Consider the following 72089-nt stretch of genomic DNA (forward strand, 5'->3'; position numbering starts at 1 on the left):
CAAAAGGAAGGGAGGACAAGATCATTCATTTAATTTAGATGAAAAGCGGAAACCACCTTGGGAAGGAAGGAAGGGATTCATTGCAAGACCACCTTGATCTGGTGAACCAGGAAAGATGGCGACAGGAAAGAGCTGCCAATTCTGAGGCATGCCAAATGGAAGTGATTGCCACAAGAAACACAACCTTCCAAGAAAGATCAGACAGAGAGACTTCTCGAAGTGGGTTCAAAGGGAGAAATCCTGAGGACCTCCAGGACTAAATTGAGGTCCCAGGGATCAACAGGTGTCTGGTACAGAGGGGATGTGTGGGCCACTCTCTGGAGAAAAGGTCAGCTCAGGTCAGAACCTATTTAAAGCTGCCGCCACGCTCATTTGCTCAAAGGATTTACTAAATACAGATGTTGCAGTTCATGCAAGGCTGTGGCTGCCAGGCCAAGGAAGAGATCTGTAAAAGAATGGAAAGTGCTGACACCTGGCCTTTTAGAGAACTGAGGTCAAGGCCTGCATCAAGTCCCACCCAAAGAAAAGCCAAAACAGAAGGGAGAGAAATAGATATAGGCGTGATGTGATTAGCCTCACACCAACAGAAATAAGCTTTCCAAGTCCGATAATAGACCCAAGACCAGGACGGCTTCCTTGCCCGGATCATTGTCTGAATCACCCATCCTGATAACTTGGACACTCAAGAATGATAGACAGGCTTTCCTGTGCCTGGTAAAAAGATGGAGCCTTGATGAGTATATCGTTGAGGTACGGGATGAGCACTAGGCCTCTGATTCGTAGAAAGGCCATCACCGCTGCCATGATCTTCGTGTAGACCCTGGGAATGGTTGTGAGACCAAGTGGCAGGGCGACAAACTGAAAATGGTCCTGCCGCACTGCAAAAAGCAGAAATCTCTGATGCCCCTGGAAAATAGGGACATGGAGATAGGCGTCTTGGATGTCTATGGAGCACAGAAACTCCTGCGACTTCATGGAAGCTATTACTGAACGAAGAGATTCCATCCTGAAATGTTGCAGACGGACTCTATGTTCAGTAATTTCAGATCCAAGATGGGTTGGACCAAGCCGTTCATCTTCGGCACTACAAAGAGGTTTGAATAAAAACCTGTGAAACGTTCCTGGGATGGGACAGGAACGATGACTCCTGATCTGAGAAGGGAGTCAATGGAAGTGAAAAACTCTGGAACCAGAGAGGCATCTCTTGGAGGACAGGATTCAATCTCAGAGCCGTGAAACCAATTTTCTTTTATATCCTGAAGATACAACTTCCCTGACCTATGTGTCCTCGACCATGGCAAGCCAGACATCTGTGAAGAACAGGAGATAGCCACCGAGCCTAGGAGAATCTCTAGGTGTCGGAGAGACGTTATAGAGCTGAAAATCTGCCAGGTCTGCTCCTGGCTGATCTGCCCTGCGCATTGTGGGGATGCCATAAGGGGGTAGGTAGGAAGGAAACCCTTTTCCTATCCTGGCGAACCTGCAGCCTCTGTTGGCGGGCGAAATCTTCCATCAATGAGAATTGGCGAAAGGGCTGAAAGGACAAAGCTTACGCTTCGAAGGGGGACGTTTAGGTTTGGCCTGAGGCAGAAGATAACTTGTCCCTTCGGTGGCCTATATAATTTGGTCCAGCTTTGAGCCAAATAGCCGAGATCCCTGGAAAGGCAAACTGGTAAGGGACTTCTTTGAGGATAAGTCCGCCTGCGATGCCTTTAGCCAAATGGTTCAGCGAATAGCTACTATATTGCTGGCCGCTTGAGCAGCACATGAAGCAGCGGCCGGGGAGGCAGATACCACATACTTTCCAGCATGAGAGATCTGGTTCGCTAAGTCAGCCAACTCCGCTGGCTGGGCTCCAGCAAGAATGCCCTGATGGAGCTGCTTAGCCCATGCGGCAATGGACTTTGACACCCAGGTGGTGGCAAAGGCAGGGTACAATGTAGAAGCGGCCGCTTCAAAAGGCTGATTTGGCAAATGACTCAATGAATCTATTATTGGTGTCCTCCTTAAGGGATGCTCCTTCCCTAAGGGAAAGAACCGCATTAGTATTCTGGAAACTGGAGGGTGTACAGTTGGAGAGGCGGTCCAGTTTGCAGTGAGCTCAGAGGCCCTCTCTGGAAGCGTCTGGTCAGGTTTTCCGGTCCCCTTGACAGAACCTCCTCAAATTCCCTATGAAGGGCAAAGACCCTAGGAGTTGGTCTCGACCATCTGAAGAAAACCGCCTGTTCTCTGGGTTCCGTAGCGGTGTCCTTGATGTTAAAGGTATGGTTGACTGCCACAAAATGGGCCCGCAAAAATATGTTAAGAGTGAAAACCAGCCTAAGCTAAATTGATTAACCTAGTGCCAGTTGGTGGAGTGTACAATGCTGAGGAGCTAATTTGTTTTTGTGCATAGTGTCAACCCCCTACTGGCAGCAGCATACACCCATGGTTATCTGTGTCCCCCAATGAAGTGATAAGAGAAATGTAATAAGATACCCAATTTTGCTTTAGTAATGGCTTCAGCATATCTTCTCCCCAGGTCGTCTCCAATCAACCACACAGATGATTTTTGAATAGTTGCATTGACTTGTACACAAGTGGACAAAATACTTGGTTCCCTTCAGTTAAAGTAACGAAACTGAAATGCACTGAATATCATCTAATAAAAGTTACATATTGCTTTTGAATTGCACTTCAACTGAAAATAAAAACTAATGAAAATGACAGACAAAAATGATGGAAAAAACAGGATTTTTTGGGTTGCTTACCGTAAAATCTGTTTCTCGGAGCCTTCATTGGGGGACACAGAGACCATGGGTGTATGCTGCTGCCACTAGGAGGCTGACACTATGCACAAAAAAAGGTTAGCTCCTCCTCCGCAGTGTACACCCCACCGACCGGCAGGAAGTTCCTCAGTTAGTGAGAAAGCAGTAGGAGAAGTAACAGAATAGATTGAAAGCAGAACAAACAACTCAACTGTAACAAACCGACAAACATAAGAACAGGAGTTGTAGAACATGGGAGGGTGCTGTGTCCCCCAATGAAGGCTCCGAGAAACAGATTTTACGGTAAGCAACCCAAAAAATCCTGTTTTCTCGTTCGCCTTATTGGGGGACACAGAGACCATGGGACGTCCCAAAGCAGTCCCTGGGGTGGGAAACAAACTTCCATCAGGCCACTGGACTCGCCACCGCAGCCTGCAGAATCCTTCTACATAGGCTGGCGTCCGCCGAAGCGTAGGTGTGGACCCTGTAGAATTTCACAAAGGTGTGAACCGATGACCACGTTGCAGCATTGCAAAGCTGCAGCGCGGAAGCTCTGTGGCGCACCGCCCAGGAGGCACCCACCGCCCGGGTAGAGTGCGCTCTGATCCCTGGAGGGGCCACTCGATGCTTGACCCGGTATGCCTCCAAAATTGCCGATCTGATCCAGCGCGCAATAGTGGCCTTTGAGGCTGGGTGATGAACAGAGAGTCTGACTTCCGCAAGGAAGTCGTCCGGGCTAGATAGACTCTCAATGCCCTGACTAGGTCCAGCTTGTCCAAAGACCGCTCCCGAGGGTGAGCTGGGCTCGGGCAGAAGGATGGCAGAACAATGTCCTCATTGAGGTGAAACGAAGATACCACCTTCGGAAGAAAAGAGGGCGGAGGCCGCAGAACTACCTTGTCCTGATGAAGGACCAAAAAAGGAGAGCGGCAAGAAAGTACCGCTAATTCCGACACGCGCCGGATGGAGGTAATGGCCACTAGAAAGGCCACCTTCCAAGAAAGGAGGGAAAGGGAAACGTCCCTGAGAGGTTCAAAAGGAGGACCCTGCAGAACCTGAAGAACCAAATTAAGATCCCAAGGATCCACGGGAGCTCGGTACGGAGGAACCGTGTGAGCCACACCCTGGAGGAAGGTTTTGACCTGGGGCCGGGAGGCCAGCGTTTTCTGAAATAAAATGGACAGTGCCGAAACTTGACCCTTCAAGGAATTGAGAGCAAGCCCCGCATCCAGCCCTGCCTGAAGAAACGCCAGAATAGAAGGGAGCGAAAAAACCAAGGGCGCGATGTCATTGGCCTCACACCAGGAGAAATAGGCTTTCCAAGTACGGTAATAGATCTTCGAAGAAGGCTTTCTGGCGCGGATCATGGTATGAATTACTCGATCAGAGAATCCTGCCCGTCTCAAAACCTCGGTCTCAACAGCCACGCCGTTAAATTGAGCGACCGAGAATTGGGGTGGCAAATCGGGCCTTGAGACAGCAGATCTGCCCGTCGGGAAGCTTCCAGGGGGCGTCCGCGAGAAGGTTGACAATGTCTGCGAATCAAGACCTTCTGGGCCAATTCGGGGCGATGAGGATGACTGGAATCCCCTCTGCTTTGATTTTCTTCAACAACTTGGAAAGAAGAGGCAGAGGAGGGAACAGGTAGGGGAGCACGAACTGTGACCAAGGGACGGCCAGAGCGTCGGCGCCCACTGCCAGAGGGTCCCGAGACCTGGACACGAATTGTGGTACTTTCCTGTTGAGGCGAGATGCCATGAGGTCTACATCCGGGGTTCCCCACCGACGGCAGAGCAGATGAAACACCTCCGGATGTAGGGACCATTACCCTGCCGCGAGACCCTCGCGGCTGAGGAAATCGGCGGCCCAGTTGTCCACGCCGGGAATGTGAACCGCGGAAATCGTTGGAACAAAGGTCTCTGCCCATTGAAGAATTCTGGACACTTCCGCCAGGGCTGAGACACTCCGTGTCCCCCCTTGGCGGTTGATATACGCCACCGCTGTAGCATTGTCTGTCTGAATCCTGACAGGCAGGCCCTTGAGGCGCCTTTCCCAGTGGACAAGAGCTAGATGGATCGCCCGTATCTCTAGGACATTGATCTGCAGAGCTGATTCCTGAGTCGACCATCGACCCTGAACAGTGTGATTGTGGAACACTGCACCCCAGCCGATGAGGCTGGCGTCCGTAGTGACAATCTGCCAGTGAACGGGAAAAGACCGCCCCAAGAGAATGAGGGGAGACGTCAACCACCAGTTGAGAGACCGCCTGATCCGGCAGGAAAGGCGAACCGGACGATCCAGAGACAGAGCCGACCTGTTCCACCTGGACAAAATGGCCTGCTGGAGTGGCCTGGTGTGAAATTGGGCAAAGGGAACTGCCTCTATCGCCGCCACCATCTTCCCCAGGACCCTCATGGCTGACCTGAGGGATGGAAATCGTGTGATCTGTAATGATCGCACGCCCTGCTGCAGGGAAAGAATCTTGTCTTGTGGGAGAAATACCCTTGACCGACGAGTGTCGAACAGAAGGCCCAGAAACACAAGGCGTTGAGTAGGGACCAGACAGGACTTTTCCCGGTTGACGATCAACCCAAAACTGGACAGGGTGTTTAGAACGATCGCCACACTTAGGCGGGCCTGTTGAAAGGAGGGGGCCTTGATCAGGATATCGTCGAGGTAAGGAAAAAGAACGAGACCTCTGATCCTCAAGAAGGCCATCAACGCCGCCATAATCTTCGTGAAGACTCTGGGAGTGGTGGCGAGGCCGAAAGGAAGCGCGACGAACTGGTAATGTTTGTGAAGAATCGCAAACCACAGGAACTTCTGATGTCCGGGAAATATGGGCACATGTAGATAGGCATCTTGGATGTCTATGGAACCCATGAATTCCTGCTCCTCCATGGAAGCAATTACCGAGCGAACTGACTCCATCCGGAAGTGGCGAAGGCGAACTCTCTTGTTGAGTAACTTGAGATCCAAGATGGGTCGAACTGTCCCGTCCTTTTTCGGCACCACAAACAGGTTTGAATAAAACCCTGTGAAGCGTTCCGATTCGGGAACGGGCACAATCACCCCGGAACTGAGAAGAGAGGCGATGGCCGAACCGAACCCCGGGACCAAGGCCGGATCCCTCGGCGGACGGGATTGTAAGAAACGATCCCGTGGAAGAGAAATGAACTCTATTTTGTATCCTGTTGATACAACCTCTCTGACCCAAGCGTCCTCTACTGAGGCGAGCCAGACGTCGCTGAAGAAGAGAAGTCGACCTCCCAATTGGAAGGGACCCACGGGAGACCGATGGTAGTCATGCGGACGTAGACCGTCCAGATCTAGATCTGGACGGTCTTCCCTGGGAAGAGTGGGACCGCCAGGACGGAGTGGGCCTGAAGGAAACCTTCTTTCTTTCCTGACGTGCCTGTGGCCTTTGCTGGTTGGAAGGGTTTTCCGCCGTATTGAAACGGCGGAAAGTCCGACAGGGACGAAACTGACGCCTTGGAGGAGGTCTGCGAGGCTTGGAGGGGAGAAGAGAACTCGTACCTCCAGTAGCGTCCTTAATAATCTGATCCAATTGTGATCCGAAGAGACGCACTCCCTGAAAAGGCAGATTGGTCAGAGACTTTTTAGAGGACAAGTCCGCCTGCCAGGCCTTGAGCCAAATTGTACGTCGGATTGCCACGATGTTACTTGACGCCTGAACTGCGCAAGATGCGGCATCCAAGGAGGCAGAAAGCAGATAATCCCCCGCATGGGAAATCTGATTGGCGAGATCGGCCAAATGCTCTGGTCGTGCCTTATCCAGAATGCCCTGCCGAAGGTCATCTGCCCAAGTGGATATGGCCTTTGCTGCCCAAGAAGAAACAAAGACTGGACATACCGCTGCTGATGCCGCTTCGAAGGCAGATTTTGCTAGAGATTCTATGATCCTATCATTAGAATCTTTTAGCGACGCCACACCTGACAGCGGAAGGACCGTATTATTAGAAAGTCTGGACACAGGAGGGTCCACCGAGGGAGAAGCGGCCCAGTTGTCCGTGAGCTCTTTAGCAAACGGGTACAGCACGCCGAGACGCTTTCCTCTTTGAAAGCGTCTGGTCGGATCTTCTCTCTCCTTTGTAAAAATCTTTCCAAACTCAGAATGGAAGGGAAACACCCTGGATGGTGTTTCCGCCCGTCTGGACGAAACCTCCTGATCTGAGGATTTCGCAGGGGCTTCAGCGATGTCAAAGGTATGGTGAATCGCGGCAATGAGGTTTTGCACCGTAACCTTCATGTTCGCATCCTGGTCCGAATCCAGCTCTAAGACCCCTTCCGATTCCGAAAGCGCTTCGCCTGACTCGGGGGAGGAGGCCCGAGAGGGAGACTGCTGGGGACTATGGGGTGAGGTAGGACGAGGGGAGGACTCCGCCTGGAGGTCCTGCCTGGGCCTCTTGCGACTACCGCTGGCTGGGTCAGATGGGACGTCCTGAGACGTGCTGGGTCCCGCCGAAGCTCCCAAGGGCAACTTGTCCAGAACGGCTACTAGGGACTGAGACACCTTGGTGAGGTCTGCCACTGACTGTGATTAAGAGGAGGCCCAACCCGGCATGGGGGGCTCACTCGCCCCTGGGGCTATGGATGGCTCCTGAGAGGCGTCGGGCTGGACGCAGAGCGGGTACGATCAGACTTAGCGTTGGACATAGTGAAAAGAGAGGCAGTGCCGGCCGGTTGGGGGACAGAAGGCAGAGAAGGGTGTCAGTCTGCAGGTGCAGAGCTACTCACGGTCCGGTGTCCCCAAGGGCGACGCTCTCTGATCTGGCTGCAGGATGAGGCCAGGCCAATCCGGCTGAAAAAAGGCCCAGCGACCGAAATCCGGCAGGGAATGAGGTCCGGCTGGCAGGCTGAGAAGATGGCGACCACCAGGGAAAGGGCGCGCTGCCAGAGGGAGAAGGGCGGAGCTCGCCGCAGAGATCCCCTTAGCACCGCCCGCTGTCCAATAGCAGGCTGGTGTGAGGCAAGGGGGCTGGGAAGGCCTAGGACGGGCGGGAGAGAAGCCCGCTTAGAAGAAAGGGGCAGGGGCGTGGCCGCGACGCAGCGGTAGGCCCGAGATGAAGCCGGGGCCTAAATTAATAGCGCCGGCCGCCTGTCAGCAGGAAGATGCGCCGCAACCCCGGGCCGCAGGGCCGCGTCCCTGCTTCCCACAGCCCGACCCCTGTATACAACTGCCGGGATGAAGAAGAAACGGGGGGGGGCGCAAAACAAGGCCCGAAAGAAAAGGGGCCTTCATGGATGCGGCGACCGTGGGGAGAAGCGGGCGCGCAGGCCCTACCGTGGTCCCCTGGCGACCGCCTTAGGATGAAAACGCCGGGGGACCGCTAGACCGCATACTCACCCAGGCCGGGGGCCACAATAAAGGTACCTGAGAATCCCACGCTGTCTGTCTTTATGGAATCCACGCCTCGTCCAACCGTCAGGCTCTGGTAGGCGAGATGGTGGGAGGCGGGGGGCAAGGACCGTCCGTATAGCTGGCACGCACCTGTGCGAGGCTCCTGGTCCTGCCGCGGAGACCTATGAGGATACGGGGTGGCAGTACACGCCGTACTCATAGTCTCTTTGTGGGAGTACGGATGTGACTGTTCACTCCGTATCCCTCCGAAACCTGTAAAGGAACGACGCACAACGAGGTAGATAGGGGTCTAATAAAAGACCCGTGTCCACCTCCTACTGACACTAAGCTAAAACTGAGGAACTTCCTGCCGGTCGGGTGTACACTGCGGAGGAGGAGCTAACCTTTTTTTGTGCATAGTGTCAGCCTCCTAGTGGCAGCAGCATACACCCATGGTCTCGGTGTCCCCCAATAAGGCGAACGAGAAAGTCATTTACATAAACTGATAAAAGATAATTTATCAGCAACAAGGCTTCGGATATAAGCCATATCACTCTGTATGCCCATATTACTAGTTTAGATAGTATAGATCAGGGGTGGGCAATTAATTTTCCTGAAGGGCCACATGAGAGACAGTGACTCTTGTGGAGGGCCAAACGAATAGGCTGAAATCAATGCTACTCAATATTAATATACTATAATTATTACTGATAATTACCATATTAATATTAACTGTATCACTTAATATTGAGCAGAATTAAGTATGCGGACAACCACCTATATATCGTTTGAACCCGAGTACAGCCCCTTCTGAATATTATATGAGCCCACCAACAGCGCCTTATATACTGTAAGAGCCCCACACAGCCTCCCCCAAATGCACCATGATCTCCATACAGCCTCCTTATATACACTGCATAAGCCCCATACTGCCTCCCTATATATACTGCATTAGCGCCACACTGCCTCCCTATATACACTGCATTAGCCCCACACTACCTCCCTATATACACTGCATTAGCCCCACACTGCCTCCCTATATACTTCATGAGGCCCCCCATATGCAGCATGTCACCCTCATAGCCTTCCCAAGGGGGGCATGTCAACCCTATAGCCTCCCCACGTGCACCATATCACCCCCATAGCCTACCCATGTGCAGCATGACACCCCTACAGCCTCCCAATGTGCAGCATGTTGTCCCCATTGCTTCCCCATGTGCTGCATGTCACCCCCATAGCCTCGCCATGCGCAGCATGACACCCCATCGCCTCCTCATGCCCACCCAAACATCCCATACACATGGAAAAAAAAAAAACAAAACACCACCACAGACTCACCTCAGTCCCGTTCCCCAGCGCTCGGCTTCCCTTCCATGTCTCCGATGCGCTGACGCAATGAAATGACGTCATCACGTCAGCTGTTTCACACGATGATTGGTGGAGGAAGTAGCCGGAGGCTGCTCCTCCACCAAAGAAGTCAGCGTAGATGGAGACTGTGAGCGGGCGGGCGGGCACTTTGCCCAGGTCTGGGATAGATCATATGTTGTGATAGGTTCTCTTTAAAGGCTGAAAAGTAGTTACTGTGCGGTTCGGTATCATGGTCTGTACAGCACTGAACATGGACCAAAAAAAAGCTGAGAGAGTTGTCACAGAGATTAGACAATTATAGATAAATGTTAAAGGTAAAGGCAATGAGAGCATCTCCAGATAACTTGATGTTCCGGTTACTAAAGTTGTGTAACGTCGGTGTCTCTGCATGGACGCCGTCATGCGCACGCCTGATGTGTTCCCAACCAATAGCTGGAATGCGATAAGAATTTAAAGTACCTTCCCCTGTAGGGAGGTGCCTGAGTAAAATCAGTGTATAGTTTGTCTGCAAGTTGCTAAGTCTAGGGTTCCAGAACCATCACTCTGTGAACCAGCACCAGTGTCCGCCTTGACTGGTGATCCAAAATCGTACTCTCTGAAACAGTGTCAGTATCCGGTCCTGCCTTGCATTCAAGAGTCCATCACGCTTGTAGTTAGCTTCTGCAATACCAAAGAGCGCTAGTGAACACCAGGTAGAGGCTTAGGTACGCCCATAGTGCAGTGGGTCCACAACCACCAGCATGACAAGTTAAACATACTATACTGAAATTTATGGGACTGTAGGTCAATCTCCCTGGATGTGGCCACCAGAGGAAAGTTGATGACGAATTGAAGAGTTGGGGAATATGAATGGTAACCAAAAAGTCCAGAACAACTTCCAAAGAAATTAGAGGTGAACTCCAAAGTCAAGGTACATCAGTGTCATACTGCACCATCTGCTGTCTTGGCCAAAGTGGACTTCATGAGAGACAACTGAGGATAAAACCGCTGTTGAAAGAGAATTATTAAAAAAAAAAGCGAGACTGGAATTTGCCAAAATGCATAATGACAAGCCACAAAGCTTCTGGGAGAAAATCCTTTGGACAGATGGAGCTTTTTGATAAGTCCTATCAGCTCTATGTTCACAGGCACAAAAATGAAGCATACAAAAAAAAAAAACCAACATTGTACCTACTGCAAAATATAGGTGAGGCTCGGTTATATTTTGGGGTTAATTTCCTGTATATGGTACAATGAAATCTCAAGACTATCAAGGAATCTTGGAACGAAATGTGCTGCCCAGTGACAGAAAACTTGGTCTGATTCGCAAGTTATGTGCCCCCCTACAGGATAATGACCCAAACCCAGCCAAAAAGGTGCAAGATCGGCAAAAGGGAATAAAAGCTTTGGACTATTCTGAAGGGCTATGAAAATATAAGAGCATTTCCATTGTCTGGGAACTGCATGCATTTATTGCAAATAGCTATAGTAAAGGGCATGTCACACTAAGAGATATCGCTAGCAATATTGATATAACTAGTGACGTTATAGCGATATCGCTGTGTCTGATACTTACCTACAACCCGCTCCCCCGCTGGTTATCGCTGATCGCGCGAGAATGTTCAGGACTGTTTCTCGTCCTCAGCTTCCTGCGGAGCTTCCTGCTGTGACGACGAGCGACGCGTGGAGCCGGGCAGGAGGACGCAGGATCGCCTGGTGTGACAGGTAAGTAGCGACCCCCGTCCCCAGCGATGTCGCTGGTGAGATCTGCCTGTGTGGCAGCTCACTAGCGACCACTTAATGATGTACCAGCGATCCTGACCACGTCATATCGCTGGTCGGGATCGCTGGTGCATCGCTAAGTGTGACAGTACCTTAAGAGTGCCTAAGGTAAGGACTTGATAGAGCTGTTGACAGTGCTCAAAGGAAACAAGAACCCCCTTGATATACCTTTGCCAGTGTCTTAACCCCCAAGTTCGATCAAAACTGAGCATCTAAGAAATGTAGCAATTCAAGAACACTATTAAGCCATAAGGGGGATTCAAGTACTGTGTCCCTGAATTGTAAAATCTTTTTAGCTTTCCACACTTGAACTGCAAGTCTGTGACTGGGCAAGAAGGAGCAAGAATATTGCCCTGGCGCCTCCAAGACCCCTAAAGAAGATTCAAACAGGGAGAATAGAAGTGTTCAGAAAAGAGCAATGATTTTTACGCTTACTGAAAAATCATCGTTCTCAACAGCACCTTCTTTCCATGTAAACATGTCCTAACATCGTGCAGAAACACAGCTTATTGAAAATCAGAAGAGTAACACACAGCACAAAGCAGATTTCACATTGTTAATGGGCATTGTCCTTGTTTGATTTATTTGTAGTGTGTTTTGTTTGCTTTTTATTATTAAAAGGATATTTTTTTTCCAAATATATATCTTAAAGAATAATCTACAAAAATAAACAGCAGCACCATTTCCATACACAAAAATTATTCAAGGCTCATACATCCTCAGGGGTAAACATCCACTGGTAGTTGCAAGTCTTTGAAGGTGTAAAAGGCTATTTCTCCATAGTCCACCAGAGCAAACACAACTGGTATGTCTCCACTCTTGTATGCCAGGCTCTTTATAGTTCGCAGGGAAGGGATCTGCTCGTCAAAGCTTCAGGAAAGAAAATAGAAATTCATTGGTTTGACGTCAATGAGCAAACTTGATATACAAAAGCTAATGCTACAATGACTAAAACAATTGTAGAAGTCCTTTATGTTTGCTCAACCTTTAGGCAACTGGAAGAGACCTCTTTATTAGCCTCAGCAAAGAGATAATGCAGTGGGCAGCCTTCCTGCTGGGAACTGTGCAATGCTACTTCGCTCTGAAACAGGTGATACAGGTGGAGGAGACTGTGCACAAAGCATGCAACAATTAGTTATCATTTCCAACAAAAGCTTCAAGGGAATCTGTCACTAGGCTCAACCCTCCTAGACTGTCTATATGGGCACGTAGGTCATAGGAAATGGAATAAAGTGAAGCCTTCATATCTGAAATCTGATATTTTATTCCAGAGAAATCGACATTTTTTTCTTACATTTAAATGAGCTGTTCTGGACTATGGGCCGGCCACTGATCTGCATGAGAATCTGCCTCCAGAGATTATTGTAAATGAAAGTGGGCATTACATATGGGAGACATGTAATGGAAACTCTCTGATGTCAAGGCAAAGCTGTGTATGATTATAACTCATCTGTACAGCACTAAACACATCTGTAAGTGTAATCTCGGTGCTCAGCTTTCATCTCACAGGCAGCCAGTGTTGCAATACCACAGAGCTGTTAGAGCTGCAGCTAAAAAAGTGTTTGTTATGAGGCACGGTTCAGTTCTACTGTTCTATGTTAGTTACACGTCTCATACTGGTAATACTGGTAATGCCCCCTTTCATAGACTGCGCACTCAGACCGCCGGACAGCGATCGCATCGCAATCCTCGGACTGACAGTCGGCTCTCCTGACCAGTGTGTGACAGCCTGTATTTCTATGCAGCTGTCACGCTTCGGTCAGGCGATTCGACGGTCAGTCCAAGGAATGCGATGCTTCAAGTTATAAAGCAGTCTAACAGCACCCTTACAATAAGCTCTGGAGGCAGATTCTCAGGGAGATCTACAGGTGCTTCTCACAAAAATAGAATAACATCAAAAAGTTTATTTATTTCAGTTCTTCAATACAAAAAGTGAAACTCATATTATATAGTCATTACAGAGTGATCTATTTCACGTGTTTATTTCTGTTAATGTTGATGATTATGGCTTACAGCCAATGAAAACCCAAAAGTCATTATCTCAGTAAGTTAGAATACTTTATAACACCAGCTTGAAAAAATGATTTTAAAATCCAAAATGTTGGTCTCTTTAAATGTATGTTTGGCAAATGCACTCAATACCTGCTCGGGGCTCCTTTTGCATCAATTACTGCATCACTGCGGCGTGGCAGCTTGTATTGTGTGCCTCTCCTCTTCTTCCAGACTCTGGGACCTTGATTTCCAAATTAAATGCAAAATTTACTTTCCTTGTTGAGTGTGTCAATGACTGCCTTCTGGACATCTGTCAAGTCAGCAGTCTTCCCCATGATTTTTGAGCTACTGAAACAGACTAAACACACAATCTCCAGCGATCTCAGACAGGAAGGTAGTTATAAAAAATATTCCTTTATTTCTTTTCATTAAAAGAACAGGTTACAGGTAGTGGATACCCCAGTGGATGGTAAATATTCCAATGCGCTTCAACTCAAAAGAGTCTTAATCACGGCTTACAAATTCTGACAAAATGTGACATTTTAAAAAAAGTCTCCAGACAGGAGTGAGGAGGTGGTAGGCAATGCCCTCATTAGCATGTTTAATTGATGTATCCAATTATCCACACCAACCTCCAGGTTGAAGACAAGTTAAAAATAGAGAGAAAGAGGAGAAAAAAAAAAAAACCCTCAAAATTTTTTACTTTACATGCAATACCAAAAAGGGAATACATTAAAAGAATAAATAAGAGGACTATACACATCTGTTTCTAAACAGTTAAATACATGCTTGAAACAGCAAAAACAATTATTTTGGCGGTATTATTTTACTTGTACTGCATGATCAAATCTTGTCTGGTGTTCAGACCTGTTGGGACTCTTGTACATAATTTGAATATCCAGTAAGATTCCCGATTGAGGGTTTTTCTCTGAAAATTTCCGCCTCTTACTGATTTTTATTTTTGCTATGCCAATAAATCTGAAATGGGTGAGGTCTCGGTTATGGCAATTAATGAAATGCTTGGACACTGGAGATTACTGTGTGTTTGGATTTGTATCCGCCAGGCCAGGCCGGCTCCGTGCGACGGTGTGGTTCCTGCTATCCGCAGGATGCTAAGGGGTGAGCTGAAACATTTTTTTCACATTGATTGACTGGCTTCTCGGGCTCCCCCTTTCCCTTTGAATCGAGGTGTAGGCTGCGATTGGGCCCACCTAAACTCTACATGATTTAAGGACTAGAATGGATCCTTCACTTAACAGGAGGTCAAGATTTGACAAAATCTTTAACAATAACACCGGTAGGAACCGAGTAAGGAATGTGGGGTACTTTGAAATAAATGATGTTATGTTTGAAAATTTCAATAAAAAATATCGGATTAAAAAAAACAAAAAAACAATAACACCGGTACTAATGTGGAAAATACCCCAGTGCAGGAGCTGAACTCCTTGGATAATCTTAAGAAAATTAGAGAGGAACAAAGCCAAAGAAATAAAACTGTGGTGGGACTCGACATCATTACAATCATACCTGGAAAAAAAAGAAGATACCAAGAGGGCTTCATATGACTAAAAATCCCACCTTCTCTACTTATTCAGAGACATATAAACAAGAATGGGATGAGGTCTTGACTACATGCTCTAATGGTCTAATGCAGTTAATTGTTACACATAAACAATCAGAATTAGAAAAAGTGAAAGAGGACATTGTCAATACAGAGAAATTGCTGGAACAATACAAAGATAAAAAGGATTTTAAAATCGCCACTGCAGGCATCAATAAACGTCTTGATATATTAGAATGTAAAATTTCAGAGAGGAAAAAAACAAAATATGAAAGGGATCTCAAAGATTATCAATCTGGCAATATTTACGATTGGAAAATAAAAACTCGTGTATCAAGACCCCCCAGAGATCCACAAAAACATAGAAAAAATAAAAATAAAAATGTGACATTTGCGGATACTGATCCTGAAACTTCTTTTGGCTCATCAGTGATAACTATGGGGGAAACTTCCGACTCAGCAGAAGAGGACTCATTAAGTTTGGACATTGGGGGCTTCTCAAAAAACGCTATAGGCGGGCGGGAAGGAAACATAAAAGAGAGCCAAGATACCCGCTCCGCCTAAACAAAAGGAAGAAGACTTGTTAAATTGTCCAGTTTAGAATCTGTCGAGTCACATTCGTTCTTCAGAACAAATAGAAATCCTTTCTAAGGGACTAAGATTTTGTCCCACCAATAAATTTGATATTTTCAAGACATTGTTAGATGTCAATAAAATGGCACATAATTTCACCCTTAAATGCCACTACGCAGAATCGGATGATTCTAATATTAACCAGACTACTTTGTCCCTTTATGATTCTGACATTAATAAAATCACTCCTTTTGTTGAACCATTGCAAGTAGCAGAATTGACAATTAGAATCAGAATCCAGAACATACGATAAACCCCCTGATGGAGTTTTTAAAACCCAAAACCCATTTTTTTATCCTCTGCAGTCACGCCCAAAAATACTAGATACTTTTCAGTAGCTGATTGAGAAGGACCTGATTGCAGCAGGATCAAAATTGTAATACTGGGAAAAACAATCTTAGTAAAAATCAAATTACAGCATTAAACCATCTCAAAAATAACAGGGATTTAATTTTTCGAAAGGCTGATAAAGGGGGGGGTATAGTGGTTTTGGATGCAGCATTATATTTTAAAGAAAATACAATACTTCTGGAGGAGTCAAACACCTACATTTCTTTGCCTGATGATCCAACACTATTCTTTAAAGAGAAGCTTAAAAAAACTTCTAGAAGAGGGATTAAAAGAGGGAATATACAATAAAAAAAAAACTATGGAATATTTGTTGGTAGATTTTCCCATTATTCCAATTTATCATGCGCTTCCCAAAATCCACAAAAATATATCTCTCCTCCCCAGTTCAGACCTATAATTTCGGGGATTGGGTCATTAAATGAGAGACTGGGAGAATGAGTGGATTTTCATTTGCAACCACTTGTTAGGCAGCTACCAGGGTATATTAGAGACACTAAAGCCCTTATCACAGATATAACTGAACTTTCCTGGAATTCCAACTATTCATGGTTGACATGTGACACAGTGGCACTATATCCATCTAATCCCAACCACATTGCTATGGAAACATTACAAAGCTACATGTCAAAACACAGCTCATACCCTGTACATTTGAGACATTTTTTACTGTCAGCCATATATTATCTATTGACGCACAACTATTTCAAATTTGATGGCAAATATTACTTACAGAAACGGGGAGTTAGTATGGGGGGAAATTTTCCCCCTCGCTAGCCAATTTGGTGGTGTCAGTTTTTGAGGAAAAAAATTTATCTTTAATGAAAACAATATTTTCAAAGATAAACTTTATTTTTATGTTCGGTATGTAGATGACCAGATTTTCTCTGGAAAGGTAGTGGCACGGAACTTACAAACTTTGTTAATTATCTGAATAATAATCCTTTCAATTTGTCTTTCACTTTCTGCCACAAAAAAAATAAAATTAACTATCCTGATGTGACTTTAGTGAGCAACGATGAGACCATTGAAATTTATCCATATAGGAAAGAAATCGACTCAAATTCCATCTTCGAGGCCTCATCATGTCACCCAGTACATGTAACTAAGAATATACCCATAGGAGAACTGATTAGGGTTAAGAGAAATTGTTGTAGACCTGAATTGTTTGAAACAGAAGCCAAAAGAACTCTATCTAGGTTGCAATCCAGGGGATATCCCAATTAGAGCTTTCAAAGGGCAAAAAAAATTGTTGAAAAAATGGACAGGAAAGTACTTTTAAAATCTAAAAAGGTGCACAATTTTCAGGAAGACAATGTGGTAATATAGTTTTCGCTACAGAATTCTCTCCACAGTATCACACGATTACAAATATTATTAAGAAATATGTGCCACTATTATACAAGGATAAAAAAAACTCTGCAATGTCCTATAGAATAACAGAATTCAATATATAGCCAAGCGGGCTCCTACTTTGGCGGATAAATTATCCCCTAGTATGGTAACCAGTAATACTGTCTCACAAAATTCGACATGGCTCTCATATAGGGGATTTTTTAAATGCGGCCACAGTTGCTGCATCTCTTGTTCTTTTGCACTTAAAAGTAAGTCTTTCACATCGGTACAAACTGGAAACTCTTATCCCATTCATAGTTTTATAAACTGTAATACTTCCGGTGTCATATATTTAATTCAGTGCATGGAATGTGAGGTGCAGTATGTAGGTTGCACTATTACTCCCTTAAAGAAACACATTAGAAGACATCTGTCCGACACTACTAATCCTGATGCATTGAATGTCTCTGCGGTGTCCAAGCATTTCATTAATTGCCATAACCGAGACCTCACCCATTTCAGATTTATAGGCATAGAAAAAAATAAAATAAAAAAATCAGTAAGAAGTGGAAATTTTCAGAGAAAAACCCTCAAATCGGGAATCTTACTGGTTATTTAAATTATGTACAAGAGTCCCAACAGGTCTGACCACCAGACAAGATTTGATCATGCAGTACAAGTAAAATAATACCGCCAAAATAATTTTTTTTGCTGTGTCAAGCATGTATTTAACTGTTTAGAAACAGATGTGTATAGTCCTCATATATTCTTTTAATGTATTCCCTTTTTGGTATTGCATGTAAAGTAAATAATTTTGAGGGGGTTTTTTTTCTCCTCTTTCTCTTTTTAACTTGTCTTCAACCTGGAGGTTGGGTGTGGATAATTGGATACATCAATTAAACATGCTAATGAGGGTATTGCCTACAACCTCCTCACTCCTGTCTGGAGACTTTTAAAATGTCACATTTTGTCAGAATTTGTAAGCCATGATTAAGACTGAGTTGAAACGCGTTGGAATATTTACCATCCACTGGGGTATCCACTACCTGTAACATGTTCTTTTAACGAAAAGAAATAAAGGAATATTTTTTATGACTACCTTCCTGCCTGAGATCGCTGGAGATTACTGTGTGTTTGGACTTGTATCCGCCAGGCCGGGGTAGCTCCGTGCGATGGTGTGGTTCCTGCTATCCGGAGGACGCTAAGGGGTGAGCTGAAACATTTTTTTCATACTGAAACAGACCAAGGGACCTTTCTAAACCCTTAGGAAGCCTTTGCAGGTGTTTTTTTTGCTAATTATTCGAATTTACTGAGATAATCACATTTGGGTTTTCATTGGCTGTAAGCCATAATCATCAACATTAACAGAAATAGGGATTTTTGTGTACTCACCGTAAAATCCTTTTCTCCGAGCCAATCATTGGGGGACACAGACAGTGGGCGTTATGCTGCTGGCTACTAGGAGGACACTAAGTAAACCAGAAAAAAGTTAGCTCCTCCCCTGCAGTATACACCCTCTCGCTGGCTGAGATTTATAAACAGTCAATAATAACAACCATAACTAAGTCAAAGCCTAAGAATGCTACAGTGAGCCAATAGGCTAAACAGGGTGGGTGCTGTGTCCCCCAATGATTGGCTCGGAGAAAAGGATTTTACGGTGACTACACAAAAATCCCTATTTCTCCTACGCCTCATTGGGGGAGACAGACAGTGGGACGTCCTAAAGCAGTCCCTGGGTCGGGAGCATACATCTGCTAACACCCCATGTACCACTGAGTCAACAGTGAGGTACTGCCGATTGCAGGCTGCATCCACAGAAGCCTGAGAATGAATTAGGCAATGTTTGTAAAGGTATGCAGGCTGGATCAAGTCGCAGCCTTGCGGACAGGCCTGAGAATGAAATTGGTAGTATTTTGTAAAAAGTATGCAGACTGGACCCAGTCGCAGCCTTGCAGACCTGTTCTGCCGAGGCCTGGTGCCGAATGGCCAAAGAGGCGCCCACTGACCAGGTAGAGTGCGCATTCCTGATACATTAGGACTACTGACTCGCCAGGGGAATCCACCTGGCTAGCGTTGCTTTGACACGGCTAAACCCTTCCTATGCCGCTCTGGAAGCATGAACATGGCATCTGAATTGTGGAAGGGAGCCGTCCACGAGATGTACCGTCTCAGCGCCCTAACCACATCCAGGGTGTGGAGGGCCTTCTCAATGCGATGGACTGGCACCGGACAAAAAGGAAAGGCAAAACAATTTCCTCGTTGAGATGGAAGAGGAGACTACCTTGGGCAGGAAGGACGGGGACGTCCTGAGAACTACCTTTTCCTGATGAAAAACTTAGGAACGGAGAACGGCAGGGACAGAGCTGCCAATTCCAAAACTCGTCTGATTGACGTAATTGCCACTAGAAAGACCACCTTCCAAGACAGGACGGACAGTGACACGTCCTGCGGTGGTTCGAAAGGAGCCTCCTGTAAGGCCCCGAGAACCAGGTTAAGGTCCCATGATTCCAATGGCCTTCTATAAGGAGGCGCCACATGGGAAACTTCTCTGAATGAACGTCTTGACCTGAAGTTTGGTGGCAATTTTGCGTCAGAAAAGCACTGACAAGGCCAAAATTTGGCCCTTGAGCGAGCTAAGCGCTAGGCCTGATTTTAAACCAGATTGAAGGAATTCCAATATGGCCGAAATGGAAAAACACCAGAGGTGATCGACCATGATCCTTGCACCACGAAAAGAAGGTTTTTCACGTGCGGTGATAGATGCACATGGACACAGGCTTCCTAGCACTAATCATGGTGGAAATCACATCGTGAGAGAACCCAGCCTGTGTTAAAATCTAGGATTCAACGGCCACGCCGTCAAAGACAGGACAGGTCCCCGGAGTTCTGGTGGTAAATCGGGCCCTGTGAGTGTAGATCCATGCAATCTGGAAGTTGCCATGGGATGTCGGCAATTAGGTGTATTAGTTCTGCATACCATGCTCGGCGTGGCCAATCTGGCGTGACAAGGATCACTGGTACTCCCTCCGCTCTGATCTTCTTGATGACCCTCGAAAGCAAGGGAAGAGGTGGGAAGATGTATGGCAGATGGAACCGGTGCCATGACAGAACTACGGCGTCCGCTCCGATGGCGCATAGATCATGCGATCGGGCAATGAACTGAGGAACCTTGTTGTTTAGTCTTGAGGCCATGAGATCCACATCCGGAGTCCCCCAACGATGACAAATCTGTTGAAAGACTTCCGGATGAAGAGACCACTTCTCCGAGGCAATGCCTTGACGACTGAGAAAATCTGCCACCCAATTTTCTACACTCGGCCCAATGGAGGATGTGACTCGCTTCGTGGACGGCCATCCTGATCCGGGTACCCCCCCTGGCGGTTGATATACGCTACAGCCATGGCGTTGTCAGATTTGATCCTGATGTGACCTGCGAGGAGACGGTGGAAACTCCGTAGAGCTAACCTGATCGCTTGCATCTCCAAAATGTTGATGGGGAGACCGACTCTCGGGTTGACCAATGACCCTGTGCCGTGTGGCGACGAAAGACCGCTCCCCAGCGGAGGAGACTTGCGTCGGTGGTTACTACCAACCATCTTACTGGGAGAAAAGACCTCTCTTGATTCAGGGAGGACCTCAGTGTCCACCACCTGAGGGATTGCCTGACAAGCAGGGACAGAGGGATCCGACGGTCCAGGGAGAACGGGTTCTTGTCCTAAGCTAACAGCAACACGTGTTGTAAGGGACAGAGGTAGAACTGTGCAAATGGAACTGCTTCCATTGCTGACATCAACTTTCCTAGAACTCTCATGCCGAAACGAATGAAGTGATAAAACAGTCGCGCTGCCTGTTGTAAGGCAAGGGTCTCACCTGGAGGGAGAATGACCAACCCGCGGGAAGTGTCCAAGATCATCCCTAAAGGGAAATCTGCTGAGCTGGTTTTGGGAAAGACTTTTCAAAGTTTATCTTCCACCCCAGGCGTGAAAGTGTATTTACTGTTATCCATGGATTCCTCGCAGGCTGGAAGGGACGGACCCTTGATGAGTAGGTCATCCGGATACGGTAACACCACCACTCCCCGAGAGTGGAGAATGGCCATGACAGCCGCCATGACCTTGGTAAAGACCCTGGGGGCAGTTGCGAGTCCGAAGAGCAAGGCAACGAACTGGAAGTGTTCCTTGTGAATTGCAAAACGCAGGAACTGCTGGTGGGACGGACAGATCGGAATGTGAAGGTAAGCGTCCTTAATGTCGTTGGATGCTAGGAACTCTCCTTTTTCCATGGAAGCGACAACTGATCGGAGAGATTCCACTCGGAATCACCAGACCCTGACAAACTGATTTAACAGTTTGAGATCCAGAATGGGTCACATCATCCCATCCTTTTTTGGAAAAACAAAAATGTTTGAATATAATCCTCTGAACCTTTCGTGATGAGGGACTGGAATGATGACTCCGACCCTTAGCAGAGCCTGAACAGCCCGAAGGAAGGCTCGTCTTTTTCTTGGGGGGAGAGGAAAAGAAAAACCGAGTTTGAAGGGGAGAAGAAAATTCTCTCTTGTATCTGGAGGACACCAGCTCCCCGACCCATTTGTCATCATTGGGTAGATCTATGAGATTTGGCTCCCCTAGATCCAGAAGCCCTAGGCCTGGGTTTCCAAGAGCGGTTAGGTCTGTATGAGACCTGGGAGCCTCTGTCTCCGCACGGGGACCGACCTGATCCGGAAGAGAAGGTAGAGGAGGACCAACCGGAATTGTTGTGAGAAGATCGAAAACTTGTCGGCTGTTGGTTGCGAAACGGCCGAACAGCCCCTACTGTTGAGGAAGGAATTTACTTTTTCCCCCCCGTAGTATCGGAAATGAGTTGGTCCAGTTTCTCTCCAAAACAACGACCCGTTTAAAAGGGGAGAGAAGACAACGATCTTATAGGTGTGGCATCCGCCCGCCAGCCACAGAGCCATAGGTTTCTTCTAATGGAGATCACATTAGTGGCAGTTTGAGCCGCGCAATTGGCGGCATCAAAAGAAGCGTCTACTACAAAGTCAGCTGCGTGAATTATCTGCCTGGCGACAGTGGTTGCCTCCGGAGGAAAATTGGTGCCTTGGAAGGAAGTAATAAAGACTTCTGCTCAAGCGGCCATTGCCTTAGTGACCCAAATTGCCGCGAAAGATGGAAAAAAAACACTGCTCTTAAAGCTTCAAAAAAACTGAACGGGCAAGGTAGTCAATTTGACAATCGGAGGGGTTTCTGACTGAGGAACCCTCAGAAACAGATAGGAGCAAGACGCGATACAGGAGGGTCCACCGGAGGGGACTGTAACCAATGCTACAATAGGTCTGTTTGAAAAGGGTATTTAACCGGAGTAGACTTTTGCCCTGTGATCCGCTCATGTGGCCGATCCCTATGTTACTGGACGGCTGGTAAATAACGTGCGCACACGCTAGGTTTCCTTAAATGAGCTAGGGTGTGCTGGAGCGGGAATATTTTCCTCATCCAACCTCAGAATCCTGTTGACTGATTCTATAAGAGAATCAAGCGACTCTTGATCAGTTGGGGGATTCTGAGGGGCTGACGTGTCAGATTCGAATTCAGAGCCGTGCTCGCTGTGAACCTCAGGAGAGGGCGAGCGAGAGACAGGAGTCGCCGATGCTGAGGCGCTGACCGTCCCTTGGACGAGTATGGCCCCTGCTGGGGGACGGTTCCCGGCCGACGCCAGAGCCCTCCTCGGGAGGTAAAGACGCTTTCTGCAAGAAAAGGAAGAAAGGTCCAGCTCCAGAAATATAAAATCCAGGATTTTTATTGTATCATGTTTAAAATACATTCATGGCTGCTTGTGATCAAGTAACGGCAACAAAGTTCACCGCATGGGGATATTCTCCAGGTCTCTGTACGCGTTTCGAGCACAAATGCTCTTAGACTCAGAGTAGCTGTGGAATATCAGCTGAACCACATATAAAACTCTGTCACAGGTGATCTAATCAGAAGTGAACAATTTATACAAAAATAATTAAAATCAAAAAATGAAAAAAAAAAAAAAGGAAAAAAAAAACAAAAACACATTAATACATAACATAATAGAATTATATATAAAAATGAGGTCGACACATAGAAAAACCTTTAAGGAACCGAGAGGCACATTGGATATATATGCTTGATACATGAGTTCCTCTGAGATTAAATTTAAAAAGGAATTTATGCTGTACTATTGAATAGCGCCTGTATGTCTTGCCAATAGATCTTGAAAGCTCATTTACACATTAAGAAAAACAGGATTTTTGGGTTGCTTACCGTAAAATCTGTTTCTCGGAGCCTTCATTGGGGGACACAGAGACCTTGGGGTGTATGCTGCTGCCACTAGAAGGCTGACACTATGCACAAAAAAAGATAGCTCCTCCTCCGCAGTGTACACCCCACCGACCGGCAGAGAATTCCTCAGTTTGTGAGAAAGCAGTAGGAGAAGTAACAGAATAGGTTGACAACATAAACAACTCAACTGTAACCATTCAACCAAAGTAAGAACAGGAGCTGTAAAACATGGGAGGGTGCTGTGTCCCCCAATGAAGGCTCCGAGAAACAGATTTTACGGTAAGCAACCCAAAAATCCTGTTTTCTCGTTCGCCTTATTGGGGGACACAGAGACCTTGGGACGTCCCAAAGCAGTGGGAAACAAACTTCCATCAGGCCAGCGGACTCACCACCGCGGCCTGCAGAATCCGTCTACCTAGGCTGGCGTCCGCCGAAGCGTAGGTGTGGACTCTGTAGAATTTCACAAACGTGTGAACCGATGACCATGTTGCAGCTTTGCAAAGCTGCAGTGCGGAAGCTCTGTGGCGCACCGCCCAGGAGGCACCCACTGCTCGAGTAGAGTGGGCCCTGATACCCGGATGGGCTCCGCGACGCTTAACACGGTAGGCCTCCAGGATAGCCGATCTGATCCAGCGAGCAATGGTGGCTTTTGACGCCGGGTGACCTTTCCGCGCTCAATCAGGGATAATGAAAAGAGACTCTGTCTTTCGCAAGGAAGTCATCCTAGACAGATAGACTCTTACCGCCCTAACCAGGTCCAGCTTGTTCAAGGACCGCGCTCGGGGATGAGTTGGATTCGGACAAAAGGACGGGAGCACGATCTCCTCGTTGAGGTGAAACGAGGACACCACCTTCGGAAGGAACGAGGGCGGAGGCCGCAGAACTACCTTATCCTGGTGGAGAACCAGAAAGGGAGAGCGGCACGAAAGAGCTGCCAATTCCGACACGCGCCGGACGGAGGTGATGGCCACCAGAAAGGCTACCTTCCAAGAAAGGAGAGAAAGGGAAATATCCCTGAGGGGTTCAAAGGGCGGACCTTGCAGAACCTCAAGAACCAGATTAAGATCACATGGATCCACGGGCGCCCGGTACGGCGGGACCGTGTGAGCCACGCCCTGAAGAAAGGTCTTAACCTGAGGACGGGAAGCCAACGTTTTCTGAAACAGAATGGACAGCGCCGAAACTTGACCCTTCAGGGAACTGAGGGCAAGCCCCGCATCCAATCCTGCCTGAAGAAACGCTAGGACTGAAGGGAGCGAAAAGGACATGGGCGCGACGTCATTGGTCTCACACCAAGTGAAATAGGCCTTCCAAGTACGGTAGTAAATCTTGGAAGATGATGGCTTTCTGGCTCGGATCATGGTCTGAATTACGTGGTCGGAAAATCCTGCTCGTTTCAGAACCTCGGTCTCAACAGCCACGCCGTTAAATTGAGCGGCCGAGAATTGGGGTGGCAAATTGGACCCTGAGACAGCAGATCTGTTCTGTCTGGAAGCTTCCAGGGGGCGTCCGCGAGAAGGTTGACAATGTCCGCGAACCAAGACCTTCTGGGCCAATTCGGGGCGATGAGAATGACCGGAAGTCCTTCTGCCTTGATCTTCTTCAACAGCTTGGGAAGAAGAGGCAGAGGAGGGAACAGGTAGGGAAGTTCGAACTGGGACCAAGGAACGGCCAGGGCGTCGGCGCCCACTGCCAGAGGGTCCCGAGACCTGGACACGAATTGTGGGACTTTCCTGTTGAGGCGAGACGCCATGAGGTCTACATCCGGGGTTCCCCAGCGAAGGCAGAGCAGATGAAACACTTCCGGATGTAGGGACCATTCTCCCGCCGCGAGACCCTCGCGGCTGAGAAAATCGGCGGCCCAGTTGTCTACGCCGGGAATGTGAACAGCGGAAATTGTCGGGACGGAAATCTCCGCCCAACGAAGAATCTTGGACACCTCCGCCAGGGCTGAGACACTCCGTGTTCCCCCTTGGCGGTTGACATATGCCACCGCTGTGGCGTTGTCTGTCTGAATCCGTACCGGCAGTCCCTTGAGGAGCCTTTCCCAGTGGACCAGAGCAAGATGGATCGCTCGAATCTCCAGAACGTTGATCGGTAGCGCTGATTCCCGATCCGACCATCGACCCTGAACAGTGTGGTTGCGGAACACAGCACCCCAACTGAGGAGACCGCATCAGTGGTTACTATCTGCCAGTGAATGGGAAGGAAGGATCGACCCGATAGAATGAGAGGTGACGACAACCACCAGTTGAGAGACCGCTTGATCCGGTAAGAAAGATGGACAGGGCGATCCAGGGACCGAGGCGACCTGTTCCACTTCGACAGAATGGCCTGCTGGAGAGGCCTGGCGTGAAATTTGGCAAAGGGAACTGCCTCTATCGCCGCGACCATCTTTCCCAGGACCCTCATGGCTGTACGGAGGGATGGGAATCGCGAGGTCTGCAGCGATCGTACTTCCTGCTGCAGAGAGAGAATCTTTTCTTGTGGGAGAAAGACCCTTGACCGACGAGTGTCGAACAGAAGACCTAGAAAGACCAGGCGTTGGGTAGGAACCAGACAGGACTTTTTCCTGTTGACGATCCACCCGAAATTGGAAAGAGTGTCCAGGACGATTGACAAACTTTGGTGAGCCTGTTGGAATGAGGGAGCCTTGATCAGAATATCGTCTAGGTACGGGAAAAGAACGAGGCCTCTGACTCTCAACAAAGCCATCAACGCAGCCATGATCTTCGTGAAGACTCTGGGAGCGGTGGCAAGACCGAAGGGCAGTGCGACAAACTGGTAGTGGTGCTGTCGAATCGCAAAGCGCAGGAACTTCTGATGTCCGGAGAAAATTGGAACATGTAAATAGGCATCTTGGATGTCTATTGAGCACATGAATTCCTGCTCCTCCATGGAGGCGATGACCGAGCGAAGCGACTCCATGCGGAAGTGGCGAAGGCGGACCCTCTTGTTGAGCAGCTTGAGATCCAAGATGGGTCGAACTGCGCCGTCTTTTTTCGGCACTACAAACAGGTTCGAGTAGAACCCCGTGAAGCGCTCCGATTCGGGAACGGGCACAATCACCCCGGAACTGAGGAGAGCGGCGATAGCTGTAGAGAACCCCGGGATGAAGGCTGGATCCTTTGGGGGCCGGGATTCGAAGAAACGATCCCGTGGGAGAGAGACGAACTCTATCTTGTATCCTGAGGATACGACCTCCCTGACCCAGGCGTCCTCCACGGCGGCCAGCCAAACGTCCCTGTAGGAAAGAAGTCGACCTCCCAATTGGAAAGGCCCTTCGCGTGCCCGATGATAGTCATGCTGAAGTAGACCGTCCAGATCTAGATCTGGACGGTCTGCCCTGGGAGGAGTGGGGTCGCCAGGAAGGAGTGGGTCTGAAGGAAACTTTCCTTCTCTCCTGGCGAGCCTGCGGTCTCTATTGGCTGGAGGAGTTGTCCACCGTATTGAAACGGCGGAAAGTCCGAAAGGGTCGAAACTGACGCCTTAGTGGGGGTCTGCGAGGCTTGGACTGAGGGAGGAGTGAACTCGTGCCTCCGGTGGCGTCCTTAATAATCTGGTCCAATTGGGACCCAAAGAGGCGCACCCCCTGAAAAGGCAGGTTAGTGAGGGACTTTTTAGAAGACAAGTCCGCTTGCCATGCCTTTAGCCAAAGTGTACGTCGAATTGCAATAACGTTGCTTGACGCCTGAACTGCACAGGATGCAGCATCCAAGGAAGCGGAGAGAAGATAGTCCCCAGCATGGGAGATCTGATTGGCGAGATTGGCCAAATGCTCCGGTTGCGCCTTATCTAAGATGCCCTGCCGAAGGTCGTCTGCCCACGTGGCTATGGTCTTTGCTGTCCAGGATGAAGCAAAGATTGGACACACCGCCGCTGAAGCCGCTTCAAAGGCAGACTTCTCCAGGGATTCTATAATCCTGTCATTAGAATCCTTTAGGGACGCCACGCCTGAAAGCGGGAGAACCGTGTTATTGGATAGCCTGGACACGGGCGGATCGACCGAGGGAGAGGCCGACCAGTTGTCTGTGAGCTCCTTAGCAAATGGGTAGAGTATGCCGAGACGTTTTCCTCTTTGAAAGCGTCTGGTCGGATCCTCTCTTTCCTTGGTAAAAATTTTCCCAAACTGGGAATGGAAAGGAAAAACCCTGGAGGGAGATTCTGCCCGTCTGAACGAAACCTCCTGATCTGAGGATTTCGCAGGGGAGTCAGCAATATCAAAGGTATGATGGATCGCAGCAATGAGGTCCTGCACTGTGACCTTCATGCTTGCATCCTGGTCTGAATCCAGCTCTAAAATCCCCTCAGATGACCTGTCCGAAAGCGCTTCCCCTGACTCGGGAGAGGAGGCCCGAGAGGGAGACTGGTGAGAAGGGCTATGCGGTGAGATGGGACTAGGAGAGGATTCCGGCTGGGAATCTTGCCTGGGTCTTTTGCGACTACCGCTGGCTGATTCAGATGGACCAATTTTGGGACCTGCTTGGCCCTGCTGAAGAGTCCAGGGGCAACTTATCAAGAACGGCCACCAGGGACTGAGACACCCTGGTGAGGTCTGCCACTGATTGAGATAGCGAGGAGGCCCAGCCAGGCATGGGGGGCTCACTCTCACCTGGGGCCGCAGATGGCTCCTGGACGGCGTCAGGCTGAATTGGATTGCTACAATCCAGGCAGAGGGGAGTGGACTGGCCTGAGGGAAGTTTGCGATTGCACGAAGAACATGCAAAGTACTTGACTAAAGTGCAGGGGGGGGCGGTAGAGCGGGTACGATCAGACTTAGACATAGTGAAAAGCTGAGGTAATGCCGGAAGGTTGGGGGACAGAGGGCGGAGAAGGGTCAGTCTGCAGTGCAGAGCTACTCACGGTCCGGTGTCCCCAGAAGCGATGCTCTGCGACCTGTCAGTGGATGCAGGTCAGAGCGAAATCCGGCCGACAGACCTCCTGAATAAAAAAACCAGCTGGAGAAGATGCTGTCCAGTGAGGAGCTGGTGCCCGGCTAACAGGCTGGGAAAATGGCGCCGTCCTGAGAAAAAGCGCGCCTTAGGGGAGGAGGGAGGGCGGAACACCACGCAGGGTTAACGATTCACCGCCCTCTAGCCAATAACAGGCTGGGCAGGTGAAGGACAGGCGGTGGGAGGGCCTGGGAAGAGCGGGAGAGAAGGCCGCTTAGAAGAAAGGGGCGGGGGGCGTGGCCGCGACGCAGCGGTAGGCCCGAACTGAAGCCGGGGCCTAAATTAGTTGCGGCGGCCGCCTGTCAGCAGGGGGTTGGCGCGGAGGTCCGAAAAAGTGGGACGCCGCAGTCGCAAGTCGCTCCCAATGGGAAAAAACCCTGTGCTCCCTGTACCCAGAAAGGGGGGAGGGAAGGGGGGGATGCCCAGCAACATTGAGCTGCCTATAGCCTTGTGGCGACTGCGAGCGACTGCAGCGCCTACCCCTGTGACCATTGAAGAGGTGACCGTCGGGAATGGGCAGCCAGGTAAATAAATATGAAGCCGGGGCCTAATACTCACCCATCCACGATCTGTCTGAAGAAGTCTTGCGTCTCATCCAACCGACAGGCTCTGGTAGGCGAGTGGGAGGGAGACTGGCGACAAGGACCCCTGGAGTCGCTGGCACGTCTTGGTGCCGGCGTCCGTCTGGCTGGTCCTGCCGCGGAGAACTGCAAGGATATGGGGTGGCAGTCCACGCCGTACTTGCAGACTCCATGTGGGAGTACAGATGTGACTTTTCACTCTGTATCCCTCCGTAGAACCTGAAAAGGAACGACGCACGACGAGGTAGATATGGGTCTAATAAAAGACCCGTGTCCACCTCCTACTGACACTAAGCTAAACTGGGGAATTCTCTGCCGGTCGGTGGGGTGTACACTGCGGAGGAGGAGCTATCTTTTTTTGTGCATAGTGTCAGCAGCATACACCCCAAGGTCTCTGTGTCCCCCAATAAGGCGAACGAGAAATGTAGATTTCTCTGGAATAAGAAATTGGATCGCAGATATCAAGGTATTATTTTATAAAATTTTCTATGACATACATGCCAATATAGATGGATTAGGAGAACGATCATACTGACAGATTACTTCTCATACATTTGCTCTGCAATGGCTGCTGCATTTGTTATGCTTTCTTATATAGCATCATCATATCCCACAATGCGTTAGAGGAGACTGACCGATTTGCAAAAGATTGTTTGCAAATCAATGTAATGCGGTCTAGTTCAAAAGTAAAAATTAAGTCCCATGTAGCCCATACCTAAATGTTCATTCTGCCTTCATATACCCTATAGAGTTCATATAACTAGCCACCTACCTGCGCACACACAAATAAGCATATGGTTTGCCTGGTTTGGATTTCCTATACTCTGAGTTACCATCAGCTTGATACAAATTAAAGTGTATCTGCGGTACATTCTGCTTGTCTTGTAGTCTGTAAACAGGAAATAAATCATTTAATTTCACTATTTCTCAAAAGCTTCAGAACTTATAAATTCAATGCAAAATGTATAAATCTGAGGTTATAATTACACGAATGACAATCACACGAGTGCTACTCTGCATTCAAAATACAGATACTTTGAGTCTTCAGGACAGAGCATTACTCCATTTTAAGAATTTTCCCTTCTTGATATTTTTTTTGTCGACAATGCCATAAAAGGACTTTTTTTTTTTTTTTTTTTTTTTTTTAAATGCCATCATTTTATGGTACATATAATCTTAAAAAAAAAAAACACTTTGTGCGAGCTTGAAAGAAGAGAGGAATTTTATCAAGTTTTTTTTTCAAATACATAACCTTTAACCTGGGGGTTGAAATCACTGCAGTGATGCCAACACTGAGTTATGTTGTACTACTTTTGCACAGACTTTAACCCCTTAAGCCCCAAGGGTGGTTTGCACGTTCATTACCGGGCCAATTTTTACAATTCTGAACACTGTCCCTTTATGAGGTTATAACTCTGAAACGCTTCCATGAATCCCGGTGATACTGACATTGTTTTCTCGTGACATATTGTACTTCATGTTAGTGGTAAAATTTCATTCATATAGCTTGTGTTTATTTGTGAAAAAAACGGAAATTTGGCGAAAACTTTGAAAATTTTGCAATTTTCCAAATTTGAATTTTTATGCCCTTAAATCACAGAGATACGGAACACAAAAAACTTAATAAATAACATTTCCCACATGTTTACTTTACATCAGCATAATTTTGGAACCAAAATTTTTTTTTTGTTAGGAAGTTATAAGGGTTAAAAATTGACCAGCGATTTCTAATTTTTGCAACACCATTTTACTTTTACGGACCACATCACATTTGAAGCCACTTTGAGGGGTCTATATGATAGAATGGTGTCACTTTTGGGTATTTTCTAAAAACTGCACCCCTTAAGGTGCTCAAAACCACATTCAAGAAGTTTATTAACCCTTTGGGTGCGTCACAGGATTTTTTTGAATATTAAAAAAAATGAACATTTGACTTTTTTTCACAAAAAAAAAAAATAAGTCAGGTTCGATATTTTTTTTTTTTTTTACCAAGGTGTAACAGGAGAAATTGGACTGCAAAAGTTATTGTGCAATTTATCCTGAGTACGCTGATACCTGATATGTGGGGGGAAACCACTGTTTCGGCGCATGGCAGACCTCAGTAGGGAAGGAGCGCTGTTTGACTTTTTCAATGCAAAATTGGCTGGAATTCAGATCGGACGCCATGTCGCGTTTGGAGAGCCCCTGATGTACCTAAACAGTGGAAACCCCCCACAAGTGACCCTATTTTGGAAACTAGACCCCCCCAAGGAACTTATCTAGATATGTGGTGAGAACTTTGAACCCACAAGGGCTTCATAGAAGTTTATAACGTACTGCGGTACAATTAAAAAAATCATATTTTTTCCACAAAAATGATCTTTACACCTCCAATTTTTATTTTTCCAAGGGTAACAGGACCCTAAAAGTTATTGTGCAATTTGTCCTGAGTACGCTGATACCCCATATGTGGGGGTAAATGACTATTTGGGCGCATGGCAGAGCTCGGAAGGGAAGCAGCGCCATTTGACGTTTTTGGCTGGAATTGAGATCGGATACCATTTCGCATTTGGAAAGCCCCTGATGTACCAAAACAGTGGAAATCCCCCATAAATGACACCCTTTTGGAAACTAGACCCCCCAAGGAACTTATCTAGATGTGTGGTGAGCACTTTGAACCCCCCAGTGCTTCACAGAAGTTTATAACGCCCGGGCGTGAAAATAAAAAAAATCGTATTTTTTCCACAAACATGATCTTTTAGTCACCAATTTTTTTTTTATTTTCCCAAGGGTACAAGGAGAAATTCGACCCCAAAAGTTGTTGTCCAATTTGTCCTGAGTACGCTGATACCTCATATGTTGGAGAAAACTACTGTATGGGCACACGTTGGGGCTCGGAAGGGAAGTAGTGACGTTTTGGAATGCAGACTTTGATGGAATGGTCTGCGGGTGTCATGTTGCTTTTGGAGAGCCCCTAATGTACCTAAACAGTGGAAACCCCCCACAAGTGACCCCATTTCTTAAACTAGACCCCCCACGGAACTTATCTAGATGTGTGGTGAGCACTTTGAACCCCCAAGTGCTTCACAGAAGTTTATAACGCCTGGGCGTGAAAATAAAGAAATCATTTTTTTCCAAAATGATATTTTTGCCCCCAAGTTTTTATTTTCCTAAGGGTAACAGGAGAAATTGGACCCCAAAAGTCGTTTTGCAATTTGTCCTGAGTAGGCTGATACCCTACATGTGGGGGTAAAACACTGTTTGGGCGCATGGCAGAGCTTGGAAGGGAAGGAGCACCATTTGACTTTTTCAACGCAGAATTGGCTGGAATTGAGATCAGACGCCATGTTGCATATGGAGAGCCCCTGATGTGCCCAAACAGTGGAAACCCCCCAATTATAACTCCAAACCTAACATCAACACACCCCTAACCCTAATCTCAGCCCTAACCCTAGCGGGAAAATGGAAATACATTTTTTTATTATTATTTTTCCCTAACTAAGGGGGTGATCACGGGGGGTTTGATTTACTATTTATGGCGGTTTTTATGTTTGGCAGCTGTCACACGCCAAAAGACGCTTTTTATTGTAAATATAGTTTTTGCATCACCACATATTGAGAGCTATAATTTTTCCGTATTTTGACCCACCGAGTCATGTGAGGTCTTATTCTTTGCGGGACGAGTTGACGTTTTTATTGGTACCATTTTCGGGCATGTGACATTTTTTGATCGCTTTTTATTCCGATTTTTGGGACGCAGAATGAACAAAAACCAGCGTTTCATGAATTTCTTTTGGGGGGCGTTTACACCGTTCCGTGTGCGGTAAAATCGATAAAGCGCTTTTATTCGTGGGGTCAATACGGTTACAGCGATACCTCATTTATGTCTTTTTTTATCTTTTGGCGCTTTTATGCAATGAAAACTATTTTATAGAAAAAATAATTATTTTTGCATCGCTTTATTCTGCGAGCTATAACTTTATTTTTTTGCGGATGACGCTGTATGGCAGCTCGTTTTTTGCGGGACAAGCTGACGTTTTCAGCGGTACCATGGATATTTATATGCGTCTTTGATCGTGCGTTAGGCCGGTTTCACATTAGCGCATTTTATGCGCACGCACGGCCGGGGGTAGCTCCGCCCCCGAGCCGGCTCTCTGCCCGGCGTGCCCGCCCCTTCCTTGTAGCGCCGCCTCCTAGCGCACAGCGGCGCCTGCGATCGGCGCACCCTATCTTTAGCATAGGGTGCGCCGATCGTGCGCAGGTCGTGCGCTAGTTGCGCTTTGACCTGCGCTGCGCACTTTTGACGGTGCGCCGTGCGCGCCAAAATCGAACTTTTCGGATTTTGGCGCGCACGGCGCACCGTCATAAGTGCGCAGCGCAGGTCAAAGCGCAACTAGCGCACGACCTGCGCACGATCGGCGCACCCTATGCTAAAGATAGGGTGCGCCGATCGCAGGCGCCGCTGTCCGCTAGGAGGCGGCGCTACAAGGAAGGGGCGGGCACGCCGGGCAGAGAGCCGGATCGGGGGCGGAGCTACCCCCGGCCGTGCGCGCGCTGAAAATGCGCTAATGTGAAACCAGCCTTATTGCACTTTTAGTTTGGCGGTATGATAATAAATCATTATTCTTTGCTACGTTTTGTATTTTTATTTTTTAAGGGGTTCGCTAAATGTACAGGTTTATAGGGCGGGTCGTTACGGACACGGCGATACCAAATGTGTACTTTTATTGTTTTGTTGTTTTTTATTTTCAAAAAATGAATTTATTGGGGAATTTTTTTTTTTTTTTTTTACTAATTTAGCGATTTTTTAAAAATTATCTTTACTTTATTACATTGTCCCAGGTGGGACATCACTGTCCTGTGATAGATCGCTGCCCCCTCCCTGCCGATGCTTCCCTTTAACCCCCGGTACACCGCGATTGTCAGGGGAAGCTGCAGGTTAGCAGCGACACGCGTTGGGTTCTGTGGGCAGTGCGAGTATGCTTAGGTAATTTTCATGTGATCCAGCAATTGCCTTCCCTCATCTATGGACTTGCATGGTAATCATTTGGATTGTTTACATACCTACAAGTGACTATTAGACTGATCGGACTTTATTGCTGCAAATTGTCCATATGTTTATACTAAACAATTTATGCATATTATATGGTGATAGAGGGCATTGTTGTGAATGTATTTTTTTGAAACACTTATTTATATAAAACATTTCTTCCTTTGTATACTGCATGTGTTCTCCACCTGCCCACTTTTGTTTCATTTGTGGTTTTTAATTGTTTCTATTGTACACTTGGATCTCTCTGGCTGTTGTATGTCAATAAAAGCCTTTTTTCGCATGGACATTCTGCTGTTGCGTGCATGTTATCCTGTGTCTCTTTTCTCCCTTTTTTTTTTTTCTTTTGTTCGAGCGTGCATGTGTTTTCCTGTGTGTGAGCGTGCACGTGTATTTTAGGCAATGTGCACACGCTGCGGATTGGTTGTGGATTTGTATCTGCGGAACCGCAGGTAAAATGACCTGCAGTTTTACCTGCGGATTGGCCTGCGGTTTATCATCTCTACAATGGAGGAGATGGTAAACCGCAGCGGAATCCGCAGAAACGAAGTGACACATGTCATTTCTTTCTGCGGATTCAAAACCGCAGCTTTTCCGCAGTTAACAATCCGCAGCATGTGCACCGCAGAATGTAAATCACATAGGATAACATGCTACGGTACACTGTCTACAGAACTGCTGTAGATCTGCAACGGATCCGCAGCAAAAAACGCAGCTTGTGCACATAGCCTTACTGCGTGTGAGCGTGTATTTTCGTGTGTGAGCATGTGTATTTCCCTGTGCGTGAGCATGTATGTGCGTGCGCGCGCATGTGAGCACGTATATGTATTCCCAGTTTATGATACAGCGAGCAGCTGCCTGCCATCCTCGGTGACAGTCTACTTGTCAGTATAACTTTGAAGTCACCAAAAAAATGGCTCCGCACTGTGATCCTAAATTTCATTCTCGCTTTTCCCTCAGGAAACACCCAGAAGGGGAGGGGATGAATGACATCACACACGTGAGCAGATTCAGCCCATATTTACTGCAGTTGTAATGTGAGCTAGTTGTACACTAGGTTTTTGTGTGAAATTTCAGTAGCTGCTCCCCCTAGTGTTTAAAAGTGGAAATACCAAACCTTTTTAAATTATTTTTCATATTTTACTAAATTATAAACAAATGATAATATTTGTTTACAAAATTTAAACATTAATTCTTTACATTTTTTCATTTAGCTTCTTTTGATGGCACCTTCCCTTTAATTGTTCTGCCAGGGACATGTCTTCTGTTCGCTACTGCACTTACCTCTTACCATCTTCTAGTAAAGTAGATTGACTAATAATCATTACTTGCTCTAAAACAGAAGCTGGAAATAACAATAAGGAGTTAATATAGCAAATGTGTCATTATCAACATTATCAATGGATAGCAATAAAATCAGTCAATAATACCTGTCACTCTGCACCTTGTTGTCCATTACATTAAATTTATAGCAAATTTTAGAAAGTAGTAATATAATCGTCTCTATAACAGTGGAAAATCTGGGTCTGACGCTGGGAATATAATGCTAGTTTAGGTCATCAGATCTCATTCATAGTAGCATATTAGTGATTGTAATACTGTACAGATGTTAAAAGTGTGCCAGTGTCACGGTGGTCCGATTTGAGGCCTAAGGCCAGGTTCATGCCGCTTTAATGCAGTCCGTTCAACGCATAGCGTTGACGGACTGCGTTAACGCTACTGCATAATACAGTGCATATGCTTCATCTGCGCTACCAGTGACGGACCCTCAGACGCTGCAGACCGCGCACGAGGGTCCATCACAGAATGACGGCACATCGTTAGCACATGCTGATTATGGAATGCGTTAGCGATGCGCTCGGTAATGGGAGTGAATGGCAGCGTTAACGGATGTGTTACATTGCGTTATGCCGCGGTGTAACGCAATCCGTTAAACGGACCTGCCAAACGCAGTATGAACCCAGCCTAACACCAAGTGCTTGACATTCTGACTGAAAAAAATTGAACAACGTAGTAGTAATGTTTTACATCCCTAGATTTTGGGCAATATTAACACTACACAATTTACACCATCCTAAGGTATGATTGTTCATGTTTGGGAGATTAAGTATTAAAAAATATAAGGCGCTAGCAAAAATTCACCTGTAGATTTCACCTGTCCAGGTGTCAGCAGTGGGGTGACTGTACTTGACCAAAGATGTGCTGGCCTCTCCCTATGACTCTGGCATTCTCTCTCTTGTAGGAGCTTCTTATATTCACTCCAGTTTCTGCATTTCTTTATTTTAGGGTCAGCATTGATGCTGATTTTGTACTTCCGTTCCCAGTCCAATTGATCTTGTTCTTTTCTGGAGAACTTTTCTGCGCGCAAGTTTAGTTTCCCTAACCAAGGAGATATATTCACTTGGCGGCCAACCACATTTTCAGGAAGAAAGGCAGGCTCAGGATCCGGCAGCTGAACATTCGGCTGATCATATGCACAGTTAGGAAAACAGAATTTAGAGAAATCCCATCTGTAGCTCTCTTTTGATTTGATAAGAGCCGCTTCTTCAAGGTCATGAGCAGTTTCTTTGCTTTCCAGCTGATTGTTATTATTTCTGGCTTCTTCGTCAATGTTCATGTTTTTTACTATAGCAGGCACAAATGCTATTGGTTTTGGAGTAAAGGAATCATCTGTTCCTGGGCAATGACTAATCCGTGGTTGTGAGGACTTATTTTCGTCTCTGCTATTGCTTCGTGATGTCTCCAACTCATTTTCAGTTCCTAAACTGCAAATTTAACATAAAAAAAGAGAAAAAAAAACAACACATACAAAAAAAATCAGGTTATTTTGGCTCTAATCAACCATTTCATTATCTGTACTTTTTCTGAGTTTGTGGCCTGCACAGCCTTACTATGCTGCAAGAAATAAAAAGCTTGGGTCCGACTGCAGATGTGGCTGCTGGACCAGGTTCCCGAGAATCATTTTGCTCAAAGCTATTAAAAGGGATTTTTAGGTCACTACAACTACTCAACAGCACAAAAGGGATCAACAATAAAGGAACCACGTCGCTCCAGTCACACCCAAACATTCATTCAATGTGTGGTCAAAGTAGGGATCACAAAGAGTGACTACACTGCTACTCTTGTGAATGGAAGGGTTACATAATGCAGCAGACAATTGTTGAACGTCAGTCAATTCCAAAACATTATTCCCAATCCAACTCAAAAACTATACTTTATGAGACCATGGATTATTACCCTGTTCTTGAACTCCTCTTACGCTTCCTGTTTGATACCGACGGGATCTCCAAATTTATCTGTCTTTCGTACGGTAACTGAATTGAGCTACAACAAAAAAATTTAAAAAAAAAAAGAATGAGAAAGCAGAGAAAATAATATGTTTCAGTGGAAGGACATCAGATTCCAGAATATCACTCAACGATACAGCAATGTTAGTAAGGCTAGATTCACACATACATGAAATGCAACTACCTGAGCTAACTGCCCCACAAGCATGTCTGAAGCAGTTAGCTCAGGTCAGGAAACCCACCAGACGGGCCGTGCACTGTGGTGTTTCCTGGACGTGATTTCATCCCAAGTACAACAAATCAGATGACAAATGGGTCTAGGCAGAGTTCACATCCGAGGCTCCTTTCTGAATCGGACACTTTTTCATAATTTGTTCCAAAAAAATTATAGTGCAGCGGTTTTTTGTTTTTTTTTTTATAAAACCATGGACACCACGATGCAACCAGATGGACTTCAGTATAAATCAATAGGGTCCATAAAGTGTCATCCTCATGACTCATGCGACTGATCTGTTTTTTTTTTTTTGATGCTCTTATAAAAGACTATAAAACGTACAAAGCGATGTTAAGCTGGCCTTGAAAAGATGTGTTCATCAAAGAAAGAGTCCTGTACATTAGCAAGATGATAGAGGTCCTAACAAAGAACAGCTTTTGTTCTGGCAGAAGCGACTTACCCATGTATCAAGTGCATTAAGATGAAGGGATTGTTCAGCGATAACTTAAAGGGAATCTGTCAGCAGGATTGTGCACAGTAACCTACAGACAGTGTCAGGTAGGCGCCATTATACGGATTAAAATGATACCTGGGTGATGAAATCTGTCTTGTGGTTGTTGTTTAATCTTCATTTTCAGTTTTGGGTTATGCCAGCGCCCCGGGAGGGCCTGTGGGGGGGGGGGGTCTTCATGTGGTGCTCTGATTGGGTATTCATGTGTATGGCTTCTCACAGGTCACTGACCCCACACTGACCTCCCCCTAGATTACATAATGAATATTCTATATATTGAAAAAAAAATGAAAAAAGTGCCTTCAGCGGGCCTGCACTGCAGCCTGATCCACATGTAAAATGTGCATATCATTCAGTTAATTGATGCGATAAAGAAATATATTTATAAAAAAAAAATTAAAAAAAAAAAAATAAAATAAAGATGCTACTGCGCAGGCACTAGGGCGCCATCTTTGAGGAGGCAATTATTTTTCTCTTCCTTAATGAATTTCTTTATAACACCAATTAACCAAATTATATGCACATTTTACATGCAGATCATGCTGCAGTGTAGACACCACCACCTGCTGAAGGCGTTTTTTTTTCCCCAATATAGAATATTCATTATATACACACACGTGGTCAAAATTGTTGGTACCCCTCGTTTAATGAAAGAAATACCCACAATGGTGACAGAAATAACTTGAATCTGACAAAAGTAATAATAAATCAAAAATCTATGAAAATGAACAAATGAAAGTCAGACATTGCTTTTCAACCATGCTTCCACAGAATTTAAAAAAAATAAAAAACTCATGAAATAGGCCTGGAGAGAAATGATGGTACCCTTAACTTAATATTTTGTTGCACAACCTTTTGAGGCAATCACTGCAATCAAGCGATTCCTTTAACTGTCAATGATACTTCTGAACCTTTCGACAAGTATTTTGGCCCACTCCTCAAGAGCAAACTGCTCCAGTTGTCTCATGTTTGAAGGTTGCCTTTTTTAGACGGCATGTTTCAGCTCTTTCCATAGATGCTCATTAAGATTTAGGTCAGGGCTCCTAGAAGGCCATTTCAGAATAGTCCAGTGTTTTCTTCTTAGCCATTCTTGGGTGTTTTTAGCTGTGTGTTTTGGGTCATATCCTGTTGCAAGACAAATGACCTGTGACCAAACTTTCTGACACTGGGCAACAAATATATCTCTAGAATCCCTTGATAGTCTTGAGATTTCATTGTACAGATTCTAGACACCCTGTGCCAGATGCAGCAAAGCAGCACCAGAACATAACAGAGCCTCCTCTATGTTTCACAGTAGGGACAGTGTTCTTTTCTTGATATGCTTCATTTTTTCGTCCGTGAACATAGAGCTGATGTGCCTTGCCAAAAAGTTCCATTTTTGTCTCATCTGTCCATAAGACCGTCTCCCAGAAGCTTTGTTCCTTGTCAACATGTAGTTTGGCAAATTCCAGTCTGGCTTTTTTATGATTTTTTTTTCCAACACTGGTGTCCTGCTTGGTTGTCTCCCATGAAGTCCACTTTGGCTCATACAACGACGGATGATGGGATCTGACACTAAAAGGTGAACTTCACGCTCAAGGAACATCAATCTGTTTAGAAGTTTTTCTGGGTTCTTTTGTTACCATTCGTATTATCCGTCTCTTTGATTTGTCATCAATTTTCCTCCTTTGGTCGCGTCCAGGGAGGTTGGCTACAGTCCCATGGAGCTTAAATTTCTGAGTAATATGTGCAACTGTAGTCACAGGAACATCAAGCTGCTTGTAAATGGTCTTATAGCTTTTACCTTTAACATGTTCGTCTATAAATTTTCTTTCTACTCTCCTGAGACATCTCTTTTCTTCGCTTCCCCTGGTCCATGTTGAGTGTGATACACACCACGTCACCAAACAGCACAGTGAGTATCCGTAGCCCTCTATACAGGCCCACTCACTGATTCCAAGATTGTAGACATCTGTGATGCCAATTAGTGGACACACCTTGATTTAACATGTCCCTTTTGTCACATTATTTTAAGGGGTACCATCATTTCTGTCCAGGCCCATTTCATCTAGATATATAAAGCTGTGTGTGTGTGTGTGTGTGTGTGTGTGTGTGTGTGTGTGTGTGTGTGTGTGTGTGTGTGTGTGTGTGTGTGTATGTATGTATCAAGCCCCACCCACTGGGCTGCGGAGGGAGAGAGCGGGGCTGCGGAGGGAGAGCAGGACACAGATGGAGAGAGCGGGACCCACAGTTAGTTACTATGCCCGGGCAATGCCGGGCTCTTCAGCTACTGAGTTATATTTTTAAAAAAATTCTGTTGAAAAGCAATGTCTGACTTTCATTTGTTCATTTTCATAAAATTATTTATTATTTTTGTCAGATTCAAGTTATTTCTGTGACAATTGTGGGTTTTTCTGTAATTAAACGAGGGGTACCAACAATTTTGACCATGTGTGTAAACTAGGGTGCAGGTCACTGAGGGATCAGTGACCTATCAGCAGTCTGCATTTTGACTAGCTAAGCAAAGCACCACATGAAGACCCCCACAGGCCGCCCCAAAGCACAAACTTATTAACTCAAAACAAGGATTAAACAACAACCACAAGACGGATTTCATCAACAAAAGGTATCATTTTATTCAGTATACCGGCACCAACCTGACACTGTCTGTAGGTTGCTGTGCACAATGCTGCTGACAGGTTCCCTTTAAACATTGCAGGTAAGTAGTGCTGCTCTTGATGTTGCAATTCCAAAGATCTTCCAGAATTACATGCATGATCAGCAGATTTGGTGCAACCTGCCTTATTCATTAAAATACTTAAATACCGTACTCACAAGAATCATGCAAAGGTCATCTCCTGATGCAGAAGTGTACTGCTATAACAGTCTAGTCAGGCCACGTTCAGACGGTAAGAATTTTACCACAGTATTTGTAAGCCAGAACCAGGAGTGGGTGATAAATCAAGAAGTGGTGACGTGTTTCTAATCTACTTTTCCTCTGATTGTTCCACTCCTGGGTTTGGCTTACATATACTGACCAATACTGAAGGTGTGAACATGGCCTTAAAGTGATATTCTGGAAAGAGAAAGCTATCACTTTACAGTATTCGACTCCGAGATCACCAGAATGAACTGTTTGAATGTAGAGGGAAAGGGGGTGGGGGAAAAAGGGGCATGCTCTATGGGACTGCTATATTTAGCCATAACCTGCAGGGCCATAGACAATGAATGGAGCGGCACATGCAGTCTCAGGGTTGTCTATGTCAGATTTAATCCAAAAGAGGCAACTTAATGATTGTTTCGCATTAACTATTTGTTAGGTGTCCGTTTTTCTTTTCAGTTAGCCATTAAAAAGGTACTAACCACCGAGGACTCTCAATTCCAAATATTTTTCTACCTACTGGCTAACACGGTACAAAGATATACATCTCTCCCGTAGTATAGGCAAAAATTTTGCTTAAATGTAAACTGCAAGCAATTCAATAGACGCAAAGACGATTCCCACGGAAATATATTAGCTTTATAGAAACCTAAACATTAACTCGATTAGAATGAATGCAGCCCGAAAATTGTCAAAAACCAACAAAAATAGTTACGGCTAAGCAGAGAAACTTCAGTAAAAGCCAAGTGTTCGCACCTTGGATCAAAACGGGTGACAATGTAGCCCAGTCTTTTCAAGTGGCTATACACCTGTATGAAAAGCCAGAAAGAAATATTAACTAGTAGAGAAGCAGAATACTGCTATGGACGCATTGACATTGTGTATGTCAGAAGACTTCCCAGTGTACGCCTCCGACAGCTGCCTGGAATATATACCTATGTACTGATGGTACATATAGCCCATAGGCTGCCATGTTACTTTTTTCCATGCTATTCTGTACCATTACAATAAAGTATCAAATAAGGAAATGGTTGTATTCAATTGCATCAAGGCATATCAAATATGAAATACGTGAAATACGAATAGCATAATGGCTTTTGTAATATAGAAAAAACATATGAGATACTTAGCACAAAATTTGGCCAAAAGATGTGAGCCCATTCACCAACGTCAAGGTGATCTCATTGAACGGGTCCTTATTCTAACTGCCTAGTGTGAACTAACCTCTGGCTAATAACATGGTAAAGCCTGTATTTATAGGAAGGTTGGAACCAAAATGAGATTGAATGTAATTAAAATCACAGCCTGATGAAGGGCGGAGTGCTCAGTCAGAAAGCTAGCATACAAATGACAGAAAAAACTGACGGCAAATCTAGAACTAGTCTGAATAGGTGCATACCAAAAAACAGCTTACATATCAAATAAGGAAATGGTTGCACTCAATTGCATCAAGGCATATCACATATGAAATGTGAATAGCATAATGGCTTTTGTAATCTAGCTGTGATTTTAATTCCATCCAAACACATTTTGGTTCCTATCTTCCTATAAATACAGGCTTTACCATGTTATTAGCCAGTAGTTCACATGAGGCAGTTAGAATAGGGACCCGTTCAATGAGATCACCTTGACGTTGGTGAATGGGCTCACAACTTTTGGCCAAATTTTGTGCTAAGTATCTCATATGTTTTTTCTAGATTACAAAAGCCATTATGCTACTCGTATTTCACATATTTCATATTTGATATGCCTTGATGCATTTGAGTGGAACCATTTCCTTATTTGATACTTTATTGTAATGGTACAGAATAGCATGAAAAAAAAGGAGATTTTTGTGTACTCACCGTAAAATCTCTTTCTCTTAGCCTTTAATTGGGGGACACAGAACCTTGGGTGTTATGCTGCTGTCCACTAGGAGGCGACACTATGCATAATCTGAAAAAGATTAACTTTGGCTCCTCCTCTGCAGTATACACCCCTGGACGGCGTCAGCCTTCTCCAGTTTTGTGCCAAAGCATAAGGAGGAACGTAACCAAATAACATAACCATGCCTGTAAGAAGGCTACTATGTACGAGCTCAAAGAACAATATGAGAACTCAACAGGAAACAACGGCCCGTAAGGGCAACAGGGTGGGAGCTGTGTCCCCCAATTAAAGGCTAAGAGAAAGAGATTTTACGGTGAATACACAAAAACCTCCTTTACTCTGTCGCCTAATTGGGGGACACAGAACCTTGGGACGTCCCAAAGCAGTCCCTGGGTGGGAAGCAGTGGACGAATATTGTGCTGACAGTCCCCTAGACTTGGGGTACTGCCGCCTGCAGAACCAGTCTACCCAGGCTCGCATCCGCTGAGGACTGGGTATGAACACTGTAGTGTTTCGTAAACGTGTGTAGGCTAGTCCAAGTGGCCGCCTTGCACACTTGTTGTGCCGAAGCCTGATGCCGAATGGCCCAGGAGGTCCCTACTGCCCGTGTAGAGTGTGCCCTGATACCGGCCGGAAGAGGGGGAACTGTTAAGTCGGTAGGCCTCATGTATGGTGGACTTGATCCACCTGGCAAGGGTAGCCTTGGAAGCCGGCAACCCCTTGCGACTACCTTCCGGAAGAATGAGGAGGGAATCAGATTTCCGGAAAGGTGCAGTCCTGGACACGTAAATCCGCAATGCTCTGACGAGGTCAAGCGTATGCAGAGCCTTCTCCACTCTATGAACCGGAAGGGAAGGCTGTGAAATCTCTTCAGTAAGGTGAAAGTTGGACACAACCTTCGGAAGGATGGTACCGTGCGGAGAACCACCTTGTCCTGGTGAAAGGCCGTCTGCAGGAAAGTGCTGACAATTCCGACACTCTGCGTAACGAGGTGATCGCCACTAGAAAAAACACTTTTTGAGACAGAATGGAGAGTGGAACTCCTCTACGAGGTTCGAAGGGTGGAGCTTGCAATGCTGTCAGGACCCGATTGAGGTCCCACGTATCCAGCGGACGTTTGTAGGGAGGAACCAATCGGGAAACTCCCTGGATGAAAGTCCTTACTTGCGGTTTAATAGCAATGCGCTTTTGAAAAAGGACTGAAAGCGCCGACACCTGACTCTTAAGCGAACTTAAGGATAGCTTGGCATCTAGGCCCAATTGAAGAAAACCTAGTACCTTCGGGAGGGAATAAGGGAGTGGGACTTGTCCATGAGATTCGCACCAAGAAAAGAAAGCTCTCCAGGTACGATAATAGAGCTTGGCGGAGGCAGGATTCCTTGCCCTGATCATAGTTGCAATGACTGCCGGTGAAAAACCTGCCTGGGTTAGAATCCAGGTTTCAAGGGCCATGCCGTCAAATTGAGAGCCCCTGAATTCTGGTGGAAGAACGGACCTTGAGACAGAAGGTCGTGACGGTCGGGTAGACGCCAGGGGGCGTCTGCCGTAACTTGGACGATGTCTGCGTACCAAGTACGTCTGGGCCAGTCTGGCGCGATGAGGATGGTCGGAACTCCCTCTTGCTTGATCTTCCTCACGACCCTGGCGATTAGGGGGAGGGGTGGAAAAATGTACAGGAGTCGGAACTGGGACCAGTCCTGGACCAGGGCATCCGCTCCGAGCGACCGCGGGTCGTGTGTCCTGGCCATGAAATTGGGAACCTTGGTATTGAGATGGGATGCCATTAGGTCCACATCCGGGGTTCCCCAGCGTTGACAGATCTGGCAAAAAATCTCGGGATGGAGAGACCACTCCCCCGAGTCCATTCCTTGCCTGCTGAGGAAGTCGGCTTCCCAGTTTTCTACACCCGGAATGTGTACCGCAGAAAGTACCGACCTTGTGTCTTCCGCCCAGCGGAGGATATGAGCCACTTCTCTCATCGCCTGGACGCTGCGGGTCCCGCCTTGGTGGTTCACGTATGCCACAGCCGTGGCATTGTCCGACTGTATCCGTATGTGCGAGGCTGCAAGCAAGTGATGAAATGCTCTCAGTGCCAAGAGAATGGCCCTGATTTCCAGAACATTGATGGGCAATGTCACTTCCCTCGGTGACCACTTGCCCTGTGCCCTGTGATGTAGGTGCACCGCCCCCCAGCCTGTCAGGCTTGCATCGGTAGTCAGGATCTTCCATTGTCCTGAGAGGAATGGCTTCCCTCGTGTAAGCGAGTTTGGTTTGAGCCACCAATGCAGGGACCTCCTGGTTGATGACGTCAACCTGAACTCCCTGTCGAGGGAGAGAGGGTTTCTGTCCCAAGATCTGAGTATGGCTAGTTGAAGGACCCTGAGGTGAAACTGGGCAAATGTCACTGCCTCTATTGCTGCTGCCATCCTGCCGAGGATTCTCATGGCAAACCGGAAAGATCGAGGAGGACTGCGAAGGAGTGTGCGAACTCCCAGACGGATGGCCAGTGTCTTGTCCTTGGGAAGGATCACCAGGCCCCTGGCGGTGTCGAATACCATTACCAGGAAAGTTAGAGTCCGAGTTGGGATGGTCGACGATTTCTGTAGGTTGACTAGCCATCCCAGGCGACTCAGAGTGTCTAGAGTGATTGAGATACTGACCTCGCAGTCTTTGAAAGTGGGAGACTTGATGAGGAGGTCGTCCAGGTACGGGACGACTAGGATGCCTCTTGAGTGCAGGACGTCCATGGTGGCCGCCATGACTTTGGTGAACGTTCTTGGAGCCGTGGCGAGTCCGAACGGAAGGGCGACAAACTGGTAGTGGTTTTGGTTGACCGCGAACCTGAGAAACCTTTGGTGGGCGGGAGCAATTGGTATGTGGAGATACGCATCCTGTATGTCTATGGAGGCGAGGTATTCTCCCTGCTCCATGGATGCAATGATGGACCGGAGGGACTCCATGCGGAAATGACGGACCCGTACGTAATTGTTGAGCTGTTTTAGGTCCAGTATGGGTCGGACGCCGCCTCCTTTCTTGGGGACTACGAACAAATTTGAGTAGAATCCTCGGAATCTCTCGTTCGCGGGAACCGGCACCACAACTCCTGATTGAAGGAGAGGAAACCGCTTGGTGGAAAACACGAGCCTTTTCTGGTGGTGTTGGAGGAACAGAAAGGAAGAACCGGTTCGGTGGAACGGAAGTGAACTCTATCTTGTATCCGGAAGACACTATTTCCCTGACCCACCTGTCATCTGTAATAGGCAGCCAGACTTGCTGAAAGAGTAAAAGGCAGCCGCCTACTGGTGGGGTGTCTTCCGGAGGTCTCGAGTCATGATGAAGTGAAGTTCTGAGGTTTTCCTCCCTTGGGTTTCGCTTGGCCTGCTTTCGACTGCCAAGCCCTGTCCGGTCGCTGCTGCGTCCGTGGGTTGTCTCTGCGTGGAGAACGGTTGCGGTTTTGCACTGGGCGCGAAACGGACCAGCCCGAGGAATTCCGAAAGGATCGGAATCGCGTCTGGTTTCTTCGTTTAAACGTGCGTTTCGGTTTTAGTTGAGGGAGAGAGGTACTCTTACCCCCAGTGGCATTGGCTATCATGGTGTCCAACTTTTCGCCGAAAAGTCTTCCAGTAAAATACGGAAGTCGCGTGAGGAACTTCTTTGAGGCCGCATCCGCTTTCCATTCTCGCAGCCAGAGGATGCGTCGGATCGTGATGGCGTTTGATGCTATTCCCGCTACACCTCTGGCGGAATCCAGGGCTGCATGAATCATGTAGTCTGCTACCACTGCCATCTGGACCGCTTGGTCCGAGAGTTCAGGATTTGAAGCCTGAAGACCCTCCTGTAGTTTTTTGGCCCAAGCCAGGATGGCCTTGGCTGCCCAAACTGAAGCAAACGCAGGGCCCAGAGAGGCGCATGCCGCTTCGAAAATAGAACAAGCCATGCGTTCTACTTGCCGGTCTGCTGCGTCCCTGAGGGTTGAGCTATCCGGCAGAGAGAGTAAAGTCTGCGCTGCTAGCCTAGAAACCGGAGGGTCCACTTCAGGTGGATCTGTCCATTGTTTGGTGTCTTTCTGTGGGAAGGGGTACTTCGCTTCCAAATATTTGCGATTAGCGAATTTTTTGTCAGGCTGCGCAAACTGTTTGGTAAGTATTTTCTCAAACTCATCATGATTAGGGAAGACCTTAGGTGGTTTTTGAACACTTTCGAAGCAAATCCTATGTTCTGGGACTTCCGGGGGCGACTCTGGAATTTTTAGCACCCGATGAATGGCAGAAATTATGTCCTCAACTAGCGCTGTATTGCTAGGGGGAGAAGGTACCACGGACCTGACCGTTTCATTATCTGAGTCGGAGTCACAGATGCCCTCCGAATCCTGTGCCTCGCTAAGGTGATCCCTGGAGGGCGACCTGGGGCGGGGGTCTTCTGTGGTGGGGGATCCCTGTGGTAAATTGCACTGTCTGTCTGTGGCAGGGGACTGCCCAGGAGACCTGGAATGACGCTGTCTCTCCCTAGAGGGGGACGACCTTGTGCTATAGTGCGACTCAGGTGATCGAGACCTGTGGGTCCGCTTACGTCTGTGGGAGTCGGAAGCAGCATGTTCCTGAGACAAGCTGTCCGTTTGCTGTGTACCGTCCATAGCCGGGGCCCGACTCTGCAGAGCTTGCAGTAATGTAGCAGTTAGGTTGTCTATGGACTGTGACATAGACTGAGACATCTGAGTTGCCCATTCCGGCGTGGCCTGTGACACTGAAGCGTCAGTAGGGACTCCCTGGGGTTCTGACCCAGAGTTCAGGATGCAGTCCCGGCAGTGCGGATACGTGCTGCCACTAGGGAGCGTGGCTTTGCAGGCTGTGCAGAATGCATAGAAACATTCCTGCCTGATTCTCTTCCTTGAGCCCGGCATAGTGCACAAAGGCTGGCTATTAGGGATCGAACAGGGGTGGCTACGCAGAGGGAACCCACAGAAAGCCTTATAGGAAGTATAGATTCACAGCTGAGTAATGAGAACCCAGCTGTGAGCTTACCCCACCGGTGTGCCCCTAGGTCCAGCGCCGACAGATCCCAGTTCTGTGCCCCCCGGAGACCGCTGTGATGCTCCTCTCCTGGATCTCATCCAGAAAAAATGGCCACCGGGGCTCTGAGGGTAGGGAGGAGCGGGCGGAGAGCTGAAAAGGGCACGCTGGGCTGTGTAAAAAAAAGCGCCATTTCTGCCTCAATCCGCCCCTTCTATGACACTCCAGCGTGTCATTTTGGTCATCCGGGGGGCAGGGAAAAGGCGGCGGCTTCAGCTAGGCCAAAGCCGCGGCCTAAATTAGAAGCCTGATGCCCAGGAGGGCTCCAGAGCGGCGCGGTAGTCCGGGGGGGGGGGGGCGGATTTGTACCAGACCCCCCCAGAATGGTCGACTGGATAGCGGTGGGGGTAGCAGGGGTAGCGGTTTTTGTATGGGGGGCCCCTGAAGCGCTATGGAGCCGCTGCTGCTGCAGAGACAGGGACGCAGAAAAGCCCTGTCTCTGCTGTGCCATCCAGTCCGCACCCTCCCCCGGCCACAACAGGATCCCTCAGCCAGCCTGGGGTCCCTGGAAGCTGCGAAATGCTGCCTGATCTCCGACCCTACCTGAGGCGTCTCAACCTAATACCCCCTGCGGGGGATTAGGGAGGGTGCGTCTGTCACCGTCAGGGGGTCTTCATCCTCGCCTCAACCTCAACCCAGACCCCTTAAAGGGGTTGGGGAAGGAGGGGGGTCTCAACCTCGAACCAGGACCCGAGGGACTGGGGAGGGAGCGACATGGGGAAAAACCACCTCGACCTCAACCAGATACCCCTAATAGGGGACCGAGGAGGGAGCCATGCCGGGAGTCTCGCTGGAGACCCACTTTTCTTCATCTGTATTTCCGGTGAAAAAAAGGAAAAAAAAAAACGGAAGAAAAAAGGTGTGCCTCCTTGCGACACTAAGCAAAAACTGGAGAAGGCTGACGCTGTCCAGGGGTGTATACTGCAGAGGAGGAGCCAAAGTTAATCTTTTTCAGATTATGCATAGTGTCGCCTCCTAGTGGACAGCAGCATAACACCCAAGGTTCTGTGTCCCCCAATTAGGCGACAGAGTAAGTAACCATTTCCTTATTTGCTATGTAAGCTGTTTATTGGTATGCACCTATTCAGACTAGTTCTAGATGTACCGTCAGTTTTTTCTGTCATTACAATAAAGTATATCAGCCTCACAGATACCAACAGGACACCCTTTTGGCTTTCAACAGAAGACTTGGGCTCTACCGATCTGTTCTACATGTAGTCGTGGCGTTCTCAATACATCAAATACACACGTCAACTGCAATGTGAATACATTCTTAGTGACAAAAATAATAATTCCGACTGTACCTGATAGTGTAGTAGACTGACTGGCCCACGAGAGAGCAGTGCCTCATAAGCCTCTTGGACAGACAGTGGAAGCCCCCTGTAAAACAGCTGAATCGTTCCCTAAACAGAGAAACCATGATCATTTACAGGACACGTGCACACTACCGGATTGTTGGTTCAAGTGCTGCCCGTGAAAAAGAGAACACGGAAAGGACTCAGACCAGTGGTATTCAATGGGACAGTGAAGATGAGCAATTTTTAGTTTTCACAGAGTCTGTGCGTACACGAGTCTTTTCTGTGTTGGATGAGAATCAACTATTCAAGTCCATGGGTATAAGTGATATATTGGATTCCATACAGAGCCACCATAGAGCATCACATTTTTATTGACGCATGGAAATTGTTTTTAGTCGTGTACATATTAAATAACTGCTACTGTATAAAAACTGACTGGACACAGGTGAAAAAAAATTGTCTGCATTTTCTGGCTAAAATTTGGACTTTTTATATGCTTATGTGAACTTAAATGGTTATTCCCACCTCCAAGATCCCATCCCGATATACAGTAGATGTAATAATAATAGTAAATACCTCCAATTAGAAACGTAGTATAGTTCTTCAGATTCGCTATGTCACTTACCCCCATGTAGGGCATTGCAGTAGCTTAGGTATTCTTGGTTATAACCACTCATATAGTGGCAGTTAGACAGCTTTTCGTGGTCATAACCATGAATTTCTAAGCTACTGTAATGCCGCACATGAGGTAAGCGACAAAGCGAATCAGAAGAACTATACTACATTTCTACTTGGAGGTATTCGCTAATATTATGATTATTACACTTCCTACATATTGGGATAGGATCTTGGAGATGGAGACACCCCTTTAATGGTTAACAAGGCACAGAGAAGTTATATTATAAACTACAAACAAATAAGGTGTGAGACCTGAATATACTGTATGAAAGTCAAAACTACTAATAATGGTGTCAAACTGATCCAAGTATACATGAATTATATGCTTAATGGGCCCATTTTATCAGACGAACAAAAGGCAGGCATTATTGCATGCAGCAACCGGAGCCCACCATTCATTTCTATGCACCGTGCCTGATTGTTATGGGGGAGAAGTTAAAACTTACACACTCCAGTAAGTAGACGGCTTCCTCAGGCAGGAGACACTGCCTTCCTCCCTCTGTGAAACCCATCGTCTGCCAAAACTTGCCCTGCACATAAGAGTTACAGATTATCACATGTGCCATAATCGAGGGCTGAAACAAGTGTTTGTTGTAGCTCTCGAATTGTGCGTGGTGTACAGTGGCCTTCCGGGCTTGAGGCAGCTCTATGTAAGCTTCTTTGCATACCTTAATGCAGGATTTGGGATTTTTTATTTTATTTTCTACTTGTTTAGTCTGTGTGTGATTACTTATGTACTTTTGCATCTAGATTTAAGGGGACCCGTCACATGTCAGGGAAAGGCCAAAGAGCGCCGGCGCAAGCGCACTACAATACTTTGCCCGCGGCAGGACAGAAAAGTGCACCTGCGCAGAAGCACGATGCTGAGGACACTGTGGATGATGTAGAACGCACTATCCACGAGAAGCACAGAGAGAGGACGACATTGCAAGAAGTTAGGAAGCACCGGACCAAGACAGCGACATCCATTGGACCGGACCACCCCGTAGGAGTGTATAATAAAAGCTTTGTTTTATGGAGAGCGTGTCAGGGACATATATATAGCATTCTATCACATACGGCTTACAGGTGCTGGCCTTACTTTATACGGTAAAAATCTGGTGACAGATGCCCTTAAACATCTGCACTGTATGGTTGACATGCACCATACTTCCTGTTTTATTACCAAAAACATTTATTTTTCTCTCTACTTTACCAAGAAAAAAAGGGGGAGGGCAATTCTATTTTTTATTTCATACTTTTAAAAACTTAAATGCTGCTGCCAGAAATTGACAGTGGCATCTAAATGATGATTAAAGGCAGCATGCAGAGCTCAGCTGCCAGTGATTGTATTAGACACAGATGGCAGCTATGCAGAACAGCCAGCATCTACAGCATGCAGAGTGGGCTTAGCTCCCAAGCCCGCTCCACATGTCCCACTCCCCACTGGGAGCGTTAACAAGGCTGGGCTTTAGGCAGGTATTTCAGGGGGCTGAAAAATCCATGGCAGACAGTTGCCAGAGGTAAAAGTGGCCTTGGGTGTTACATATCTGTGAACGGTTTCATTTCCAGTTTATTAGACCTTTAACCCCAATTTCATCAGCCAAAAGTACACATACTGCAGGAATTGTCAGCTCCACCAATTCTTCTTCTGGTTTCCATACGCCTCTTCCCAAGCTTCCCCTGCAAAAGACAAGCTGATCTGTGATTTGAGAGCAATTTGTGCCATATAAATACGATCATATACAACATGCACAGAAGGTGGGACCCGAAATCTGATGTAGGGGTCCTAATACTAAGCTACACAATGTTAATGTTTGCAAGTCCATGGAGGAAATGTGCAGCCGTGAGCTAGAAGCAGAGCAAGCTGCGCCAGACATCACGCTACGCCAGAGAGCACGCGGCTCAATGTGTGTGCCAACTGACATATAGTAAAGCCTGCCAGCACAAAGACTGCCCAAACTGCATCACTTCCCCACAGCTCTTTACAAGCTGAGCTTCAATCTCGCCCCTTGCAACCAGTACAGAGCTGCTCTTCTAAGCCTGAAATAACGATGGTGAGTGAGCGGTGTGCGCCTAATCCCATGACATTACTTACAGTCGCTCCACACGCTCCTCTCCCAGCAACTCCCATTGCTCAGCGCGACAGATCTGCAGCTTCTCATTCTGGATCTGTGACCCATCAGGCAAAAAGTCCTTCTGTCCATGTGAGCGCTGAGGAAGGCTCTGCTCCCGACTCCGCACTTCAAACAACTCTGCTGGGCTGAAAGGCATAAATACATAGCCAAGTGAATACAGGAGGATTTATTAATAAAAGGAAAAGTTGGGTCAAAGCAAGTAACAAAGTGCAGCTTTTTTTTTTTTAAAAGCTTTAAAAAAATAATTGGTATTTAAAAAGGTTGCCATGGACAACAGCTAAACTTTTCAGGGACTCCATAACAAGCGCCATCTCCCATAGGGAAACAGCAGCTGCTTTTTAGTTCCCATAACTGGAGTTGAGCGAATATCTTCGGTTCCCCGCTTATGCGGTAAGTTATAGCGCTTGGAGAATAATCTACAGCGGGAACTCGGCTTCCTGGATCGCGCCGGCCGATCAGCTGATCGCTGCCGCAGCTGCATGTGTCGCGGCTGTGTCACTGTCACACCACATGCATGGAGAGCCCAACACACAGGGTCGAGTTGGAGCAAAATCCACCTGACAAAATGCTCCGAAAACACCAGAAATTATTAATTATTGTTTGGTGTAGAAAACGACTTGAGCGCTTTTTAAACACTTCTGGTTTCCAAAAACCCTCTTGGAAAATGCTCCAGAAGTCACAATATCAATGAGAAGGTTAAAAGAAAAAAAACACGTGGAAGTTTTCCAGATATTTTGTCCTTCTAGCCTTTTTAGTGTTTTTGATAAAAAAAAAAAAGGGAGGAGGATAGCCTCACCTTGATTAATGGAGTAAAAATAAAAAGGCAAAGACACGCTTTAGGTTTACAACATTCTGGGGACATTTTGGCTACCTAGGAAAGGCACAGTGTGAACGTAGCCTATGGGGAGGTGCAGATGGTCAGTAAACGCTGTGGGTTGGATGCTGTGTACTTGTGAGGCGTCCAAACATTACAGCACAGACGCCCGTGACTCACCCGCGGACACGGCCATGCAGCTCATCTCTCCAGACCGCAGCATGTCTATTTCTGCGGCGGAGACGCTCAGCCTCCACAAGATAAGGTCACATACAATGTATAGGACGCGGTTCAGTGATCACCTGCGGAATCACCTGCGTTCATAGACGGCAGCGCTCTGGACGGAGAGGAGAGTGGGCACATAGCCTTACAGACGGTGTAGCAGATGCTGAGAATGGATCTGATCACATACAATGGGAATACGTCTGGCGCGTTTAGTCGTTAGCGGAGTACAGACTGCCATACACTGCGCCAGGATTCCGCTGACATCACTGACCCGGGTCGCACCAGCACAGTCATGGAAAGCAATGCCAACAACAATGGCTTATATAGAGCAAAAAGAAAACGTGGGTATGCTGCGTTACTGCAGTGACAAGAAGGCTGCAGCAGCTGCGGCACAGATGAGAGGGGCAGTTCTACCTGTCATGGCCGATCACACTCCCAACAATCACACCGGGCAGCACCGAGGACACATACCTCAGCATCCCTCACTACGGGTCCGGCTCTACGTCCACATACTAGTCACACACCGGTAACGCACATGTATCCGGTCAGGAACAGCGAGAGACAAGCACATGACGGACAGCTCCGCAGCCAATCAGCACGAACCTCGGTCGCTGTGATTGGATACCAGTCTAACCTCTCTGGCGTATGAGGAGAACTCGGCCTGCTATTGGAGCACAACTGGCCACTCATGCCTGCAGAGGGTCACGTGAGCGGCCGGCTGGTGAAGACTTTCTCTGCGCCCCCTGTAGGAGACAGGAGTGATTACTTAGGAGGTTCTAGCTCTACACACCAGGCCCAATCACACACTGGCTCCTGCTTCTTTCTGAGGCCCATATTCAACCTCTTACGCACCTTACAAAACTATTTGTCTCATTCACCAGCCTCCTGCTTCTTCCCCTTAGGGCAGGGGGAGCACATTTTTGGCCCAAAGGTCACATTGTCACACTGCCTTTTGCTCCAGTCTCTGAGGTGGAGGATAACACAGATGAGTGGAATGTTTCCCACCTTTGTTTAAGTGACTTCTTTTTAACATATTGGCTGTGACCTTCTGCTCTTCAGCTATGAGAATGGACTATTTATTCGACGATTTTTCAATCCCACCTCTTTTTCATGGGCTTGTTCTGCTAATGTTGTATTTTAATCCCTTAAAATTGCCGATACATTTTATTAATGCAAAAGGTGTGTGTGCCCCCCCTTTCACTGGGAGTCAGGGGCGGACACTGACAGCTTGGGGCCCCTGGGCAAGAAATGTGTCCGGGCCCCCCTCCTTTTATGGCGTCAAAGCTACGTGTATATATATATATAGATAGATATTATATAGCCACACCCTACATGTATATATATTACATAGTCTCCTTTATTATGTATATTGCTGTCTCTTACACAGTGCCTTCTCTTGTTATGTACAGTTCCGTCCCTTACATATTGGATTATATAGAGCCCTGTTTTTTATTACATACCGTCCTGTCTTGTTAGCTGTATAATGCAATGATGGCTGATGGAGCATGGGAAAGCTTCCTTTCTAATGGAGGAGCTGATGGACTGGTAGTTTGGTCACCGGCTCCTCCATCAGCAGTTATTTTATATCTAAAAAGAGAACGGGCTATGTAATAAAAGAGGGCGCTGTAAATAACAAAATTAACAAGAATAAACTATGTAAGGCTGGTTTCACATTAGCGCATTTTCAGCGCGCGCACGGCCGGGGGTAGCTCCGCCCCCGAGCCGGCTCTCTGCCCGGCGTGCCCGCCCCTTGCTTGTAGCGCCGCCTACTAGCGGACAGCGGCGCCTGCGATCGGCGCACCCTATCTTTAGCATAGGGTGCGCAGATCGTGCGCAGGCCGTGCGCTAGTTGCGCTTTGACCTGTGCTGCGCACTTTTGACGGTGCGCCGTGCGCGCCAAAATCAAACTTTTCGGATTTTGGCGCGCACGGCGCACCGTCAAAAGTGCGCAGCACAGGTCAAAGCGCAACTAGCGCACGGCCTGCGCACGATCTGCGCACCCTATGCTAAAGATAGGGTGCGCCGATCGCAGGCGCCGCTGTCCGCTAGTAGGCGGCGCTACAAGCAAGGGGCGGGCACGCCGGGCAGAGAGCCGGCTCGGGGGCGGAGCTACCCCCGGCCGTGCGCGCGCTGAAAATGCGCTAATGTGAAACCAGCCTTAGAGACAGCACTATACATAACAGCAGAGGAAGCTATATAATAAGGGACGGCACCATATATAACTAGAGAGGATGGTACGTAATAAGGGATAGTGTTATACATAATAAAAGAGGAAACTGTAACTAAGGATGGTGTTATACAGAATTAGTACACTATATACTAAGGGACTGTGTTAGACATAGTGAGTACACTATATACTAAGGGACTGTGTTAGACATAATAAGCGATAATAATGTCTTCCTCCACCTCCCCCTGTTCCTAAGTCCCCCTTCCTCCCATCCCAATCCCCCACACCACTCATTGTCCTCCTCCCCTTGCATCCCATTATTGTCCTCTCCCCAACCGCCTCATCATTGCCCTCTTCACCACCTCCATCATTTTCTTCTCCCCCACCACTATCTTTGCTTTCTTCCCCACCACTCCCATCATTGCCTATTCCACCACCTCTATCATTTTCTCCTCCTCCACCACCCCCATTTATTGCCCTTTCCACCACCACCATCATTGCATTCTCCCCCACCACCCCATCATCATTTCTTTTTCCCCCACCACCCCATCATTGCCCTCTCCATCACCCCCATCATTGCCTTCTCCCCATCATTGCCTGCTCCATCACCCCCACCCTTGCCTTCTCCATCACCCCATCGCTCCCATCATTGCCTGCTCCATCACCCCATCACTCCCATTATTGCCTGCTCCATCATCCTCACCCTTGCCTTCTCCATCACCCCATCGCTCCCATCATTGCTTGCTCCATCACCCCATCACTGCCTTCTGCCCTTCACTCCCATCATTGCCTGCTCCATCACCCCACCATTGCCTTCTCCCCATCACTCCCATCATTGCCTGCTCCATCACCCCTACCTTTGCCTTCTCCATCACCCCATCACTCCCATCATTGCCTTCTCCATCACCCCATCATTGCCTTCTCCCCATCACTCCCATCATTGCCTGCTCCATCACCCCATCACTCCCATCATTGTCTTCTCCCCATCACTCCCATCATTGCCTTCTCCATCACCCCATCACTGCCTTCTCCCCATCACTCCCATCATTGCCTGCTCCATCACCCCATCACTCCCATCATTGTCTGCTCCATCACCCCCATCATTGCCTGCTCCATTACTCCATCACTCCCATCATTGCCTTCTCCATCACCCCATCACTGCCTTCTCCCCATCACTCCCATCATTGCCTGCTTCATCACCCCATCACTCCCATCATTGCCTTCTCCCCATCACTCCCATCTTTGCCTGCTCCATCACCCCCATCCTTGCCTGCTCCATCACCCCATCACTCCCATCATTGCCTTCTCCCCGTCACTTCCATCATTGCCTTCTCCATCACCCCATCACTCCCATCATTGCATTCTCCTCATCACTCCCATCATTGCCTGCTCCATCAACCCCATCCTTGCCTGCTCCATCACCCCATCACTCCCATCTTCAGTAATCTTAAACAATACTAGTCATGACTGGTACAGGATGAGAGAGGACCCTGCCCGCGAGGGCTCACAATCTACAAGGGATGGGTGAGGATACAGTAGGCGAGGGTAGAGCTAGTCGTGCAGCGGTTTGGTGGATCGGTGGTTACTGCATTGGAGTGTGGCACCCCAGCCCTTCCCCTATGAGTGAGTTGGAGACTGGCCCCCCAGCTCTTCCCCTATGAGTGAGTTGGAGTGTGGCCCCCAGCCCTTCCCCTATGAGTGAGTTGGAGTGTGCCCCTCTAGCCCTTCCCCTATGAGTGAGTTGGGGTTGTGGCCCGCAGCCCTTCCCCTATGAGTGAGTTGGGGTGTGGCTCCCCAGCCCTTCCCCTATGAGTGAGTTGGGGTGTAGCCCCCCCAGCACTTCCCCTGTGAGTAGGGTTGTGGCCCCCAGCCCTTCTGTGGACCCCAGTCCTTCACCTGCGAGTTGGAGTTTGGCCCCTAGACCTTCCCCATTTAGTTGGAGTGTGACCCCCAGACCTTCCCCAGTGAGTTGGAGTGTGGCCCCCAGTGCTTCCCCAGTGAGTTGGAGTATCACCCCAGCCCTTCCCCAGTGAATTGGAGTGTGGCCCCCAGCCCTTGCCCAGTGAGTTGGAGTGTGGCCCCCAGCCTTTCACCAGTCAGTTGGAGCGTGGCCCCCAGCCCTTCAGTCAGTTGGAGTGTGGCCCCCAGCCCTTCCCCAGTGAGTTGGAGTGTGGACTCAAGCCCTTGCCCAGTGAGTTGGAGTGTAGCCCCCAGCCCTTCACCAGTCAGTTGGAGTGTGGCCCCAGCCCTTCCCCTGCGAGTTGGAGTTTGGCCCCCAGACCTTCCCCATTGAGTTGGAGTGTGACCCCCCAGACCTTCCCAGTGAGTCCGAGTGTGGCCCCCAACCCTTCCCCAGGGAGTTGGAGTGTGGCCCCCAGTGCTTCCCCAGTGAGTTGGAGTGTCACCCCAGCCCTTCCCCAGTGACTTGGAGTGTGACCCCAGCCCTTCCCCAGTGAGTAGGAGTGTGGCCCCCAGCCCTTGCCCAGTGAGTTGGAGTGTGGCCCCCAGCCTTTCACCAGTCAGTTGGAGCGTGGCCCCCAGCCCTTCAGACAGTTGGAGTGTGGCCCCCAGCCCTTCCCCATTGAGTTGGAGTGTGACCCCCCAGACCTTCCCAGTGAGTCCGAGTGTGGCCCCCAACCCTTCCCCAGGGAGTTGGAGTGTGGCCCCCAGCCCTTCCCCTATGAGTTGGGGTGTGGCCCCCAACCCTTCCCCTGTGAGTTGGGGTGTGGCCCCCAGCCCTTCCCCAGGGAGTTGGAGTGTGGCCCCCAACCCTTCCCCAGGGAGTTGGAGTGTGGCCCCCAGCCCTTCCCCTATGAGTTGGGGTGTGGCCCCCAACCCTTCCCCTGTGAGTTGGGGTGTGGCCCCCAACCCTTCCCTTGTGAGTTGGGGTGTGGCCCCCAACCCTTCCCCAGGGAGTTGGAGTGTGGCCCCCAGCCCTTCCCCTATGAGTTGGGGTGTGGCCCCCAACCCTTCCCCTGTGAGTTGGGGTGTGGCCCCCAACCCTTCCCCTGTGAGTTGGGGTGTGGCCCCCAACCCTTCCCCAGGGAGTTGGAGTGTGGCCCCCAGCCCTTCCCCTATGAGTTGGGGTGTGGCCCCCAACCCTTCCCCTGTGAGTTGGGGTGTGGCCCCCAACCCTTCCCTTGTGAGTTGGGGTGTGGCCCCCAACCCTTCCCCAGGGAGTTGGAGTGTGGCCCCCAGCCCTTCCCCTATGAGTTGGGGTGTGGCCCCCAACCCTTCCCCTGTGAGTTGGGGTGTGGCCCCCAACCCTTCCCCTGTGAGTTGGGGTGTGGCCCCCAACCCTTCCCCAGGGAGTTGGAGTGTGGCCCCCAACCCTTCCCCTGTGAGTTGGGGTGTGGCCCCCAGCCCTTCTGTGGCCCCCAGCCCTTCCCCAGTGAGTTGGAGTGTGCCCCCCAGCCCTTCCCCTATGAGTGAGTTGTAGTGTGGCCCCCCAGCGCTTCCCCTGTGATTTGGAGTGTGGCTTCCAGCCCTTCCCATATGAGTGAGTTGGAGTGTGGCCCCCAGTCCTTCCCTGTGAGTTGGGGTGTGGCCCCCAACCCTTCTGTGGCCCCCAGCCCTTCCCCTATTAGTGAGTTGGAGTGTGATCCCCCAGCCCTTCCCCTATTAGTGAGTTGGAGTGTGGCCCCCCCAGCCCTTCCCCTATGAGTGAGTTGAGTTGAAATGTGGCCCCCAGCCCTTCCTCTATGAGTGAGTTGAAGTATAGCCCCCCAGCTCTTCCCCCATGAGTGAGTTGGAGTGTGGCCCCCCAGCACTTCCCCTTTGAGTTGGAGTGTGGCCCCTAGCCCTTCCCCTGAGAGTTGGAGTGTGCCCCGCAGCCCTTCCCCTGCGAGTTGGAGTGTGGCCCCCAGCTTTTTCACTGGGAGTAGGAGTGTGGCCCACAGCTCTTCCCCTGTGACTTGTAGTGTGGCCCCCAGCCCTTCCCCTATGAGTGATTTGGAGTGTGGCCCCCCAGCCCTTCCCCTATGAGTGAGTTGGTGTGGCCCCCAGCCCTTCCCCTATGACTGAGTTGGAGTGTGGCCCCCAGCCCTTCCCCTATGACTGAGTTGGAGTGTGGCCCCCTGCCCTTCCCCTGTGAGTTGGAGTGTGGCCCCCTGCCCTTCTGTGGCCTTCAGCCCTTCCCCTATGAGTGAATTGGAGTGTGGCCCCCCCAGCCCTTCCTGTTGTGAATTCTCTCTCTGGCTTCCCACTGGTGATTACTGAAGGTAGTGGAGCTTGTCAGATTGACAGAGGGGTTGCGAGTTTTCTTTCTGGACTCCCTCTGGTGGTTACTGGAGGTAGTGGAGCTGATCTGATTGACAGAGGCTTGCCACCTGATAATGAGGAAGACGATTGGAGATCTGGGGTTTCTGATTGGGATTTAAGACAGCTAGTCCCCTCTATCCCTGCTGGTGATTTTCTTCATGTTCCTTCTGAGGTCTGATGTCTCCTGCTCTTTCCCTGCATGATTCAGCTAAATGGTTCATTTGTTATTCTGTTTGCATTTGATCTGGTTTTGTTTATCTCTGCTTTGTGCGGGTCAGCCAACTCCAGCTGGGGCAGGGCCGGCGTTTGGACCAGGCAGACCAGGCAGATGCCTGGGGCCCCCACCTACAAAGGGGGCCCCCTGCATCTGCAGTCCATTTATGAAGTGCCCAGAGGGTGTACAGCAGTGAATAACGCTGTGCATTGCTCTGAAGTCTTGGAGTGTCTCTCGCAAAGCCCCTTGAGCCCCCCTGTCTCTCCCTGCAGTTAGGTTAAAAGTTGAGAGTGAGGGGGAGGGTCCGATTACAGCACAGCAGATGACTGCAGCTCTATGTCTCCTCCTGTGTCATGGCTGCTCCTAGCACTGACCTGAGAATGGATATGCCTAAGTGAAGCCACAGAACCTGGTAAGAGCAGCAATATCAGGTCAAAGTGCAGTGATTTACTCACTGTGGTCCCAGAGCTCTGTGCTGATTGCTGTAGGATCAGGATTCACAGCCACATACAGCAGCGATCAGCATCAACTCTGACCACAGTCACTTATCACTGCTTGTAATGTGACAGGGCGACCTCCTGTCACTACTGTCTGGATGACACGACAAGGATATTGTCTGCTGAATCAGGGGATTTATGATATAGAAATAAATGAATTCCCATGTGCAATAACAAGGGTAAACCATACATATATATAGTACTAGTACAGGTTTGCATAGGAATCAGCGTTTTTGGTGCCTTTTTTTTTTGCAGCCAAAAAATTATTAATGATCTAGTGGATGGCTTACACAGTAAAATATCAGTATTTGCAGATGATGCAAAACTATGTAAGGTAGTTAACACAAAGGAGGACAGTTTGCAACTACAGACAGATTTGAGTAAATTGGAGAATTGGGCTGAAAAATGGCAAATGAGGTTTAACACAGATAAGTGTAAGGTTATGCACATGGGAAGGAGAAACTGATGCTACAATTACTTACTAAATGGGAAACTGCTGGGGAAATCAGACATGGAAAAAGACTTAGGCATCTTAGTCAATAAGAAGCTAAATTGGAGTGCCCAGTGTCAGGCAGCTGCCACCAAAGCAAATAGGGTCATGGGATGCATTAGAAGAGGTCTGGGGACACGAGATGAAAACATAATTCTCCCTCTGTACAAATCACTCGTCAGACCACACTTGGAGTATTGTGTGCAATTTTGGACGCCGGTGCTCAAGAAAGACATTACTGAACTTGAAAGGGTTCAAAGGTGGGCTACTAAAATGATAAATGGAGTTGGTTCACTACAATACCCAGAAATGTTATCAAAATTAGGTCTATTTACTCTAGAAAAGAGAAGACTTAGGGGAGACTTAATATATATGTACAAGTATATCAGAGGGCAATACAGAGATCTCTCCAATGAACTGTTTGTACCAAGGACTGTGACAAGAACAAGGGGGCATTCTCTTCGTTTGGAGGAAAGACAATTTCTGCACCAGCATAGAAGAGGGTTCTTCACGGTAAGAGCAGTGAGGCTCTGGAATTCTCTTCCTGAGGAAGTGGTGATGGCCAACTCACTGAATGAATTTAAGAAAGGAATGGATGCTTTTCTTGTGAGTAACAGTAGAGAAGGTAACGAATAACATAATATTATAGGTAGATGGTTGACGCAGCTTAGGGGAAGGAATTTTTTTCCCTATGGAGAAAATTGGCTTCTACTCTGTGGGTTTTTTTTGCCTTCCCCAGGATCAACAATGCAGAACAGCTGCGCTAGAAATAGGCTGAACTAGATGGACATAAGGTCTTCCTTCAGCCTTCAAAACTATGTTACTATGTTAAAGCCTGCTCTCTTGGCAGTAAAAACACTGCTTTCAAAATGCCCATTTTTTAGGGTATGTGCAGACGATCCGGAAATGGCAGCACTTTGAACGTAGCGGACTTGTGCTCCGTCTAAACTGCTGCCATCTTTTGAACGCAGGTGATTCCACATGTGGTCACTGAACCGTGCGAAATCACTGCGTCCAGTACATGGTAGGGGTGAGATTTTCTAAAACTTTTTCATTGCTTTCTACGGGTGCAAAAAATTGCTGAAAGAAGTGACGCTGCAGATTTAAAGAACGCTGCAGTTGTGAAATTCAGTCAGGAGAAAATAAAAGGGTGTGCGGGAGATCTCTGAAAATCTCAGTCTTTGCTTGTGCTGTAAAATGCTGTAAGCTTCTTATTTGCAGAAGAAAAAGCTGCAGAAATTCTGCATATGAACGTGGCCAAGAGCGGCTTTTTAAAGTGCCAGCAAAACATATGAGATTTCCGAAATCTCCTGCATGCGCTTGATTTTTTTCTGACTGAATTTCAGAACTGTAGCACTTTTTAAATCTACGTGTCACTTCTTTCAGTGTGTTTTCACCTTTAGAAAGCAATGAAAGAATAAAAAAGAAAGCTGCAGATATTGCATCGGTATTTTTTGCTGCAATTTTGAAATGGTTTTGGTGAATTAAACTATTAAGTGTCATTCACACGTTCAGTATTTGGTCAGTATTTCACATCAGGATTTGTAATGCAGAAACAGCAGTGGAACAATCAGAGGAAAAGTATAACAGAAACAGGTCACCACTTCTGGATTTCTCACCCTCCTGGTTTTGACTTGCACATACTGATGTGAAATACTGACCGAATACTCAACGTGTGAACGTGGCCTTAAACATACTGTAGACAAAGCAAACATCCTCACTTTAAAAAAAGCTGAAAAAAGTGTAAAGAACACCATAAAACAAGCTGAAAAACAGGTGTTTTGAACGCAACATTTTTACTGCCAATTGAACAGGTTTTGGCTACTGAAAAAAATGCATGTGAACATAGCCATAGCGTTTCAGAGTAAGACTATCTGTGGTGTTACATAGGACTGCAGGTGACATCTACTACATTATCTGTTCTCCAAGAGTTATTACTGCTATCTCTGGTGTTACATAAGATGAGGTCAGAGTCATGTGACTGGTCACATGAGCCGGGGAGGGCTTCTGTTCTGGAGTGTGCTATGCATAGAGGGAATTGTATGGCGATCGGTACACAGCCCCTTCTGAAATGACAGGTGGGCATGGTGGCTGATTCGCAGTGCGGGAAAACTGCAATCCCGGCCTGGATATCGGGTGGGAGTGTCAAAATCAGGACTGTTCCGCTGGATCCAGGACAGTTGGGAGCCCTGCTGTGTTATCTACAGTGTTAAAAAAAAATTAAGAGGGGGTTGGAGGACAACTCTTTGTCTTGGGGCCTGGCCCTCCAATCTTTTCTGATCCTAGCCACGCTCCTGTGTAATGCTAATAGTGGCAGACCCATTGACCGATATAAGGCCCCTGAATATGGGGGCCACAGTGCCAGCACTGGCTCCAGGCCCCTCTGCCACCTGTATCCACTTCCTGCTCATGTAATGTAACCTAAATGTGTGGTTTTACAATGTTAACATTTGGGGCCCCACTTTAAACTTTTGCCTAGGGCCCCACTTTGTCTAAAACCGGCCCTGGCTGGGGCTGTGCTTAATCACCGCCCATATATTACTGCAGGCGCCAGTTTGTTTTGTCCCCTGTTATATTGGTCTCTTTTTGCTTTGCTTTCAGAATACACCAGAGTGCTGATATAGTAGGGGCAAAGTCATGCAACTTCAGTGTTTTTTGTGCATCAGACGTGTTGGACTTTTTCCAGGGTTTTTTGCATGATTGCAGACAGTGTCTTTCCTTTCCTGTCCTGTCTAATCAGTTTGGGCCCCATCATTTGTTCAGTCTATTTTTCTGCCTGCGTTTGTGTTTTCATCTTGTCTCACCAACAATATGCTAGGGACGGCGGAACGCACTAAATATAAATAATAGGAAGTGCGTTCGCCGCCCGGGGTCCACAGTGCAGTAGGTGTAACAACCGCTGCTGAGTGATGACAGAGGAGCAATATGGCGGTATGATGCACACGGGTTCAACTTCACCCGGAGTGTGCAGAGCGGGCTATGTTCACACATAGTGGTGCCGCAACAAAAACATACAAAACACTGAACCTGTTAGTGACACAGGCTTCAGGTAGCATACAAAACGCTGAGCCTGTTAGTGACACAGTTTTCAGGTAAATGCACACACGGTATCTGGTCACAGGAGGAGGACCCAAGACAGAGGAGCTGCATCCCTCTAGACCTACCGTGTGTGCGGCATCGCTGCTGCGAACGCCAAGAAGGGCTGCAACTGCAGCGCGGCGTAGGACACTGCCGCTCGACGACAAAGCCAGATAGCAAGCGCGATGTCGGACGCTAGCGTAGCGGTGCGGTGTGCACAGTGGCTTAAGGCTTGCCACTGACTGCTAAACTAATTCCCTATCACCATGCGTAATATCAGAGGGAAGGGGTTTCAAATGAGTCAGTCAAAAGAAACATACATCCGTCACCATTCACACATAGCAAGTATAGTCTATACTAGGCATGGCGAAACGGCCATGCGCACTTTTTATAGCCGTGCGGGACCTTCCAGATCTCCGAGATGGACCAATGAGATCTGGAACAGGACCTGGACACATGACTCCCGATCTCCAAAGGGAGATCGTCTCGTGAACATGCCCAGTAGGAGCACAGAGGGACTTAGTCTCTGGAGCGGTCTGCTGCAAAGTAATCTCCTCTGCAGTAGAAAGACAGCAGGAGACAGCAGAATGTGAGGCTCTGGATTCCTGCAGAGCAGACGCAGAAACATGACGCCTAACATTACCCCCCTCCTAGGGCCCCCTCCTCCCTGAGCCTTCCAATCCACCACCCTGTGCCCATCAGAGGCATAGGCCTCAGACTCGTCCGAAGGCAAGTCTGGTGTCCCGGTAGGTGACACGGAAAACCGGGACACGTGGAAGGTTTCAGAGGTGGCAAGATCGCCAGGTTTAAGAAGGGACACATGAGAGACCACGGGAGCGGAAAAACCGCCAGGAGCATAAGTTGAAGTGGGACGCCGCGGTGTGTCGGCGGACGTCTCCACTCTCTGTTTAAGGAAGCTTACCCGAGCAGAGAAGGCGCATACCTGAATATATTTTTTAATGTCCCGAGCCCCGTGCGGCCACCAATACGACCCTGCCAGGAGTTTTGTGGTCTGCATGTAGCCACAGTGACCAACTGCCCTGGACGCGTGTGCCCACGCGAGGACCTTCGGCCGAAGGCGAGGGGGAACAAAGGTCTTGCCCGGTGGCACAGAGTTTGGCCATTGCGGGGCCCCGTTATCCTGGTAAACAGAGTGCTGAGAGTTGCATCTGCAAGTGGAGCATAGTGCCGGACGCGCCTCGAGACTGGCACGAAACACCTCCATGGGCTCTGGGAGTGAACACTCTGGCTCGGGTGATTCCAGAGGTTCAAAGAGGTTGGGAACCAGAGTAACCTTCCGTCTGGATTGAGCACGCTCCAGCCCGCGCTCCGAAAAACGGAGATCAATACGGGTGGCAATGGCAATCAGCTCCTCCAGACTTGCAGGAACCTCTCTGGTAGATAGAGCATCCTTAACATGCTCAGCTAAACCTCTCCAAAACACAGGGATGAGGGCTTTGTCAGACCACTCCAGCTCGGAAGCCAGTGTCCGAAAACGAACGGCATACTGACTAACCGAGATGGATCCCTGAGTCAAAGCCAGTAGCTGTAGAGAGGTGTCGTGCGTGACCCGTGGTCCCAGGAAGACCTGCTTAATAGATGTTAAAAACTGAGCAGCGGTTCGAACCTCTGGGTTACCACGCTCCCATAGTGGCGTAGCCCACTCCAACGCCTTGCCCGACAGAAGGGAAACAATAACCCCACCTTGGCCTGCTCCGTAGGGAATCGCGCAGCCAGTAACGCCAGCTGGATAGAGCACTGGCTGACGAAACCCCTACAGGAGGCGCCATCGCCAGAAAATGTATCAGGCAACGGGGGTAACTGTCGGCGCGTGGGAGGGCGTGGACATACGAGAAACCTCCTCTGCGATCGCCTGTACAGCAGCCTCCGAAGACTTCGCCGCTGCGATAACATTCTCAAGAGTAGCCAACTGGCCCTTTAGCTGGCGAATGCACTGAAGGAGTTGCTGTTGATCTGCCATCACTAGCCAGACCCTGGCGCTAGTATAATGTTAGGGACGGCGGAACGCACTAATTATAAATAATAGGAAGTGCATTCGCCGCCCTGGGTCCACCCTGCAGTAGGTGTAACAACCGCTGCTGAGTGATGACAGAGGAACAATATGGCGGTATGATGCACACGGGTTCAACTTCACCCGGAGTGTGCAGAGCGGGCTCTGTTCACACACAGAGGTGCCGCAACAAAAACATACAAAACACTGAACCTGTTAGTGACACAGGCTTCAGGTAGCATACAAAACGCTGAACCTGTTAGTGACACAGTCTTCAGGTAAATACACACAAGGTATCTGGTCACAGGAGCAGGACCCAAGACAGAGGAGCTGCATCCCTCTAGACCTACTGTGTGTGCGGCGTCGCTGCTGCAAACGCCAAGAAGGGCTGCAACTGCAGAGCGACGTGGGACACTGCCTCTCGACGACAAAGCCAGATATCAAGCGCGATGTCGGACGCTAGCGGTGCGGTGTGCACAGTGGCTTAAGGCTTGCCACTGACTGGCGCTGACTGCTAAACTAATTCCCTATCACCATGCATAATATCAGAGGGAAGGGGTTTCAAATGAGTCAGTCAAAAGAAACATACAACCGTCACCATTCACACATAGCAAGTATAGTCTATACTAGCGCATGGCGGAACGGCCATGCGCACTTTTTATAGCCGTGCGGGACCTTCCAGATCTCCGAGATGGACCAATGAGATCTGGAACAGGACCTGGACACATGACTCCCGATCTCCAATGGGAGGTCATCTCGTGAACATGGCCAGTAGGAGCACAGAGGGACTTAGTCTCTGGAGCGGTCTGCTGCAAAGTAATCTCCTCTGCAGTAGAAAGACAGCAGGAGACTGCAGAATGTGAGGCTCTGGTTTCCTGCAGAGCAGATGCAGAAACCTGAAGCCTAACACAATATATGTTTGGGGGCTATCTATTCCTTTGGGGTCTGCTCCGGGGCAGTTTAGATTTCCCCTTTCTTGCTTTAGGCTTAGTTAGCTCTCCGGCTGTGCCGAGGCATCTAGGATCATCGTAGGCACACTCCACGGCTACTGCTAGTTGTGTGGACAGGATCAGGGGTCTGCATCCGCTTAGTTACCAACCTCTCTGGTTTTCTGTGGCTTAGCTTGGGCCTGCTATCCTCCTCAGTGCCCATTCATAACACCTTCCCCTGTGATTTATGTACGAGACATATAACACGGAACCGTGTGTGTATGAGGTGTGCGGAGCCGTGCGTGTGGTCAGTGTATGGTGGGGAGCATTCATACCTCACATCCGTCACGGATCCAGCGGGACAGTTCCGATTTTGAAAGTTTGCCCCGCTGTCCCGGCCGAGAGCTTACTTTTCCCACAGACATAGGAGTACACGGCGGAGCCCCGAGGAGCACTTTAATACTCGCACGTGACGTTCCACCGGAAGCTACATGATGTAAGCTGACCAGAAATGAGGTAATTTCGGGAGGAGATTGTGACGGAACCGTGTCCTCCTCTGACAGCGTGGACAGCCGGATCGCCTTGGAATCGGGGATGCGGCCATGTGAGCGGATCATGATATGCCCTGCATCGGGAGGCTCAGGTGGGCATTACAATGGGAGCAGGGCTGCTATAGTATCTTTATAGAATCTTTCTTTCTCTCTCTGTTTCCTTCTCTATTTCTCTTTTTTTTCTTTCCGGCTCTGATCTTTCTTTCACCTCATTCTTTCTCTCTGTTCTTTCTTTTTCTCTGCTCTTTCTTTCTCTCTCTGTTCTTTTCTTCTCTTTGTCCTTTCTTTTTTCTCTCTCTGTTCTTTCTTTCTCTTTCTCTCTGCTCTATCTTTCTCTCTCTCTGTTTTCTTTCCCCTCTTTCCTTCTTTCTTTCTTTCTCTCTCTTTTCTTTCTTTCCCCTCTTTCTTTCTTTCCCCCTCTTTCTTTCTATCTGTTCTTTCTTTCCCCTTTTTCTTTCTCTCTGTTCTTCCTTTCTCTCTCTCTTTTCTTTCTTTCTCTCTCTTTTCTTTCTTTCTTATTTTTTATCTGTTCTCTCTTTCCCCTCTTTCTCTTTCTGTTCTTTTTTCTCTCTGTTCTTTCTTTAATTTCCCTCTTTCTTTCACACTGTTCTTTCTTTCCCCTCTTTCTTTATTCTCTCTGTTCTTTCTCTCTCTGTTCTTTCTTTCTCTCTGCTCTCTTTCCATCTCTCTCTGTTCTTTCTTTCTCTCTCTCTGTTTTTTTTCTTTCTCTGTTCTTTCTTTCTTTTCCTCAGTACCAGTCAGTGTGCCCATAGTACCAGCCACTGTGCCCTCAGTACCAGTGAGTGTGATCAGCAGTGCTAAATGGGTGCGATTGGGGCGTGGATATGGGTGTGACTAGTTGTGAAATGGGTGTGATCAGGGGCGTGGCCTAAAATTTTCCACAGCGCGCCTTAGTCCATCTTTCCCTTCTTCAAAAGTTGGGAGGTATGCTGAACCTATTCCAAGGGCTGCAAAAAATGTAATGGGGTACATACATGAATACACCAGAACCACCGTCAGTGCATTAATGATTAATACGTAATAAAAACGAAGTTTTTCACACAAAATCAGTGCGAACACGCCCTACCTTACCCTGAGTTTATGGAGCAAAAACGCACCAAATCCTCCTCATAATCTCATAATTCTTATTAAGGATTTTTCAGTTTTAACAAAGCTATGAAGCATGTTTATAGATTGTTACAAGTGTACAAGATCAGAACCACGGTCAAAACATGAATGCAGCTCCAGAGCCACCGTCACTACATGAATGCAGCCCTGGAACCACAGTCCGTACATGAATGCAGCGCCAGAACCACCATCAGTACATGAATGCAACACTAGAACCAACGTCAGTATATGAATGCAGCACCAGAGCCACCATCAGTATATGAATGCAGAGCCAGAACCACCGTCAGTACATTATATGAATGCAGTACCAGAACCACTGCCAGTACATTACATGAATGCAGCATCAGAGCCACTGCCAGTATATGAATGCCTCAACAGAACCACCACCACCAGTACATGAATGCAGCACTAGAACCACTGTCAGTACATGGATGCAGTGCCAGAACCACCATCAGTACATGAATGCAGTGCCAGAACCACCGTCAGTACATTACATGAATTCCATCTAATCCATTGGCCACATTCTCTCACCAATTGGAGGTTATCTTAATCCAAGCTTGGGAAAAGGGGATTATCCCTAAAAAAATCTTGGATGGATTGTTGCCAAAATTCCCCAAAGTGCCCACTCTATACCTCCTTCCAAAGATCCATAAGGATCCCATCGACCCTCCGGGGTGTCCCATAGTCTCTGGCACAGGAGGGCTGTGTGACCCCATATGTAAATTCATTGATTTCTACCTAAATCCATTAGTGGAGACGCTACCCTCCTATGTCAGGGACTCTGCTGACGTCCTAGCTAGGGTTGATGGTTTATCCTTGGACTCCGATATGCGCTTTGTCACCGTGGACGCCGAGTCCCTCTATACGTGTATTGAGCACAGTCATGGGTTACGCGCTGTACGGTTGGGGATGAGCAGTATGGACGGACCCCTTGCTGACTTAATTTTGGAGCCTTTACAGTTTGTTTTACATCATAATTTTTTCACCTTCAGAGACCGGTTCTACCTGCAGAGGCATGGCACTGCCATGGGTGCGGCGTGTGCGCCCGCCTATGCAAACCTTTTGCTCGACCTTTGGGAGAGGGAGGTTTTTCGTGGGAAGGGGGCATGCGCCGCCGACCATGTGCAGTGCTGGTTTCGCTACATTGACGATCTTCTTATCATCTGGCAAGGCCCAGTCTCTGAATTGGATAGGTTCATGTCTAATTTAAATAACAATTCATATAATATCAAATTGACATACAAATGGCATGAACGGAAAAATTGACTTTTTAGATATTGCTCTGTCGACACTTCTGGGTTCGTCCATACTGACATTCACCGCAAAGAGACCTCCACTTATCTTATGGACATGCTCATTCAGCTATAAAGGCTATCCCCATTGGCCAGTTTTTGAGGGCTAAACATACTTGCTCTACGGTAGAGAAATTTGAGCAACACGCAAAGGATCTAAAGGAACGTTTTCTGGCAAGAGGGTATAGCCAGAGAAATATCAAATATGGGTATCATCGAGCCAAATATACCCCACGACAGAAATTATTATATAACTCTGGTACTCTGAAAAAGAAGGGCGATACCCACACAAGGTTTATTACCACGTTCAATTGTCAGTGGGACATTATGCGTAAGATCCTCACCAGACATTGGCCCGTTCTTCAAACTGACTCCATACTGAATAAAGAAATTTCGGAAAGACCCCTTATCACAGCTTGGAGAAGTAAAAATCTTAAAGATAACCTGGTTAGGAGTCATTTTGTTGTACCTCAGAAGGGCCTTTTTAGAATTAAAAAACAGAGGTGGGGCTGTTTCCCTTGTGGGAATTGCCTGGCTTGCAATTTACATAACATCATAAGGACAAAGACCTTTACAACTGTTGATGGCACCCGGGAATACAAAATTACTCATTATATCTCGTGTACAACTTCGTTTGTAATTTATTTTACACAGTGCCCCTTGCTCTAAAATATATATTGGTTTGACCTCTAGGGAGCTACGGGTCAGAGTGAGAGAACACATGAGAGATATTTTGGCGGCGAGGGAGATAGAAGACCTCTTGCTGTTAAAAACTCTGCCCAGACATTTTAGGGTGCATCATGACTTGGATCCAAGTGGCCTCAAAGTCAGGGGTATTGATCGGATCCATGGGGGTATAAGGGGTGGGAACATTAAACAGCTCTTAGCCCAAACAGAGACAAGGTGGATTGTGGAATTGGGCACTATGGCTCCCATGGGATTGAATGAAACACTTTGCTCCTTTTCTTTAAATCTCTGCTTATTTTTAACTTTTTTGTCATGTCTTGTTTTTATGACACAGACTTCTCTCAATCATGTAGAGGTCTATTCTTACATCATCATTATAACTCTTCTACTGGACTAATTATTATTCATTGTGGATATACTGTATTTATGTCATTGTATTGCTGGTCCCAATTTTGGTCTGAATTTATTTGATGCCGCTATCTGGTATTTTGCTGTGTAGGGGATTCTCAACATTATTGACACATATTGATATTTGAATACTGGTATATATATATATATATATATATATACTTATATATATATTCTTTTAAAATGATTGTTTAAAATAATATCCAGATTCCCCTTTATGTGAACACAATTAAATTGTATTTATACATATAGTAGTTCTATTATGAGGTTCTATATGCTGAATTTATTGTTGTATGATAATTGGGAATATTATTGACATATTTAAAAAAAAAATTGTATGCTCTAAATGATGATTTTTCAAACAATTGTATAGTGCTTGAATCCCCCGTTACATAACATTTTAATTGTTTGCAAACATTTAGTGTTCTATTAATAATTCTTCATAAACTGCGCCATTTATATGTTCTGTTTCACTTTGGTGCGACATTAATAACAGTATTTGTGCGGCACTATTTAGATGTTCCTTTTCATACTGTAGCGGTGCCAGTTTAGGTCCCTGCATTAATGCGATTTGCAGGTGCAGTATTTGGAAAAATCTTCCCTTCAGATAGGGTTTTGTGTTATGAATGGGTCACCGAGGAGGATAGCAGGACCAGGCTAAGCAACCAGAAAACCAGAGAGGTTAGTAACTAAGCGGATTGCAGACCCCTGATCCTATCCACACAACTAGCAGTAGCCGTGGAGCGTACCTACGATGCCCTATACGCCTCGGCACAGCCGGAGAACTAACTCAGCCTAAAGCAAGAAAGGTGAAATCTAAACTGCCCCGGAGCAGACCCCAAAGGAATAGACAGCCCTCAAACATATATTGTCGGTGAGACAAGATGAAAACACAAACGCAGGCAGAAAAATAGACTAAGCAAATGATGGGGCCCAAACTGACTAGACAGGACAGGAAAGGAAAGACACTGTCTGCAATCACGCAAAAACCTTGAAAAATCCAACACGTCTGATGCACAAAAAACACTGAAGTCAGACGATTTCACCCCCACTATATCAGCACTCTAGTATATACTGAAAGCAAAGCAAAAAGAGACCAATATAACAGGGGACAAAACAAACTGACACAAGCAGTAACATATGGGCGGTGATCCAGCACAGCCCCAGCAGGAGCAAGCTTACCCGCACAAAGCAGAGATAGACAAAACCAGATCAAATGCAAAATGATTAGCAAATGAATCACTTAGCTGAACCATGCAGGAACAGAGCAGGACACATCAGACCTCAGTAGGCACAGGAAGAAAATCACCAACAGGGATTGAAGGAAGTCAGCTGTCTTAAATACACCAGTCAGAAACCCCAGATCTCCAATCGTCATCATCATTATCAGGTGGCAAGCCTCTGTCAATCTGACCAGCTCCACTACCTCCAGTAACCACCAGAGGGAGCCCAGAAAGAGAACTC

General features: G+C 47.6%; 1 protein-coding gene across 1 annotated transcript; it reads right to left on the bottom strand.

The window, feature by feature from the left end:
* Positions 1-11784: 11784 nt before the first annotated feature.
* On the bottom strand, positions 11785-53540 carry TSEN54 (tRNA splicing endonuclease subunit 54). The gene is made up of 11 exons (XM_073587997.1): positions 53385-53540; positions 51835-51999; positions 51356-51419; positions 50204-50287; positions 49086-49184; positions 41603-41655; positions 37212-37298; positions 36117-36739; positions 35259-35319; positions 29718-29834; positions 11785-12108 (listed from the first exon to the last, which is right to left on the bottom strand). Exons 1-11 carry the CDS (start codon positions 53390-53392, stop codon positions 11958-11960), a joined length of 1512 nt encoding a protein of 503 aa, XP_073444098.1. The 5' UTR covers positions 53393-53540; the 3' UTR covers positions 11785-11957.
* Between the last annotated feature and the right edge of the window lie 18549 nt (positions 53541-72089).

The sequence above is a fragment of the Dendrobates tinctorius genome, unplaced genomic scaffold, assembly GCF_039654945.1.
Source record: "Dendrobates tinctorius isolate UK_male_01 unplaced genomic scaffold, ASM3965494v1 ptg000103l, whole genome shotgun sequence".
Taxonomy (NCBI): domain Eukaryota; kingdom Metazoa; phylum Chordata; class Amphibia; order Anura; family Dendrobatidae; genus Dendrobates; species Dendrobates tinctorius.

What these genes read in the sequence shown, in the direction of transcription:
- TSEN54 (XM_073587997.1), bottom strand. An exon ending in CCGTCTACTTACTGGAGTGT is followed by an intron (nt 49,185 to 50,203) that starts GTAAGTTTTAAC and finishes TTCTCTGTTTAG; the next exon opens with GGAACGATTCAGCTGTTTTA. An exon ending in GCTTATTTGTGTGTGCGCAG is followed by an intron (nt 12,109 to 29,717) that starts GTAGGTGGCTAG and finishes TCTTTCCTGAAG; the next exon opens with CTTTGACGAGCAGATCCCTT.